Here is a 72,089-nt window from a genome sequence, read left to right on the forward strand (position 1 = left end):
TAGTCTAAAGGAATACGCTTGCACTAGAATTCTTTATTGCCGCTGCTGTTTGACGAGTGTTACGGTGTATAGACGAGGCCCGTAGCCAGGATTTTTTTCGGAAGGAGGGGCACTTGCTGAATTAAGGCCTTGGCTATTCGAGGAAAGCACCTATTTTTCAGTAATTATTTTCGGTAAAAATCGAAGTATGTAAATTATGTGACTTTTTAAATACTACTTTATTAATAGTTTTATATTTTTAGTATTGAGAAGAATCTTTCTAATATTTTTATACGGACAATTCGTCTCAATTAATTTCATTAATAAAAATAAAACAGCGCTACTCAGAGCCAAAAATAAAAAGACGTTCGGCCGATGTACTCAGCGCTGTAGGACATGGGTACGGAAAGATCTGCTCAGTATTGCTCATGGTGAGCAGCTGTTGATAAGTTTCTTAGCGCAGCGGCGGGAGCTCTGCTGGAGAACCCCCCTCCCCCATCAAAATTTCGGGAGGGGGGGGGGGGGGCGTTCTTTATTTGGCAAACATTTCGAAGCAGTAGCAATTGCCATGTTTCTGACTCGGTAAAGTACCTCCGTTTGGTCGTTATAGGTCGATAACCCGATCCGATTGTTTATTAGGTGCGAAGCACCTTATGCGCCTGAGCTGTCGGCGTCTCCTGTCGTAATCGTCGTTGTCACGGTAAGCAAGCGGCTCGTGCTCGCGCTCGGCACGCGCTCGTGCCACTGCTCCCGCGTTCGTCGTCGTCTTCCACAGCTGGCTGCGTTGCCGCTGATCATTCAAGCGTAGAATTTCACTTCTGTCGTCGTAATGGGGTGGCCGCGTTTACGGGGCTATGAGCCATTGCTTGATCGAGGCAGTATGAGCCCTATTAGCGGTGCATCACTGCATGCTTCGCACCTCCCCAGGTTTCACGTTAGTGGAGCTGCATTTCGCTCAATGGGTCATTTGACACTTACGCATAATTTTTTTTTCTACCTAATCGCTCGAGAATGCGCTCAGTTGTGATAGATGACAGTTTGCCAATACCATCTAAACAGCACTAATTTCGATTTCTTCACTGGAAATTGTAAAAAAAAAAAAAATGCGCTTTTGCGAGTGTGCAGACGATTGCGCATCTTACATCTTAGTTGCAGTACTCAAATGTGTAAGGAAAGAAAAGGGGTTAAACAAAAGGGGAGGTTAAATCGGCTTCACGGGGGGGGGGGGGGGGGGTACAACCCCGAATCCCCCCCCCCCCCCCTACCGTCGGTGCGCCACTGGTATACAGACACGTCTAATGTCGAGAAAACCTGGAATAGCTGCCGCCGTAAAAAGTTAGTACTATATGCTGAAGCAACAGCTAAAAATTCGCTCGAACAAGGCAATGTTTCACTTACAGTTTCTCACTGTTTACAATAACTGGAAAAATGAATAGCTCGTGTTATAATCACTGGAAAATGCGATTTATGTATTTTACAATGACGGTGTTTTGAGGACCTCTCAACAGGCTCCGTTGGAAGTTTTCTGATACATTAGAGAAATGTAAAACGTTGCCTAGGGAGCGTTCTACTGCAAGAATTGAGAGATAAATCAGATATGATGCGATGGTGTGAGAATGCGAGCTACTCTCCCGCAGAAAAGGGTCTCTTTACCTGGACCAGCGCGAGCAAGATACATTTCTAGGGCCCAGTTGACATTATGTGACGATCTACGCTTCCTTCTTGGCATCGCGGCATTTTACGGCGCAAGTTTCGCACGCTCTGTCTCACGTTGCAGCACTGCAAGCGGTGCACGTGACGCGGAGGCAATTTGCCGTGACGTCCTCGCTGCTGGTGGCGAAACTGGCTCTTTCGAGAAGAGTTCACTGGCTTTCGTTTTAATTTGCAGCTGTTTTCGTGGCGTATATCGGTATATACTATACTTCGCAGACATCGGTGGCCGCGGCGAGATCTACGCACGGCGCTTGTCTTTTTACACTGCCCAAAGCAAAGTTGAGCTGCTAGTAAATTACACTTCTGAACATATATATATATATATATATATATATATATATATATATATATTGTGAGAGTGCGGGAAAGAGGCAAAAACGAAGACAGCTGGCGACCGTAACGTCATTTTGACGCCGTCTGATGGAGCCTAGATGATTTTGATAGGTAAAGATGGACTACACAATATATTCTAAAAGAGCCAAAATGTGAGCTTAGTTTCGAGATATTTTGCTGAGCAACAACGGCCCAAATACGCGAAGGTAGTTCGAAATCCGTGACGACAGATCGACGTGCATTTGGCGCGAAATTAAAAAAAAAGGACATGACACTGACCAGTTTGTCTTGAAATAATAACTTGCGAGTATAAGAAGAGTTAGTGTTTCTTTTTAGCGTTCCTTGAAGTGCTGAAGCGGCATTATGGGATATTGGAAGCGCCACCGTATAGTGGAGGTATTCTTTTATCGTGCAGCGATACCTAAACAGACGTGCGATCTTGCATTTCGCACTCATCTGAATGCGGTCGCCGGTCGCAGTCCTTGTGCACAACGGGAGACCGCAATATACGGTGAGGGTAAAATGAAATTGTGCGTCTACGAGTGAGTAACGAGGCGGGCATCACCCCTCGTGAGTGCGAGGTCAGAATACGGTTTAGCCGATCGTTCGGCAAGAAAACAACAGCTAAATAAAGGTCTATTACTCACCTTTTCGACCGTCATACCCACCGCAAAACCGCGCACATATATTTAATGCTCAGCGGCTGCGGCTCGTTAGATATATCAAACAAGGCGTTTCATAATTAATGGTTGACTAACAATGCCAACAACCTAATTGGCGCATAAATCTCGCGTTAGGGCTGCTTTCATGACGCACGCGCAGTTGCCAAGTTCAAGAACGGAGCACTGGCCAGTGCTCGATCTTGATCACGGCAGTGGCCTGTAGCCGAGGAGCGCATTTCGAGGAGCGAGGGCGATTTTTCTGGCTCGGTTGTAGCGACCGGCCGAGGAGCCGTCGTCGTCGGTCGAGTAGACGTCGAGGTCCTCCAGCTCGGTGATACCGATGTCGGATGGACTGCGTCGCATGGCGCCCCTGATGACGTGCGCGACGAACCAGTACACAAGCACGACCAGGGACACGGTGACAACGACGGCGATGATGCCGACCAGGACATAGCGCTGGGCGACGTATAAGCCGTCCGAGACTGAGCCGAAACCGAGTTGACGCATCATGGCACGCCTCTCGACGTCCACGCCGGGCACCACGAGGTTTTCGACGTTCTCGAGCATGACATCTTCCGAGGAATCGCGAAGGGCGGCCCTCACCTTGGCGTCCTGCTATAGGAGAATCGGTCCAGTGTAAGGCGTGTCAGCGTCAGACATTAACAAAATATTGAAAACAATGCAGCGAGATATATACATAGGTAAGTGGTCGCAATGATAGCGGTATGTGAGCGCAAGGAAATGCAGAAAAAAATATATCCAATAAGTGCCTTATTAACTAAAATTCGGTAATTTAAATTAATTAATAAATGTAGAGCAGCTGTGGTAATTGCGGTATAGACGCCGGTGTTGACGCGTGCTCGAGGTGTGTGAACGCCAAGAAGCATGCAATCCTAACACCAGCGCCAGTTTCCAGAGATCTTTCCCCAAATGCGGCGCGAATACCCTCTGGGGCTCCACGTATTTCCCTCAAAGCCCTCCATAAACAATGTTGCACAATATTAAATGGAATCCCATTCTATGAAATGCCAAAGTATATGAAATGCCAATGGTTTTGGGGGACGACTATCTCCAAAATGGCGAGTCTCAGGTTACCACTAAACGGACACACCCTGAGCATTATGCGTGCTGAGTACTTAACAGTAATTTACTCAAATTTGGTCAATTAAGAGATACCATTTGAGATTATCGGCCAATTTGTGACGACCACTTAGGCAAAAAACTTGCTGCCGGGAAAATACCGTTTAATTCAGGAGCCGAGCTTTCGAAAGTAGAACAAGGGTCTTTCGTACTACTAATTAAATTCTTCATTCGGTCGATAACAGTTTTATCGTCGAAACATATGGCTCATATGTTGGCTCAAAAAAAAGAAAACCGGGGCGAAAGTGGAGGTTGTATTGAATAGAATTCTGGGGTATTAAGTGCCAAAATCACGAATTGATTATGAGGCAAGCCATATATAGTGGGGGGTCTACGGATCAATTTAACTGGATTCTTTTATCGTCTGGCAGAAAAACTTGGAAGAAATCAGTTTTTTTATTACGATAGCAATTGTATGAACACTGCAGGCGCATTTTTGCCGTTGGAGTCGCCGTGATGTTCCGTATAATGTCCAAGGGCGATAACACCGTCGCAGAGGGCCGTATGCTGTATGCGCGAGTGAAAGCGTGCGAGGGGAGCCGACGATCGCAGCTTATTATCGCGCGCGCAAGGGAGGAAAGCGAGAAGGAAGCGCGACGCCTTCCGTCGCGTGCAACGCTCCGGGGCGATGGTATGGAAGTGGGGCGACGGTGTAGTCCCGCAGCAACTGCGTATTCCGAGGCCGCGCGCGCCGTACTTATCTTGAAAGCGATGCATGGGCAATGGTTTAGCTTGTCCGGTAATCGGGTAAACGCGAGCGGACCGGGCGTTGTGCCGGAACCGTAAACGTGAGCAGCCTGTATGGTGCTACCACCTGGTGGCGCAGAAATCAGACAAAAAACAGCTGATTTTGCAGTAACCAAGTGTATTCTACTTCGCTATTGGTGTAAATGTTCGACAGTGGCGTAATCGTGTTGCCGCCGAAAATTTACACCAGCAGAGAAGTAGAATACATATTTTACAGCAATATTATCTATTTTTTGCCTGTTTGATTTCTGCACCACCAGGTGGCAGCAGCATACAGGCCACTAACGTTTACGGTTCCGGCAAAACGCCCCAACGCCCGGTCCGCCCACGTTTACCCGATTACCGGACAAGCTAAACCTCTCTATTAGACCGGGCGCTAAACACAAAGAATGCAATCAGATAAGTGGAACAAATTATACTCCCGCAATAAATATGGTGGCTGATCTTAGCGTTAACTGTCATCACAATAACAAATCACAATTTACGATGAACAGAAATGCACCATACACGCCCATTTCCACGCGCCATGTCGTTCGTTACAAATGGGTTTCGCGTTGCAACTACGATTCCGCCCATTCATTCCGCCACAGCTGTTCTAGGTAGTAGCTTTCATGACTAAGTCGAAACACTCGAAGGAATCCGCGCGAGACCTAGAATTCGATGTAAGTCGGTTTGACAGAGAAGTTCGCGGCCTCACCACGAGTAGAATCGCGCAAGCAGTTCATGTTCTCTTTACCGCACCAGTGCAAAAATCACTGCAAAAATGTAGCAGGATGTAAGATTCAGGGAATTATGCAAGTTTCGAAACCACTCCCAACTGGTTCCTTATTCTATGGTCACTCTGCGAGTCACAGGATCTGTCACATGACTCGACAGGGCTCTTGTAGCGCGCCTTGCACTGTATGTATACAATCGTAGCTTATAAGAGTGAGGAGCGCAGCTCCTCTATATCTCTATGGAGGTTTGGCGCTCCGAAGCCTTCGCGAAAAATTCAATACACATTCGAAGACAGCTAAATAAGCTTGTCACACAGGCACTGGCTTCGAAACTATTGACAAGGTATGTATAGATATGTGCACTTTCCGAGAGTCGCAGCGCGTGCTTGCGGTTGTATTGTAGCGCCTTGCCGTGGTTGTGGACCGTACGCTTATACTTGAGTCAGCCGTGCGCGGCACCTATTCGACAGCGTCGCCTCAGTAGAAGGGAGCATCGTAGACTTGCCTGCTCTTCGACTATGAGCCGGGACACATTATCGTACAGGCTGAGTAGCGTCGCCGGCAGGCGGCTTTCGTTCGCGCCGACCACGCTGCCATTGACGTTGATCAGGTCGCCGCTCTGGTTGTGGGCGGCGGCGCCGCTGATTGGCAGAACAAACTGGCGCTGCTGCGCCACCAGCAGCGAGGGCTGCTCGGTCCCGGCGGGACCAGCAGCCGCGACGATGCGCAGCAGCAGCTGCCCGGCCACAAGCCGGGCGCACAGGGCCGCCGCCGCAGCCATGGCTGCACAAACCGTGCGGCCGCAGCGGTGCTTGCTTGCTTGTTCCTCACTTGTGGCGCTTACCCACTACGAGGAATTGGCCAAGAAGCCGGTTAGAAAAAAAACTAAACGAAAAAGTAAATCACGTAATCACGAAAAAGTAAATCACGGTGGACAACCTCGGTATTGCGGCAACGGCGGTCTGCGGGGTAGTCAAGAGGAGTAACGCGATAGTTGACAGGCGAAGTCTGTTCAAGGACTATGTACGGCCCGATGAACCGTGGCTGGAATTTTTCACACAAACCAGGGTTGCGAACAGGAGTCAGGAGCAGGACCTCGTCACCAGGTCGAAAAGATACAACGCGATGGCATTCGTCGTAAATAGTTTTCCGGTCTTGTCTGGCCTCTGTGTTCAGGCGAGCACGCTGGCGACAGTGGTCGAGTCGGGAAACGTACTCTTCGCACGATGATAGAGATGAATTAGCCTTGGAGGTGACGAATGAAACGTCCAGAAAGAAAGTAGGGGAGCGTCCATAAAAGAGGTAAAATGGCGAGTAGCCAGTTGTGCGCTGCACCAATGGCGCACCGACGGGTGGGGTTCGAGTGTTGTACCCCCCCCCCCCCCCCCCCTCACGCGTCCCGCCCCACCAGTCCAACGTATACCTTCAGTGCTCTGTTCACATTGTCATTACAATTCAGGAGGTGGCTGGACGTTGAATTTTCCCGATTAACAAAAACACTCACTGTCTTGTATTTATTCATTCACTCTGAAGTTGCTCATCCGTGGTGTGACTTATTATTATAATTATGAGGTATTTTATTTGCTGTTGGATTCCTCTGGCTAAAGCAAGGAAATTGCATAGTATGCAACGTGCTTGCGTCCCCCCCCCCAAAAAAAAAAAAAAAATTCACCCCCCCCCCCCCCCCCCCCCTGGCAGAGATCCCGGGTGCGCTACTGCGCTGCACGGCCGTTTTATAGGCGAAAGTGACGAATGCTAAAAGGGCAACCCAGTTTTTGTGGTCTGGTTCAATATAAACGGGGATCATGTCGGCAAGTGTGCGATGAAACCGCTCGGTCAGGCCATTAGTCTGAGGGTGCTGGCTAGAAGCTGTCTTGCGGGCGGTGCCGGAGGCTCGAAGAACTTCGTTTAGCAGTTGTGAAAGGAACGCCTTTCCCCGGTCACTGAGCAGTACACGAGGAGCACCATGGCGTAGAGTTATATGGCTTCAAAAACGAAGTGAGCAACCATTTGTGCTGTGGATCATCATCATCATCATCATCATCATCATCATCATCATCATCATCATCGAAGCAGAGCCAGTAAGCACAGAAGATGTTTTGAGCGTATCGCGTCAGATGGTCGACGGTAGTCACTATCCATCGATTGCCAGCAGTAGTGATCAGAAGGGCCCCGTAAAGGTCGATCCAAACAACCTCGAATGGGGCTGTGGGGCACGGAATTGGCTGTAATTGGCCGGCAGGAGCAGATGTTGGGAGTTTGCGATGCTGGCAGGGAGAGCAGGAACCGACGTATCTCGCGATCGACGCTAGCAGAAAGGCCAGGCCAATAGAAACGACTTCGAATGCGGTTATAGGTTTTATGGAACCCAAGATATGGCCAGCTGTCAAATCATCGTGAAAGGCGTTGAGGACACAAAGTCGAAGAGAGTGTGGTAGACCTGGCACCGAGTGTTCCCCGTCAGGATGGTAAATGCGGTGATACAGCACGCCATCGTCCAGTTTAAAGTGCCCGAGTTGGCGACTGGAGGCGCGCGTTAGGTGGACAAGCCCCAGAGAGGTGATCTATGAAGCGTTGACAGTACGGGTGAGCCAGCTGACGAGAGGCGAGTGGCTGATCCATCGTCTAAAGGCAGTTGGTACAATGAGGCCAGGGAGGAAACCGTAGCAGTGTCGGTCGAACTGCTGACGTGCGAAGCGATTGCAGAGACGTCGAGCGCGGGTAGCGAGAAAGAGCGTCGGCGTCTTGGTGTTTCTTTCCAGACTTGTATATGATTTCGAAATCATACTCTTGGAGGCGTAAAATCCAGCGACCCAGGCCTCCAGACAAGTTTTTGAGTGTGGAAAGTCAGCATAAGGCGTGGTGGTCCGTAACGATGGTGAAATGACGGCCGTGGAGATAAGGGTGAAACTTCTGTATCGACCAAACAACAGCCAGGCACTCTTGCTCAGTGATCGTATAGTTCTTATCGGAAGCAGTGAGTACACGGCTGGCGTATGCAATGACTCTCTCTCGCGAAGAGTTGTCGCGTTCCAGAACAGCACCTATACCGCGGCCGCTAGAGTCAGTGCGGCCTCATCAAATTGGCAAAGCACAGGTGCAGACGTGAGGACGTCCTTCAAGCCTGCAAACGCCAATTAGCATTCGTGGGCCCACAGAAAGGGTACACTGGATGCTAGCAGCTTGTGTAATGAGGCTGCGAAGGAGGCAAAGTTCTGTGCAAAACGATGGAAATAAGAGGCGAGGCCAAGGAAACTGCGCAAGTCTTTGGGTCTGTCAGGACGAGGAAAGCGAAGGACTACAGCAATCTTGTCAGGATCCGGCTGAATGCCATCCCTGCTCACGACATGACCCAGGATCTTAATGGCCTTGCTGGCGAAATGGCATTTCTTGGTGTTCAGCTGAAGACCAGCGCGGGCGAGGCACGTCAAAACTTCATCCAAGCGTTGCAGGTGCTGAGGAAATGTGGATGAAAAAATGACAACGTCGTCCAGGTAACAAAGGCAGGTCTTCCATTTCAGGCCACGCAGCACGGTGTCAATCATGCGCTCAAAAGTCGAGGGAGCGTTGCAGAGCTCGAAATGCATTACGTTGAACTCGTACAGTGAGTCCGGTCGGTCAAGTCGATCTCGTGGTTAAAGAACCACGTCTTCGCCACACCAGACAGATAGGAGACATGGCGGAGTTTAAGAACATCATCCCACTGATTGGCGAACTGACTCCACACCCTCTCCGCGAAGACCAGCGAAGAGATGGGGGTCACGCTGGGGGCTGTTGAAGATAAAGGAAGGAGTGAATTGCGATGACAGAATGGTGGCAATAGGGGCGCCAGGCTGCACGTCCTGCGGCATGTTGGCTGATGGTGGGCGCAAGCGGCGACCTGAACAAATCTCCAGGGGCAGACCGGACGGACAGAGGACATAGGACCGAACAGTCACCTCCATCACTTATGACGTCTTGGTTGGGACGACGTTTATTAGGTCCAGGAGCTCGTCAGCGAACCAGCGCAGCACATACGCTATGATGATGATAATAATATACAGACGAGGAAGATGTGCGTAATAAACGCCCGCACTAAATATTGTTGCGACGCCGGTTACTCGAACCTCGACCTTGTGAGGGGATTGTAGGGATTGTAGGGCCCCGCAGCCCTACAATCCCCTCACTACCCTAACCCCCCACCTCCCCACTGGCGGGTGTGGTTGGCGTCGGCGGCCTTCGCCGACCAGCTATAGCCATGGTCCTCCTGGCGGAGGAATGTCTATAGCTCTTACTCTTACCTGAAATAAAGTCTTTTCTCTCTCTCTCAAAACTACCGCCTCTTCCCGACTCAGTGTTCCCTGTTCTTTAGCCGACGCGCCTTCAACGACCTCGCTTTCACTGGTAACCTCATTAGCGTTCTCTGAACGTTCCTTGTGTAAGGCTGTGTCCTCCTGTGCTGGGCTTGCGCATGCTACCTTTGCCGCGAGTTGTCGTGCCTTTGATCTGGTTAGAGCTTGCACAATTCGACTACTATTGTGACACTCCCGAGTTCCTTTGTGTGTGTGCGTGTGTGTCTTTTTTTTTCTGATGTCCCTCTCTTTCTGTGTGTGTGCATTTTTCTTGATCTTTCTGTCTCCCCTTACCCCTTCCCCAGTGCGGGGTAGCAAACTGGATATCTACTTTCCGGTTAACCTCCCTGCCTTTTCCATCTCATTTATCTCTCTCTCTCTCCTTCGCCGAAAACGACTCCCCTGCTCCGCAACAACTCGTTGGATTTGTATAGAAACAAATATGGATATTGCGGTGGAAGGTGCGCTGACACGGCGGCTTCTGTGTCAAGTGTTCCGAAATGACCCTGAACGCGGACTCTGGCTACTGGTAGACAACGACAGTTAGCCTCTGCTGCTTGCTTTATCCAAGCGCATTCTCCTGTAAACTGACTTTGTTCTACGTATGAGGGATGAACGACGTCCATCGTGGCGGCCGAGTCCCGGAGTATGCGACAAGGCTTGTCATTCACTACGAGGTCCCGAATGTATGGTTCTAACAATCTCATATTGTCATCGGTATTGCTCACTGACAAAAAGACAACTTTTGGATTTCTGCAACCGAGGGCAATATGTCCTGTCTTCTGGCAGTTAAAGCACACAACTGGCTTTCTAGCTTCGAAAGCCTTCTTTTGTTCCCAAGCCTTGAGTTCTGGTGGCTCCTCCTTTCACGCTCTGTTCTTCTCGTCATTACTGGTCACTGCCTCCGCTTTATCATTTCCTTTATACGGTCTCGACCTTGACCAACGCTCCTGCTTGTCGGATTTGGATCTATTCTCCTTCATGAGCGTCTGTTTGCTTTCGGGGCCCCGGCGCGATACGTATTCCTCAGCAAGCTCTGCCGCCCTTGCGACTGTCTCTACGCCAGGCCTATCCTGCACCCTTATGTTTTCAGGCAGTTGGCGGAAGAATTGTTCCAGCTCAAAACACTCTACCACTTTGTCGTGGTCACCAAAAGCTCCGGATCTTTTTAGCCACTCCTTCATGTTGGCCATCAACGCGTACGCGAAATCGACATAAGAATCGTTTCTGGCCTTTTCGGCCTCCCTGAACTTTGTTCGGAATGCTTCCGCCGATAACCTGTACTTTTTCAGAAGACTAGACTTTACTTTGTCATAGTCGTCTGATCCTTCTTTTTTCATGCGAGCTATCCCGTCTGCAACCTCACACGGCAGCAACGTCAGCACGGCCACGTGTCTTTCAGAAATCCAGCGTTCTCACATGTACGCTCGAAGTTCACCAAGAAAAGCCCCACATCCTCCCCGACTCGGTATGACTTCATCAAGTCCTTCATCTTTTTCTCGCGTTCTCTCGGGATGGGAGTCACTTCTCCGGTATTCTGAGCCCTCAAAATCTCAAGCTCAAGGCGCTTCATCTCGAGCGCATCACGTCTTTCGCGTTCCTCTTTAGCCTCACGTTCTATTCGCTCTTCTTTTTTCTTAATGATAATTAAGCATTCTTATTGTTCCTAGTTGTCTGCCCCGACTTCCTCAATCATCTCTGGCTTTCTCTGTCACTCTGAAATTTTGTATGTTCAGCTCTCCTAGGCGACGTGGCGGCAACCCGTGGGTCCCGTTTGCTTCGGGGAAAGGAGTGTGCCCTTGAGTCGCACAGTTCGCGGAAGGCAGCCCTCCCTCCTGCCACGCACACACACAAAGGGGCCCGTAATCACTGAGGGGCGCCCGCCAGACCGGCAACCACTCAAGACACCCATAGCAAATTAGGGATCCATTCTCCGTTTTGATTAAGCATGGTGTTTCGATCGTCCTTTTTGCACGGGGTGTTACACGCCAATCGTAATACACACACACACACACACACACACACACACACACACACACACACACACACACACACACACACACACACACACACACACACACACACACACACACACACACACACACACACATATATATATATATATATATATATATATATATATATATATATATATATATATATATATATATATATATTTCTGGCTACACCACTGGTCAAGCGGTGACGCGGGAGTCGCATGTGGCACACGCGTTGTAAGTCCTTTAGTGGAGCCTACAGGCAAGCATGCAAGCGCGCGTGCATTATTAGATCTTGCCGTTGAGTGCGGGAGTTGGTCGACGTTGAGGAGGCTTTTGCGAACTGAAGGTTTATTTACATTATTTACAGTGCTAATATACAAAGTAATGAACAGCCATACAGTGATCGACGGCCGGCAGCAAATCGGACGCCGCGGCCCGTGGCAAGAAGAGGAATCTCCCTCTCCTCGATTTGTCGCTCTTTTAACCCCTTCGGTCTCTCGGAATTCCTCGAAGTCCGTTGAGATCCCTCGGGGTCCCGTCATTTTTGGCCAACGGTCGAGCCAGCTCAGGTGTCGTCATTTTCCTGCCCTGGTATTGGCCCGTGCAAGTGCCGTCATATTCGGTCAATGGGGACGCTCCGAGGGCTCCATTGTCCGATGGTCGATTTGCCTCCGGCGTTGCCTCCTCGCCTGGAAGCACTCAGCTGAAGGAGACGGGATGTTCTCGGAACGGCCCTCCGGTGCTGCAAAACCACTTTGCTCCCGACCAAGGCCTCCTACCTGGAACCATGCCCTTCTCCCGTTGCACTTTCGGGAAGAGTCAAGCAGGATGAGAGGGAATAGCTTGACGTGAGGCGCATGAGGTGCATGAGGCGCATCGCCAACCTGTCTGACGGGTCCGGTAGCGTGGTTGATGCGCCTCGGTGCACCATAATTGGAATGCGACGGCCTTTTGAGGTGGTGGGGAAACTTGAGTGATTCCGGGAAAGGGTCCGTATGCAACAGCATGTAGGCTCCCTTGTTGAACCATTTCAGGATTGGTGGTATCGCTTTGTTTTCATTCCTTACAAGATTGTGGTACCTGCACGAAGCTGCTAAGGACGCCGTTGTGAAAGGAATGAAATGAACGTGGGGTGCACGGAAACATCTTGGCACGCGAGCACAACGGCGGCGTTCTCGCATTTTGCCTCCATGGGAATGCAGCCACCGCAGCCGATAAAAGAAGATTATTCAGAAATCAGCTATCTTTCTACGGTTTAACCTCGATCTTAAATATATATTAAAAGGTACACTCATTCTAACGGCCCGTTGATAAAAATGACTGCGTCATCTCATTCTGACGTTGTGACGAATCGTTACATTTGGGCATCGACGAAACATGCAGTGTCACATCATCATCATCATGAGGAGTGGACACGGCTCCAGAGGCGGCACCTGCTGTTTTGTGAAGCGGCCGCCGGCGACCGCGGTAGACGGGATGACGTCTATCCTGTAGAGGCGGGCGATCGACGCGGGGGCGGCATGGGGACCACCATTCTTCTGGTCGCCGTGTTGACGGCTGTCGTGGCGACGACATCGACGGCGGCGATCATCAAGGACGGCTCGGTAGCCTCGGCCGCCTTCCGCGGAGAATGGGCGAGCGCTGCAGCGCCGCAGCCGTGGCACGACGACGATGCCAGCGGCGCGGCGAAGAGGCGGCGCCACGATTCGCCAGACTTCGACCAGATCATCGTCGAGACCCTGGAGCAGCCGCCGGCCAGGCACCGGCCGTCGGTGGCCCTCATCCTCTTCCTATTCATCACGGGCCTATTTGCGGGAGCCATGATACTGGCATTGTGCGTCCTTTGCCTCCTTAAATCCTTCAACGGACAGATCGCGTACCATTCGGTGGCGCAAAAGGACGACAAATTCTGCGTGGTCGAGAACCGCGGGAAACCTCTGGCCGACGTCATGTTCAAGCAGCGGCCCGCACAGGTGGTCGCTGAGTCGCACATCACGCGCAAGGAGCGCGACTTGCCGCGTAGTGCTCGCGACGTGTCTTACACTCCTCGCGAGCTGCCGCAGTACAGCGCTCGCGACGCGCCTTTGTACAGCGCTCGCGACATGCCTGCGTACAACGCCCCCGGGGACTACCGGGAGTTGAGATATTCCAGAGAGCAGCAGCACCACACGCGGGAAAGCAGCAACAAGAGGAGGGGCGCGTACAAGGCGTCGGCCAATGCCCAGCAGAGGCAGGAACCGTGCAGTGACGACGAGAACGTCGACGATCACAACTATGGGAAGACGCTGTCCAACCTGCGGCTGGACCTGCGCATCAACCAGGAGCCCCACCGCAAGAATAGGTACGCGTCCGGAGGCGGCAGCATCAGGCAGTACCCGCCGGATAGCTACTCGGCCTCTTCGTACTCGAGCGGCGAAAATATGAATATAAGCCATGCGTCAAAATCGCGGCCTCTGCTGTTCAGTCTCAGTCCGGACAAGAAACCTGCCAAGGACCGCGGGAGCAAGACTTCCGTCCGGGACGCCAGGACGCACAGAGCAAAGGAAAGTATGGCCGTCCGGCGTTCTGATTCCAGAGACAGCCAGGTCAGCGAAGTGGACGAAAACTTCTTCGGAGAGCAAAACGCCGCAGAGGTGTACCAGTCTATTAAGACCAATACGAAGGCAGGTCGGCCACGCAGCAGAAATACTGAGCCTATTCCACGGAGGGCCTCGACGACACCCCACCTTGGCAGCAGCCCCATGGCCCCGCAGCACGAAGACAGTGTGCGGCAGCATGTGACTAACGCAACAGATCAGTTAACCTTAGATCAGGTCAAGGCACTGATAGACGAAATTCTTAACAAGAAGGCCAACAAGAAGCACAAGGACAGTAGCTAGCCGATAGTGTGGTTTGTGTGCCCAGATATACGTGCCTGAAGACGAGGAACAAATTGCACTTCCGTGCTGCAGGAGGAACTTCCATTATAATTCACTCCGATGAGAGTGTGTTATTGCAAATCTATGGTATCCATCCTGGTTCGCTTCGTGCAGGCACATCAGCTCTTTGTGTCGTAATACATATCTGAAACATGATGCATGCATTTAAGAAGTTATGTTTTGTTTGCTTTACAAGAAATGTGAACAGTTCCCCTTGTGTAGCTAAACGGAGAGAAATGAATGTAAGGCAGCAACACAAAAATTTAGCAGCATGCAGATTTCAAGCAAGAATGAAACACCTCGTTACTTTAGCATACATAGTTACTTTAGCACAGTTATCAATAATGATATATAAAGGCCGCTATTTTTGTGTATCACAGCACATAGTTCACCAGTTTGCCTTTCAACACTGCATTGTGCAGCAGGTCACACACACTACACAAAGCATAAATGCTTTACAAAACAAATGTTGCACTAGGAGTTGTAGTGGCAGGGACATTAATAGTGCTGTCCAGAAAGAAAAAAATGTAGTTACATTTGCTTTGTCAGAAGCTACCAGTAGCATAAAAGGGCTGATGTGCATGAACATTTGCAGTATAAAGCAAGGAGAACTGCGAGCTGCTCTGAAGTAATCTGAACAATCTACACCCTCGCATATCAAATATAATCGCTGAAAATTTTTAATGAGAATATGTTTAGATAGTTGTTATAACGCAACCTGTTTATACAGGTTCTTGACATCGGGTATTATGATGACGAGATTGGTGGTATGATGGAAACAACACAAACAGTTTGCTTTAAAATCTCATAGAATTATTTAAATTTGTTTCTTATTTGTCAGAAATGTTGCTGAAGGTTGGTGAAAGCCTATTACTACACAATGAGAAGCCTCTTTATTGACTGTTCTGAGTGCAACCATTTTCTTTGATGGCAAACACACAGAAAGTGTAGCATAATTATTTTATTAATAAAATAAATTTGGCAATATTTTTAATTATAAAGGAATAATAAAAATTATCCTAAGAGCAAGTCCAGTGCTTTGTCCCGGTCATTTTGGGCTTCAGCAAGGGCCTTAACAATACAGTCTTTCTTGAATCCAAGAGCCAAGAACTGTTGTTCGAGTTGTAAGAACTCCAGGGCCTGTAGATAAACACAAATTTGTAGCGTGCGTTACCATTCATTCGAGAGACTACAGCTAAGACACTCAGAACACAAAAAGCACTTCATGCAATGCACACTGTGATAATGTGTGTGCACCTAGATTACGACAACAGACTACTACCTCCCACATGGGTAGCTAAGACACTGACACTCAAGTGCCAAGCTGTGTTGTCGAATCTTGGTATGTATGCAGAAAACAACTCCAAGATGCCAAGAAATACACTAAGGCTAGACAGTCAACCTCTGAAACCCATCTATATGTGACGCTCCATATGTCACCTGGGTTCGAAAAAGAGGAATATGATTAAAGGCTAGTGTTCATGTTACCGTCTGTCTCACAAACTTGACCCTTTAACTGCCACTACCGAGATAACTCGTGAAACCACCCACGCGCACCCCCTGCTACTCCCGAGTATACTCGTGTTGCTTTTTAAACTCATTCCCCGCCACTCCCGAGACAACTCGTGCAAAAAAAAAAAAAAAAAAAAATGCGCTCATGTCCCGCCATCTATGGAGAGGTCACCTAAACACATACAACTTGTAAATTAAATTTTAGACAACATATGGAGCGCACGTGTTTACACCCGCATCGCTTCGTCTCAGCAGAGCGCAGCAGCCATGGTGAGTCAGCGCGCCACGTGCGTTCGCGTTTTGACGAACGAAGAAATTAAAGAACTGCTGATGAATATCTTTACATGTCCTGTGGAGTATCATGGTGCACTACTAGCATGAAATTTCCACTGAACCAACATGAAAAAAATACCCGGCAGGGGGTGAGGAGCAGTCAGAAAAAAACCCGGCAGTGAAAGGCTTAATTGAAATTGATCCACAAGCCTAGTTATTAGTTCCTTGTATTTCTAGTCGGGAAACAATCCACCCAGTGATGTAATTCCAAGTTGATGGAATCCTCAACATCATTCTAGACTAACAAATAAATGTTCTTTTCTGCACCGCCATAAGCTTTAAAGGAACACTTAAGAGAAAAGACATTTCAGCTGTATTAGTAAGCTATACTTCTACAATATCAAAAATGACATTCTTACCATGAGAAGAGGCTTGGTAAGCCAGTAAAGACACAAGAACAAAAAATGTGTGGTGCCGTGGATTATGATAGCGTGCACTCTATCAAAGGTAACATTTCATTGGTAAAGATGACCTGCATTGTATTCTAAACGAGCCAAAGGCTAAACAAGCAAGGTTTACGATATTTATTTGGCCATAATGCCCTAAGGGTGAAAAAATACTTTGATATCTGTGAAGTCATACTGACATATTGACACTGGGCTTTCAGCGCAAAATTAAAAGAATGGAACTTAAACCATCTTTCGTTTTAAGAATGAACCTATTAGCGGGAGATTAACTTAATTAGTGTTTTGAAACAATACTTTGTCAGTTATAACTGATTCAGTGTATCTTAATGACTTTTAATAACGTTATACGGAGACAATAGATAAAACGTGATTTTTCTATGCCGTGCTACTGAGGCCATTTCAAGTTTAGCTCAATTTGCAACAGCAGACACTTTCTTTTTCTAATGAGAATGGACTGTAGAAATGACTACGGCTGACGTGGCATGCGGTCGTCCCTACATTTATTTGGCAAGCTGAAGGCAAAGCGGTCAGCAGAGTGGTGGCTGCGACATTAAGCCAGTCCAAGACTGAAAGTGCGTTCCGATGCTTGTGGATCGCGAGCCAAGCTAGTACCTGAAATTCACGGCTGCAGTGGCGGTGATTACGGCACGTGATGATGATGCTACAGCACTAACTACGGACAATCCCATCAACTAGTGATCTCTGCATATCACCAACCTGTTCGTAATTTCCTGTGCTGACCTTCAAGGCTTCCTCAGCATCCACGTCACTGAATCCAGCATCAACAAGTGACTGCACTTGACACAAGTGCTCGACAACCTAAAAAGGAACATTTTAACTTACTTTACAGTCATTTATTATTATTGCACATTGAGCATGTCATGCATTTACAACTTAATCCAGATAATTAATCACGAAAGTTGTAATCTAGGGTGACCGTGAACACATTTATTAATGTAGAGCAAGTTGGGGTGGAGTGGCACCGGTGTGCCACTTGCTTAAATTTGCTGAATTGCCTGTCCTACTCTTGTGCTGCGTAAACAGTTGTCATTTTTGTTTGCAGCCAAAGATGGTGCTGCTAGTAGAAACTCATTTAATGACCTCGGCTACCTGTCAAATAAAGTTAGTCTTTGTTTCTGAACTTCTCTACATCATGTTCTGCACTGAATAAACACATATATTATGTTTAATTTGTCGTGTGGCGTTCCTGTCAGGCCACGCTGGCAGGCCACGACAGAACAGCATGCGAGACGACAACCACACTCCTTCAGAACCAAACGCCAAATGTTTTATTTAGCACACGCCACTTTCCTCATGCCCAGAGGGCACCACTGGTTAGCTGATATGTGGCGACCACTACATCTCCCCCCCTGAAGTCACAAGTTCAAGCGGTCAAGTGGACCTACACGATGGCCGCTACGAGTGCGCACAAAACTATCACCAGCATCACGTGAAGGAGCAGGTGCCACCGTCGGGGGGGGGGTCGCTCAGGTGTTGCTGCAACTTGTATTGGGCGGTAAGGTTGAGTCAATGGGGTCCTCGATGACATTAGCACGAAGGGAACTAGATGTATGCGATTTCGCTGCAGAACTGTTCCGTGCTCTTTTTCGACTACAAATGACCTTGGATGCTGAGCACAGCTCAAAGCTGCAGAGCGAACCTGATCTGGCCGAATCCAGACCTCTTCGCCCGCTTGCAGTGCTGGCAGATCTCTGGCCCGATGACGTCGGTTGAAGTCTTGAGCAATCTTTTTCTTGTAAGGTTCATCTCTGACTGCTACCTCCTCCCTTACTGGCCAGTGTGGACGAAGCTGCTCATCCGTCTTTGGGATTCCAGGTCTCAATATTTTTCCCATGAGAAGTTGAGCAAGGCTAAAGCCACTCACCCCGGGTGTGTCCCTATAGCTGAGGAGGGCCATGTGAGGATCTTTCACCTAACGGAGGAGGTCTTTCACAGTGCTGATCGTCCTTTTCACCTCCACATTAGACTGAGGATAATAGGGGCTACTGGTGATGTAGCCCCTATTATCGTAAAAACGCGTAAGGACGAATTTTCACAACTGGCGACGAGTGAGGTGATCTCAGCGGCAATGCCCGGCCACCATACAGATTCATGAGCGAGGGCCTTTGTGCGACTTTTGCCTTGATGTCCTTCGTGCAGAAGCATGAAGACTGCTGGCCCCAGTGACGAAGGGATAATGAGGCAAGTGCCCTTGAGAAGAAGGCCATCACAAACGAAATATTTATCCTTCACTGCTACATACTTTGATACGTGAGCAGGCACCTTTGACTTGTTTGGCCAGCCATGCTGGCAGAATGAAATCCATGCGCTGCGCTTTCCGTCGCAGCTTTGGGCTTTCCTGATATCCTGTATGTTCACAGGCAGCACATCTGGAGCGGAAGCCACGACTTCTGTAGCGAAAATTCCACAGTGTGCCCTGGATGTACCTTTGAAGGGGTGCGAGGCAATGCATCAAATGTAGCCAACAATGTTCCGGGGACGTACATCACCTGGAACTGATAGGGCATGTCTTTAGCCTGAGCCTTTGCACCCTCGGAGGAAGCACATCAAGTTCCATCTTGCCAAACAATAACACGAGAGGAAGGCGATCGGTTTCTACAGTAAAGGTGATGCCTCTGATGAATTCGTCAAACCTTTGGATGGTCCACGCTGTAGCCAAGGCCTCTTTTTCCATTTAGCTGTATCTTTGTTCTGCGGGGGTCATTGACCTTGAGGCAAAGGCTACTGGCCTGTGTTCACCACCTGGCTGGGTGGTAGCCTCCCCCTGAGGGGGGAGGCTACCCTCAGATACCAACTTTTTTGTTTATTGAGATATCTTAATGAAATTTTCAGGATAGACTCGTAGCTAAAGCATTAGTAGAACTACAAAATTTCATGCAGTTATGTTCACTAGTGCTAAAGTTATAGCATTATGTCAGAATGGTGCATATGGTTTTCTTGTTCCAGGCCTGGAGAATTTTCAAAAGGTGCTGCAACTGTGAAATTCACTATGATGATTCCCAGATGGCTACCTCAGGGCAAGACAGAGCCCTTTTTTTAAATTTCCTCGCTGAAAACTTTTAGCAGACCACCGAATTTAGTGTTGGTGATTAAAATTTTATCAATCAAATTTTGATTAAATATCACAAATCACAGACACAATATATTAAAAAAACGGGCTTGTCTTGCCCTCAGAAATTTATTCAGATACACAATAAAAAAAACCTTCTGGAAATCTGATGAGCAGTTACAGAGATATGGCGGGAACAAGCAGCCTCACCAGCCAAAAAAGTCATTTTGAGAAAATGAGCTTTGAAAGTTTAGAGCACATATATTGGTCTAAAATGACCATGCAGCGTAACTGGAGATGTCCTTAGGCACTCTCTTCCTTTGTCGCCTTTCCACCTTCTCTTGAGATTGCTTCTTGGCCTTCTTCAAAATTTTTCGCCTTCACTTGTAGCGGTGGCAGCTTCAGGATCGCGCTCCATTGCTCTAAATTATCTAAATTTCTGCTCCGTCGCCGGCATAGCGCCAAGTCCTCGTTGCACAGCAGCGCGCTTTTTATCCGCCACCTCTTTCTCCTCACACGTCAGAAACGTGTTTGCAATTGCACAGTGGACGACGCAATCGCACTGTCCAAGGCAGATGAAAGAGGGTATGTGGAAGCTGTTGTTATCTAGGGCCAGTATTTTGTAGCGATGTGTTACGCTTTATTCAGTGCTAGTCTTATCATCTACCGCTCACGGTCGGCTGATCCCGTTGATAACGTTAGCGGACCGTCGCTCTGATTACTGACCAAGCGCAAAAAGGCATTAGCATCGGAAAGGCATCGCCACAAAATACCGGCCTAGGGCACTGTACTGCTGTCGATTAGCACGAGACACCAGGCGCGCTCCTCACGACAAATTCTCGCGCCGGTGGAACAGGAATCACGTTGCTAGAAGCGTCGACGCAACCACTCTCGCGTATATGAAGCAGAAGCTGCCCCATAGGAACCGTCGGTGCGGTCATCGTCGGCGCGCGGGCGGGCGGCGAGCTTCGCCATGCGGACGAGCTCCATAGAACGCTTCCTTGCACCGAACGCATGTAGCGTCTCGAGTTTAATCGGGCGCATCGTGACCGACCGCACAACAATCGGCAGGCCAAACGCAACAACGGTCTCATAAAGACGGTAGAAACTTCGAAAATATGCGAACGGCTGCAAAGATAGACGATAGCGAGCGCAACACACAAAGGTCACCGGCGATGGAGGAGCCGAAGCAGACGACGGCCGGAGTATTATGCAGGAGACCACTACGTCATCGCGCCCAGCAGCCAATGGGAGTGGCGGGCTCCCCCGCGTCCTTGAGGAGCGCGCGCTTCGCCCAATCTCAGCTTCGCCTCTCAGCCGCGGGAAACTTGAAAGCTCTCGCGAGCCCTCCAATCATGAGCGATTTACGCCTCTCCCGTGCTGCCCCCGCCGCCGCGGGTGGCGGGGAAAAAAAGCGCAAGAATGCACGAACAAAACAACACCAAAATGGCGGCGCTCGGTGCAGCGGTAGAGAAATGGCGTTCGCACCAAGTAGGGGTATTTTGAGCGCTCGCTCGCCGCTCGAGGGCTGCCGCGGCTCGTTATAAACTTTATTTGAAATAGTTTCGCGATGAATTAGACGTTGATATTTACAGAAATGGTAGTTTATAAGACATACTGCCCGAATATGGGATTTTCCAAAAATCGCCTTTTTCGCGATTTTTCGGTTTTCAAAGGCCGCGTCCCCCCTTATTAAAACAGGACTACTCCAAGTGCAAAAGAGCTGGCATCAGCCAAGACTGTTGTGGTATAAGATGGGTGGTACTTGGCCAAGCAGCGATCGGACGTCAGAAGTTCCTTGATTTTCGTGAATGCTGCTTCCTGTTCATGCTGCCAAGTCCAACTGGTATTTTTGTTTAGAAGGGTGCGTATCGGTGCAGTGGTTTCCGAGACATGCGGTATAAACGTAGCAAGATGATTTACCATCCTGAGTAGACGTCTAAAACCTGCAAGGTCTGTAGGAGGTGCCATTGCATGGACTGCTTCAATCTTGCCTGGATCTGGCTTGATGCCTTGTGCTGAGACAATAACGCCTAGGAATGAGACTTCGGAGACTCCAAAGCAACACTTCTCTTGGTTTGAAGTGATGCCTGCAGTTGAAACACGAGTCAACACTTGCTCAAGCCTTCTATCATGTTCCTGCTTGGTGCGACCAAACACAAGAACATCATCAACCATATCAACAACACTATCCTGATCTTCGAGAATCCGCGCCATTTGTTTTTGAAAATACTCAGGGGCAGACGTGATACCAAAGGGCAGTCGGTAGAAACAATAACGACTGAAAGGCGTGATGAAAGTTGTCAGTTCTTGAGAGTCCGCCGACAACTTGACGGTGAAAACCTGCAGTCACATCCAGCTTCGAAAAAATGACTGTATCAGCGAGGAGACCAAAGATTTGTTCGACGGTAGGCAGAATGTGATGCTCTCTGAGAACCACCTTGTTCAGTCGAGTGAGGTCAACACACAAACGGTACTTTCCATTTTCTTTGGTACCACTACTAGCCCAGCACACCACAAAGTTGGCTTATCAATACGACGAATGACGCCGTCACCTTCAAGTTTCTCCTGTTCTTGCCGAACGACTTCACGCAGCGGGATAGGTATCCGTCGAGGAGCACTGAGTGAAAATGGTACAGCGTCTTGCTTTAAGCGAATTGTGTACTCATCTCGGAGAGTGCCGAGGCCACGGAACAGTTCGGCATGAAGTGTTGGTTCAGGAGTGTTCACGACACAGAGGAATTTGACGACCTCAAGGGCCTGGATAGCCGGTAGACCCAGTAGTGGTACAGAAAGGGACTCAATGACTATGAGACGCGGAGAGCTTGTCTTCCCTTGCCAAAATAGATTTGCTATATACGAGCCCCGTACGGGGAGAGGTTGTCCTCCGGGCCCTGTCAAGACTGCATCAACGTTGTCGAGCTCGGCCGGAACTCCAGGCAAGTCACTTGGGACTGCGTAAATCTCAGCTCCTGAGTCTACTTTGAATTTAGTAGTGTAATTGTCGACGGTGACATCCACAAACTTGGCTTTGGCAGATGACTCCAGAGCGTGCAACTCGATGGCACTGAGCTTGGCGTGCTTCGACTTTCTGGATCGACAAACTTTAGCAAAATGGGCTTTCTTGCCGCAAAAATTGCAGACTGAGTTCTGTGCTGGGCACTCTGAGCGTTCGTGAAACGCGCGACCACAGTAGGGACAAACTGCAGCTTTGCGGCAGCAGCGTTCCGCCTTTGCGTCCATTGAGTGAGCTGTTCTGGCGTCCACACGCTGTTGCGAAGGGAACTTTCGAGCTTTTGCAGCATCAATATTCACCAGGGCTTGCGAAGTAGCCTGCGCAAGTGAGCGTTCCTTATCAGTGTCCTCGGACTGACGAGCTTGCGTCCAAGCTTCTTTGAGAGTGAGCTTCGGGGAACGGCACAGCTGGTCTGAGAGACGCAGATCTCGCAAGTCGACAACGAAGCTGTCGCGAACCAAGCGTTCTTCCACTGCCGATGACAGGTAGTTGCATCGTTTTACTAACTTGCAGAGTTCGGCGTAAAACGTATCGACGCTCTCGCCAGGTTGTTGGACACGCTGGATGACTCGTAGAGTTCATTAGCAGGATGCACGAAGTGCTCGGTGAAGCGTTTGACAACAGCGTCGTAGGATGCTAACGAGTCTGCGTCGAGTGAAAAAAATTGAAAGACACTTTGTAAATTCCAAAGTGTGTTCGGTGAAAGCCTGTGGCCATGCGACTGACTATGCCATGTCGTTTTTTGTTTGTTTTTTTGTGCATGACACTCCCAGTGGAATGGACACAAGCTTCCTTCAATTATTTTTGACAAAGATCGACAAAGTGTGGTTTGAAGTAAACAATAGACTGTTTATTGATTAATTTGTTGTGTCACTGCTTTAATGCCCCATGAATTCCTTATGCTTGGCTGGGTCGACGTCTACGATAGCTGCCATGTGATCACTGAAATGTACTGATATGTACTCGAGATCTTTGGTGGTTGGATTTGTCTGGATATGCTATGCGCCGCCGTGCCATCACGTGATTGCTGAGATAGGGTGAGGGGGAGAGGCCACAGCTGGCACCGTTCCAGGGCATGGACGGACAGATGGCCGGACGCCGTGTGTATGAGCCATTAAAGGCTTTCGCCTTAAAAGTGTCCAGGAGCGGATGAGCATCCGGGCCCATGCAGTAAAGCAGCGCACGTACTTGGACGTCTTGCGAAGCTTGCTATAGTCCGGAGGCAGCGGCATAATCTTCGAAGGGACACTTCCACTTCTGACACCATGTCGCACGCATGGCGTTCCTGTCAGGCCGTAATGGCAGGCCACGACGGAGCGGAGCATGCGAGACGACCACCACGAGGACCAACTTGCAGGGTTCGAGAAGTCGAGTGCGTTCGGTGGCTGAAGAGCGAGGCCTAGCCACTGCGTCGATTGGGCGCTTTCTTCAAGGGGCATGCTGTTGTTGACATCTGTTCAGAGACCGAAGTTTTTCAAAAGTACCCCACTTCTGACACCATGTCGCGGGGCGTTCGTGTCAGGCCGTGCTGGCAGGTCACGATGGAGCGGAGCATGCGAGACGACAGCCACACTCCTTGAGAACCAAATGCCAAGCGTTCTATTTAGCACGTGCCACCTTGCTCATGCCCAGAGGGCACCACTGGTCAGCTGATATGTGGCGACCACTACAAATTATTGAACTTAATACCAAAATATATGTTCAGACTTATGGCTGACTGTGAAGCACTTGGCTAGAAGAACTGACTGAGCACAAATTAAGCAGCAAGGACAGATTCATAAATTTAGAGAAAAATATTACATAGGGAAAGGAAGGTGATAGCTGTTTGTAAACTATTGAAAGTAGGCAATGAAGTACATTAGATTCCAGTGTGCACTAGAAAGCATGAGAACTGCAGTGTGACAATGCAGTATCTATGAAGAAGCATATTGTGCAGCATGTCAGAAGAAAGAAGTATAAAATTTATTTTACAGTGTAGAAGGTTCACTGTACTAGTTTGTATAGTGGTGCGCTCTTGTTTGTTGGCATTAAAGCAGAATGCTGGCATTCTCGGAATCGAGTAATGCTTTAACCTGTTCAAGATGAGTGTCACAATTTCACAACCCACTGCTTCTGAGCTCCATATAGGCACAGCACATTTAAGAGAGAGAAAGCTGCATTCTGATGTTATGTGTTGTTGTACAACAATAATCATATGTTCTTTCAGCCCATCTAACTTTGAAATAAATGCTTTGCAGGTAGATTATTGAATGAGGCTGAGCACTTCAAGCTGTATCCATCAAGGGTCATACAGTTAAACCTCGATATAATGAAGTCGGTAAAATTGGCAATTTGCTTCATTATAACGAAATTTCGTTGTATTGAAATTTGACCTTTTATGCAAATAAGTGCAGTTGTCGATAATTTTTCCTACACAGAAAGGGCCCGCAGAAGTTTCCGCATTGTCGGGCCATCGAAAAAGCAAATTTGAATGACAAAACAATTAATTTTGATGAATTTAGGAGTCGGCAACGAATGATACGGTTTCATGCCACGCTTTCGCGTGCACTCCGCCCCCATGGCTGATAGCATCGCCTGCACTGGGACGATGCTAATGTGAGCACTTGTTTGATGATGCGTGCATGAATTAATGGTAAGTGGACATAGGCGCCGACTATGGGGGGGGCTCCGGGGCTTAAGCCCCCTCCGGACTTTTCCCGGGAGGGCTGAGCCCCCCCCCCCCCCCCCCCCGCCCCTAAAATGTCATTACCGGAGTTCTGTTACCCACACAATTTGAGGATTCTCTTGCGTTGCCTCCACATTTTCACTTTTGTTGTGGCTAAAAGCTTACGGCACTATTGTTGGAGCGGACGTGCACGGCTTTTCATTTATACTTTCGCTTTTTTTCGTCAAATCCTGACAATAGGAGGACAAGCGCATTAGAAGCACTAGCGGCGGCTACCTCATCCGTGTTTCCTCACTTTAACATTTTTTTTAATTTGCGCTGAGAACACCACGCACAGACACAATATATTTAAACTCAAGATTAAGCAACCTCCAATAATAAACGCGCGGGAAGACAACCTGCATGGTGCCACACCATCTCGGCATGCCTACTCTTTGCACACTGCGGTAGATTACCTCTAAAGCAGAGAGCGCAGCTGCGTATACCCTCAGCCACGCTTACAGCCTTGCGCAGCCACGGCCGGCTGCGCAAGGCCGTAAGCATGAGACGTGTGCCAGAAATCGAGAAGCCCCTCCCCCCGCTGCACCCCCTCGGGCGCGCTTAATCACGTTACTGTGAGATCGCTCCTCTCTCCCTCTTTCCCTTTGCTTGAGCGGGAAAGCGGCACTCGTGAAGCGAAGCCACCATCTTTCTTGTCTCACCCTCGCACGCTTTCACTCGCACCTAAAGCACACAGTCAACACACACAGTGCGTTGGGCACAACAGGATCTTATCGCACTTGGACTATATACGGAACATGATGCAGCTCCACTGCCGCGGTCGCTCTGAGAGGTCCGTTTGGAAGCAGCGGCTTGTAATTCAACCATATGACCATCTGCATCTGTGGAAGTTTCCATTTATTGTCTCGGCGTTTCTTTGCGGCGGCAGTGAAATTTTGTTATATTGAAATTACATACAAACACACTTCGTTATATTGAGGTTCTAAATTCATAGAGTTCTACCGTAAAATTCTGAGCAAGCGCCCCAGCCCGTACAAGAGCCCCCCCCCCCCGAACTGCACTGATAATTTCAAATGTCCGTGCCGTTCCGGGAAAGCCTCCCCCCCCCCCCCCCTTCCGCACCAACACTGGCCTGCCACATCCAGTCCAGGAAAATAATGGCACGGTGAAGGCACGGTTCGGTTCGGTAATGGCACGGTTCAACGGTGAAGCTGCCGACGATGCCAGAGCGTCGTCGGCAGCTTCACCGTTGCTAATCACTTGCCACCGATATCGTCGCTAGGCCTTTTCCAGTTCACTTCGAATCTGTAGCAGACGGCGCTTCATAACAAACCGCCGACACTCCCAAGCAGCAATGTTTTGTTACCCTCGTCGCCGCTTTACCCTCTCCTCGCAATATTTTCACACGATGAAGAAAACATGCTGTCATTTGCGGCGCCACCAACTGCGATGCGAGCATAGCTGAGCCGCGGTTCGCTGTCCGCAGTCGGTAGCCATGAACTGCAGCTGAGCTTGACTTGTATCGGAACTCTCATCAGTGCTAAACGTTTCACCGTGGACATGGTTTTTAATAAAGTGAACATTATGCGTCATTTTACTCTAGTGGACATAATTTTGCCTGGAATAGAAGCTGCATAACCTATGTTTGTTTCGCCGGTCGCGGCGCCGCGTCGGTGCAGTGTCGATGCGCTCTTTCTGTAGTTCTTTCGGTGGTTTTGAGAGTGATAAACAGCACTAACAAATCTTTGGCTTAATAAAGCTCATGGTCAACGAAATTTTCATTCCATTCCCACTGCGCTTCTTTTTTTTTGGCGGGAAAATTTTGTTGTTGCCATCTTGAATTTTGGTGCCGTTCCGGGATAGCGCTCCCCCTAACTTTGCCGGTAATTTCGACTTGCTTGAGGGGGGCACTTGCTCGGAATTTTACGGTTTAGACAAAAGGTTATGAAAAGTGAAGTATTTCATTATATCGAGAATTTCGTTATATTGAGGTGTAACTGTAATTGCAGTCATAATATCTGCAATGCCAACTGCCATAGGATGAAAGATGGTTTGCCATCTAAGCCGAAGGATGTACAATGAAAAATATGTGTTGATATAGGGGCCTTTCACAGTTTTTTGTAAGAAGGGAGTGCAAAGAGTTTTTTTGTAAGAAGCCCACAAATTTTGCACTGGTACAGTAAGTGGTGTGAAACTAATTTTGAATGTTTTGTGGGTTCATCTACAAGTACCCTTAACTTTTTCCTTACCGCTAGAAATGTGCTTATTTTAGGTGCTTTTATATATTAATGTGTTATTTCAAGATGTACTATAGTTTCAATGTATACCATGATATATAAAATTGTATCCGGATTATTGGGCTTTCGATAGGAAGTAAAGCAGAAATGTAAAGTAAATGTAAAGAAGTAAATGTAAAGGAAATCTAAAGAAGTAAAGTAAGCAGTAAAAAAGTAAAGCACCTAAATAAACATGAATGAAAGTAATAATTTGCTATTTTTAGTGACAGTACTGATAGTAACAAAAGTATGAAATATACAAAATATGTGCCTTGCTTCTAGTTTACAACACAAAAAAAGTATTATGCAGAATTGGTGGCATGAATATTAGCCATAAGGAAAGCCATGACTTCGCAAATGCGAAAACGAGTAAGCGCCTATGGTGCAGGAATCATTTGTTTTTACTCATTGCAGCAAGCACCTGCTTCTGTTTTGACTGCATTCTTTAGGCTCTCGAAACAATGATTGTCTTATTGGGGAGCATGCACAAGCCCCCTCATACTTGATTATTGCTTTTGATCAGCTTTTCTGTGCAAGCAAGGCGGTCTAGTCGTGCACTTTGAACTGGTGCTGAAGCCATTACATGCTTTCTATACTACTTGTACAGTGCTGCACGGTATTGTAGTCATGAGTAAGGGTATTTGCACAGGCAGTGTTCAAAAAGTAAGAGATTAGACTGTTAGTCCAGTTAGTGCCAAAGTTCAGTCTGAAATCTACTGAAGCTCTTGTGTGAGTGAAAAACCCACATGACGGGAAGCAATGCTTGTAATAAGGTATACACACAATGTTGAATTGACAATGAATAAAAACAACCTACGGGAGAAATATAAAGTTGCACTTGATATTAGTCGAACATAATTATCTAAACGACACGCACTCTTCAGTATGTACCAATGTTTGAAACATTGTTAAAACAGCGAAGATGTTGGATCTGAAAATTAGACTACCCGACAAAAGCTTCGACAAACGAGCGCAGTGCAGCCAAACCGGATGTGCGCGCCACTCAATGGTGATGATTGGACGGCGCGCACTATATCTTCACTTATGCTTGGGCCACATGCTCTGCTGTTCAAGCTTCATTTGATACTGATAGTACCTGTATCAGAGCTTCAGAAATGGAGATCACTAAAGGAATACCTTTTTGTCGTCCGTGCTTCCTTGGGACTGCAGGGCCCGCTGTGCCCTGTGTTTGTCGAAGCCCATATCCATTAGGGAGTGCAAAAGAGGAGAGAGAGCCTCCGATGAAGTCTCTTTGGCTGCTGCTTGATCATGCTGTGGTTGGGGCTACGTGAAAGACAGGCATTTCAAAAGGTGGCAACTACAATGATCACAATAATTAAAAAAATGTAGTGGACACTTGTTGGGGCCCCCTTCATTGTACATGATAAACCACACAGAGACTGTAGTTCGTTTTACTCAGGAGCAGTACAATCTAATATTGCATCAAACACATAACACTGCATAAAACTGCAACTGTCTTTTATTTCCGCCATTTTTATTCAACTGTCACGTGCTATCCATTCATCTTTCTTGTCTGTCTATGTACGCACCTGTTGCAACCATTTATGCACATAGCTAGAACTTATGTGCACAGCCAGAAGTGGGACGGAAGGAGGGGCTGTACACAGGCACAAAGGCAGTGTACTGCACAACCACAAGGATCGAAGCACACAGTCTGAACGGTACAGGGAATGCTGTTTGTGAGCACATGCAAAATACAAAGCGGGGCTATGTGGCACAATCCTGATATGAGAGATGCCGCAGACACTTGAAAGTGAGTGCTCTGCACATAAAATAAACCAAATTATGAGTGCCACATATTGTGGTGTGCACCTACACTCAGAGTGGTGTGGGTTCTCACGTGGTAGCTTACTGCACAAATGCTCACATGCACTGCGAAAAGTGCAATAAGCTAATGCATTGCCTGGGAGAACTGTAGAAGGGCACACAAAGTTTGAACAGGCTGTTGGCTTTTGCCTGCCCATCCTGTCACACAGTTGAAAAGAAAAAAAAAAAAAATGCTGCAGCTTCTTGTTTACTTTGTGGGGATTGAACTTGGGACAGAGATAAAAATCACATGCGCACTTTCTTTAGCAATGTTTCTCATGGCTTAGTTTTTTTTCAAAAGGTAAGCGGGCACAGTTTTGCAGCAGAGAAAGAGAGAGAAAATGTATAATGTGTGGAAAGCTAAGAGGTCAACAGGAAGAGATCTGTCTTTAGCCTGCTACTCTACATAGAGGAAAAGGAGAAGAAAAAGGAAAGAGAGAGAGTGAGTGCAGATGACAATGATAGTGTACAATGAAATATCTATGCACACATGTAATGTGCACACAGGTCCTGTGCACAGCACATCACTACACACAGGCACCTGTCATGAAGTGCTAGAGCCTGGAGGTGAGGGCGCAGTCTGCTAAATATGTTGAGAGTGATTGTTCTTGTTGGTTGCAGTGCACTGTCAGCGCTGTTCCACACACCTAGAATCATCCCCCCCCCCCCCCCCCCCGCTCCGCACCAACATTGGCCTGCCACATCCAGTCTACGAAAACAATTGCAAATTCAGCAAATCGCACCGGTGTGCATCGGGGTGCCCCGATGAGCCATTTGATCGAGCATGGTCGCACTCGGGCGCCCGCGCATCGGGGCGAACTGCGGCTGGCGGTCTGTAGTTCATGGACCGCCGGCCGAGAGCGAAATCTGCCTCTCACACGGAAAAGGTGTTTCAAGCCGCAAAAGCTTGAAAGTTCCCTTTGTGACAGCATGTGGACGCCAGAACAGCTCACACGGCACAGAGGATTTCCCTGCGGCACAGCGACGTGACCACTCGGCGACAGAGGAGCGGTCGCGGCTACGCTCTGGCGGCTACGCTGTGGCTGCTAATCGCTCGCCACAGGTATCGTCGCTAGGCTTTTTCCAGTTCACTTCGAATCTGTAGCAGACGGCACTTCAACGCTCCCAAGCAGCAATGTTTCGTTACCGTCGTTGCCGCTTTACCATCTCCTCGCAATAATTTCACACGATGAAGAAAATATGCTGATATTTGTGGCGCCACCAGCTGTGATGCGAGCATGGCTGAGCCGCGGTTCGCTGTCCGCCATCGGTAGCCATGCACTGCAGCTGAGCTTGACTTGTATCGGAACTCTAATTAGTGCTAAACGTTGCACCATGGACATGGTTTTTAATAAAGTGAACATTATGCGTCATTTTACTCTAGTGGACATAATTTTGCCTGAAATAGAAGCTGCATAACCAATGTTCGTTTCGCCGGTCGCAGCAATGCGTTGGTGCAGCGTCGATGCGCTCTTTCTGTAGTTCTTTCGGTGGTTTTGAGAGTGATAAACACCACTAACAAATCTTTGGCTTAATAAAGTTCATGTTCAATAAAATTTTAATGCCATTCCCACTGCGCTTCTTTTTTTTTTTTGGCGAGAAAATTTTGTCGTTGCCATCTTGAATTTTGGTGCCGTTCCGGGATAGCGCCCCTCCTAACTTTGCTGGTAATTTCTACTTGCTTGAGGGGGGGGGCGCTTGCTGGGAATTTTATGGTAAGGCGAACCAACGGCTACCATTGTAAAGCGAGCGATTGCACTGCCATTGAAAAAACACAGGGGGCGCTGACACAAAACACAAGAAGTTTTGTAGTGGAGCATGCTATGTCGCTCAGGGAGGCAGACTTCTTTACGCTAAATAACTTCATTATTGTTGACACATGAGTCCTGACTATGCAAAAAACCAGCTCATTTGCTCCTAATGCTACGTTTGTGCTTTTAATAAACAACACTTCATAATGTGTAATGCGATGACAGAAACTTGCTAACATTGTGAATATACTAAGATGAGAAGATAGTTTTCTACGAATGGTGAAAATAGCTGTTTCATTAGAAAATTACTGATATTTGATTCAATTTGCTTCGCGCGCTATTTGATTCATATTCGATTCAGTCTTGAAAATACTATACAATATAATGGAACAGCCCTAGTGGACCCCTAAACAATATAGTGGAACAGCAGTTACGTGCACCTTCAGCTTTCTTGCAGTTGTGTACGTGGTAATATGGAGATCTATGGCTTGAGCAAGTGCATACGGGAATGAAATGGGTGATGACAAGCAACAAATGAGCAAAACAAACAAGCGGTGAATTACCTATCCCAAAAGCACACTATGCCACTTGATTCACGTCTTAATGCTCGCCCCTGAGGACAAACACTCAGCAATTAACCTACATGCAGTGATGCTACTGGCCCATGCCCTTTCGGAGCAGCTTTTGGAGCAGCCAAAAATGCGTTTCGAAGTAGTAAAATGGACTTTCGGAGCAGGTTTATGAAAGCGATTGCAAACTATTACATGGAGCTTTTACAGTAGGTAATGCATGTGAAAGCAGTAAGTGGTCACTGGTTCATAAGTTCAATCCAAACATTAAAAATGACCCGCCCCCCTTTATCGCAGTCCTTAGTGTGGACTGCGACAAAGCCGTGGTGTCTTAAGATGTGCTTGAGAAGCGCAGAAGTACCTGGACGGGCTACGTGCAGAATTCGGAAACGTTTGGCAACCTTCAGCGTGATTTCGCTCCCATAAATGTATCCTCTAAGATGGAGCACTCCTTTATAAAAAGTTACCACTAGCGGTATGAAAAGCTTTCGTAGATTTTCCCGCGCTGCAACTGATAACCATCTACAGTCAAAGTCCAATTTTTCGGAGTCCCTAGGGGCCGCAAAAACATCCGAAAAATCGGGCAGTCCGAAAAAAATGAATGTATGCCTTTTACTGCCCTCAGGGGCTCAAATCGGCACAGGTGCACCAGAAATAGCTCTGAAGGCGTACTTGTACTGTGATAGGAGATGGCAGATGCATGCGTGTGTAATTAAGGAATACATACTGTGTCCCGTGACAATAGCCCTTACCTACTTTTGGTATGCTTCATCGCGTAACACTGCTGTATTGAGGCGAAGTTGACTTTCAGGACAAGGCACTATACAATACATTGTGCTTTCCGAGCTTGGAAGCCACTGGCGAGGATTACAAAGGTGGAATCAGTGACATTGCTGACAGCGGCGAATTCTTTCAATAAAAAACACAGCACCGAAAAGGAAGAGCCTTGGTAGCGAACGTCGAAGCAGGTAGGCCTAGCATTGCCATGGTGGTGGCTGCGGCTGCCAGCAGATCTGCATGCAAGAGCGCCTGTTCGAGGCAGCGAGATAATGAAAATGGCGGCAGTGGTGGCTTCGATAGTCGTTTTGGACCCGCGGTCTTGGCAATAAGTCCAGAAAATCGGACGGCGAAGAGTTTTCGCATCTGAAATGTGCGCATTATGTTCAAAAAATCGACCGACACCATACAGCGTCCGAAACTTCGGTCAGAGTTTTACATTGGTCATACAGGAGTGCGGGGTCTGGTTCGGTGCCAGCACGATCGCTTACTGCCGCCTGAAAAGCGAGGTTGTCCCAATGCCTAAGGAACCCGCACGCGTCGGGGTGGAAGGTGCTGAACATAGACAGCAACCCACGGAAGAAACAGCAGTACGATCCCTTGACTCGGTTCACCACGGAGCTAATGCAGCCGCTGGTCCACACAATGACACTTTAGATGGTGCGATAAAGCAGCGCTTGAGGGCATAGTTCCGTTTTTGAAAGCCCGAGCAACCCTTTTGGCACATATATCTCACATTTTGCTGAAATGTATCAGGATGTAGCAGAGTTAGCCTCTCGGCACAGTTTGGCGGAATTGGCGCAGTGGTAGCATCACTGTACGTGTGATTGTGCAATGTTCAGAATGATAAGAAGTGGAACTGCAGGGCAAAATTTTTTGCCAGAAACAACCACAGGAAGCCAGCAAACAATGAAGCCAAGGAAAGCAATGGGAGATTAATTATAATTTTTTTTATTGCGATGTAGAAAGGATAAGGTAAATAAAAATGCAAGTGGACAAAAAAAGATGCTGTTGGTGGGAGCTGAACCTGCATTTTTCCGCTTTACGCATGCAATGCTGTACCCTGTGAGCTATGGAAAAAAGTATTCTCCAATCCACTTTCTTGGGTATTTGTACAAGATCTGACCTGGGGAATGTTAGCCAGTGCTACTCGCTGACAAAGCGACGGCTTCAACCACAGACATCACATAGTATGTGAAGTTGGGAGCAGGAAAACTGGCCAATAAAACCTCGTATGCCACTTGGAAGCATAGAGGATGCCAGTGTTGAGAACCTTGGGGGGCTTAACATTTTTGTTAGACCCAAACACATGATGCCAAAAAATAATGAAACATAGGGTAAATTATGCATGCTTTTATAAATTACAATGTAGAGACAATTACATGATTTGCTTATGACTATGACCATCTGCTATTGTGCCAGGCAGAATGCTGGATGCCACTCACTTTTTCCTCTTGCGTTGGTTCAGTCTGAGGTGTAGGCTCTGGAGGTGGGGTGATTGTACGTCGGCCGACACTCTTGTCACCAGAGCCAGGGGTGCAGACATCTGACGCACTCCTCGAGAAACGCAAGGGAGCTTTGGTGCTGCCTTCTTTCGCAACCGGTGCCTCGGTGGCCTGCGGATCTGGCCACGTTGTTCCGCTAGCAGGATACTCTGCAGAGGTAGCTTGTGGCGACTGCGCTGTCATGCCCTGCACAGAATTACTCAGTGAGCGACCACTCTGCGTACTTGTTACCAGGTAAAGCTGCTTTTAGCATATGTGGCAGATGTACTGCAGCTGAGTGCACTTATTATTGAAGGCAACTACCACGTTCAAGCTACACTGTAAAGTGTTCCTGTGATTAACAACAATGATGATTTAAAGTGTGGCCAAGTAAACAGTTTCTCGTTTGTGTTTGTTCCAAGCACACTGGCTGCATGAAAGTCATACCACTGTCATCATCACTACCTTAATTTTTTTTCTGTAGTCAGATCTTCATCACAAAACGTACTTTCTTTCTGCCATAACTTACCTAATAAACAGCTTGAACCTCCCCCCCCCCTCCCCCCCAACTGCTGCAGCTTGACATGTTTAATACACTAAAACAAGGAGGCCATTTTTAGTTAAAGTAATGAAAACTCATTGCTTTCTTTCAAAACCTTATTGCCCAGTGGGATTAGGAAATCTTAGCCATGCACCAGAGATGTAGCCAGGCGTTTTCTTTCTTGTGTGATGGTTTGGGCTGATGGTATGATAATATCAAGTGAAAATCATTTTAATGACATTCCTGCATCACACATAAAACTATAATAATAAAATGGTGGCAGATTAAAGGAGCACTAACTTTGGGAGTCCAGACAATCAGATCATTTTTAACATGACAACAAGCCAAGAGCTGAAATAAAGTATGACACAACAAAAGGTACTGCGCTTTCAAAATTACAACTTTGAATGGTCATAGCCACTTCCTGGGATGTTATGCTATTCATGAACTGCTGAGGATCAGCCCTTATAAGATATATATTAATATTATTTCTGATAAAAATGGTTTCTGGAGACGTGCAACAGCTAAAAGTTGTTATGACAGATATAAGTAATTAAAGTTAGATGGCATCCAAACGTAGTTTATCTCACCTGAAAAACTGAACTGAGCTCTTCCAAGTCATTTATTGTCTGAAGCTCAACATAATCAAAGGGACTTGAACTGTCATTCTCGAATTCTGCCAGGCTGAAGGACTTCTGTGTTGTGGACTGAGGTGCAGCAGTACCAGCCGTCTCTGGAGCGAGTGCAGGCTGCAGAATGCTAGCAGATGTAACTGCAGCAGCAGTGACAACCGTAGCAGGCACACAGTTTGTCGAACCAGGGCTCACGTCCCCTACACTTGGTCGGTCTTGCGTGGTCAACTGAGTAAAATGCTCAATGTCTGCTGCCACACGGTCTGTTCGAGCTTGCCGCTTGGACTCCTGTTCTTGGCGGTAGCGTTCAGCAAACTCAATCGTTTTTTGCTCAAGATCGAAGTCATACTGAAAATAGAAAAAAAAAATAAATAAAATAAACGAAATGCCATGTCTAGGCACCATAGTAGAGTAACACAAACATTGTGTATTGACAAATACAAGTCTTCAGCCACTACTTATGGGAGCATTTTCAGCTCTTCAATGCTATAGTGGGCTGATATACTGAACAGTGCCACCCATGAGTTTTACTAGCCTCAGCTGAATGCGTGTAGTCAGTGAGGTTAGCTCTTGAGTGTCTGCTGACTATACGTCTTGAAAGCTGCGGCAATGAAACCGGTGTACTATATTTAGGTTAAAGTCAGCACGAATGCAGTTCCACTAGATATAGGTGAATTGCCTGCGATTCTATACAGCAGCACTTTTCATACATTAAACATAGCTGCTTGGGTTAAGCGGATTAGATGAAGGTACCCATAATGATGGTGCAGTGGCCATGGCATTCAAATGCTCAGCATAGGGTGTTTGATCCTAGCTTGTCACAAATGCATTCTAAAAGGAGCAGGACAACAATATTTGTCAGAATAGTGGTGCATGTTAAGGCGGTGGTCCGACTCCGGCGGCACGAGCCCCCCGTTTTCAGTACTTTTGGAGTAACCGTGGCGGCTCTTTTACTTAGGATATAAAGTTGTGGTATATACCATAAAAAGCTCAATTCTTGCAGATTCCAACTATATATAATATAAGGAAATTGATTAATGTGATTTAGAAATAAATGCTCAAGAACAAGCATGAGATACATGGTTTTTGCGAACTGTGTCTCAGTTGTGACCATATTTTGAAGAAACTACCGCACTTACTGCATTCCGGCTTGCTCTGTAGCTTTAGGACATATTTATCTAGTTCCTAGACGTAGCAAATTAATTTTTAATTTTTACTTTTTGGATAATTTGCTTTTGAAAATTGCCAAATATTGCAATCTTCTGTTGTAAACAGCCCGGCAACTACATGCTCAAGGAAGCTAAATTTTGGATAAAGTAGAGTTCAAGGAATTTCCATTTAGGACACAAAATTTCATTCATGTAACTTTATTAGTTTTAAAGCGCAGCTTCGCAGCTTTATTACCTTCCCGCAAAACTGGGCAAAAATAAAACCAGAATTCTAAATATTGCTTATTTTCGGTTGCATTATTAGGAAAACTAATAAAGTTACACGAATAAAATTTTGCCTCCTAAATGGAAATACCTTGATCTCTACTTTATCCAAAATTTAACTTCCTTGAGCATGTAGTTGCCGGGCTGTTTACAACAGAAGATTGCAATATTTGGCAATTTTCAAAAGCAAATTATCCAAAAAGTAAAAATTAAAAATTAATTTGCTACGTCTAGGAACTAGATAAATATGTCCTAAAGCTACAGAGCAAGCCGGAATGCAGTAAGTGCGGTAGTTTCTTCAAAATATGGTCACAACTGAGACACAGTTCGCAAAAACCATGTATCTCATGCTTGTTCTTGAACATTTATTTCTAAATCACACCAATAAATTTCTTTATATTATATATAGTTGGAATCTACAAGAATTAAGCTTTTTATGGTTTATACGACAACTTCATATCTTAAGTAGAAGAGCCGCCACGGTTGCTCCAAAAGTACTGAAAACGGGGGGCTTGTGCCGCCGGAGTGGGACCGCCGCCTTAAGGAACATCATATAGTCAAAGTTAATTCCAATCATTCTACCATGGCTTAGGCACAGCTTGGGGATGTGAAACATATCAATTAATAACAGTCGAACCTCAATATAATGAACATAGATATAAAAATTATTGGACATGAAAAATCTAAACATTTTCTAGCCCATATTAGTATGTAAAGAATATATACTTATAATGAATACTGAATATTATGAATATTATGGTTGTATGACACTTTGTTAAACAACCTTCAACTCTATTACTACTGCCGCCCACCCCATATGCAGAGAGTGGTTAAGTGCATCTCTCCATCATACCTTGCAGTTTACGTTTGACCTCCTCTCTGGTATTGTTTCTTTATTCTAAAGGTCCATTAATTAGCTGCTTTATGAATTACGTGCCATGCCTAAACCAACCTTTACTGTTGAGCTCAAAGCAGGACTTGCTCTGGCTGTTTGATGTACTGTGGCATTGTGCCATGATTCATGCCAGTGGCGCACCGACGGGGGGGTTCGGGGGTTGTAACCCCCCCCCCCCCCTTTTGTTTAACCCCTTTTCTTTCCTTGCGCATTTGAGTACTGCAACTAAGATGTAAGACGCGCAATCGTCTGCACACTCACAAAAGGCACATTTTTTGACAATTTCCCATGAAGAAATTGAAATTAGTGCTGTTTATAAACGATGGTATTGGCAAAATGTTAACCCCCCCTGGCAGAGATCCTGGGTGCGCTACTGATTCATGCCGCATTAAATTAGTACAGAATACATATACGATATGCAACATTTTTCTGTGGCAATATTTACATGCTGAAATGAGGTTTGTTCTTTTTATATTCTGTTACACCGTGGCATACATTGTCGTCATGCTGCCATTGTCATTTCTTACAGTCATGGAACTTGCACAGTTTTATACAAAGTTGCGGGCATTGGGGAACCAACTACTGTTGCAATAAACGAGTTCAGAGCCACAGACATCACTTGAGTGCCTTTTTATGTTAGCTTCAGCTAGAGTATAAACCAACTTGTTTGTTTGTTCACATCTTGGTGTCCTTTTTTTTCCCTTCCTATTCCTGTTTCACCACGTTCAGTTTCCTTCAGTGTTCGTTAAACAGGTTGTTTCTTTTTGAGGTGTTTTAACAGCTTTTGGGGAAAATTAGGGAGGCAATACTTGGTCTCATTTCGAAACACTGATTTAAGAAAGAACATGGCATTCATGGGTTCCATTTTGAATGAATGTGACTTTTTCGCTAATCAAACACACTTCAGAATACATACTTCTCATGATTCAAGGAAATATCATTCCTTTTTTTCTTTCTTTCAATAAATAATGCGAATCAGGTGTGTGCAACGTAAGTGACTGCACATGTTGGTTGCATAACATGTTGCTATGAGAGCCATAACGCCACAGGAGTGGTGTTATGAAGGGTGACGTTGCTCATACACCACATTTGTGAGCATTCTAATACACGAAGTATTAATTACAATCGCTGCACAAAGCTCTAACCTTTACGGACTAGCCATACACAGATTCAAGAAGACACTTACGTTTTCATGCAGTGTCTGAGGGTAGAAGTTCCTAGTGAGCCCCATTGGAAGCACTATCCTACGAGGTGGCCTGAACTTTTCTGAAACCTTCACTTGTACTCCATCCAGGTAGCAGACCACTACAACAGCAAAACCGACAACGACAACGGAAAAAAGTAAGCAAGCACGTCTTCTGAAAGGCTAACTGAACATTCGTCCATCCCTGAGTGGAACAACGGCACAAATATCAACACAACTATGAGTGGAGAATTTTATCCCAGCTGACGCAGCTAAAACGGCTGCGTTCAGGTCGTAATCAAACCGAAACTTTCGTGACACCACTCACCATCCTTCCGTGATGAGGCCATTAGGTCAGTGGGAAATGTGAGAAACTGCCAAGTTCTGTCCCTCTGCCAAAGAAACGAAACAACGATATCACACGAGACAGCATATCAACACACATTGAATCTACAAGCGCTCTGTACCCCTTGAATCAACACGAAACTGATGTCGAAGTTCAGTACTGTACCTATTTATCAATGCGTCAGGTTCCTCGGAAAGACAGGGATAGCGGTTCTTGCTGATAAAAGCACCGACTATTTTTCATCAGCGCTCAAGCATTGTAAATTTGTCTGCTCCTTGTCGGCGAACAAGGAAGGCACCAGTTTGTTGTGACAGAATCAATCGCATTTACGTAAATGGATCGGTCCGGATCGTGTTGGATTCGAACGCAATCCAAACGCTTATTCTGATTCTGTTCTGATTACATAAAACGAATCCAAGTCAAGCCAATCAAGCCTAGCCAATCCCAGCCTTCTGACGCCGGTTGAGTTGTTTTTTTGCCACCGTGTCATGCTGATTCGAGAAACTTCAAGTGGGAAAACTTGACAAAGGTTAATTTCAGACCTCAACCAGCCGCCTGAAGGGCTTCTGTTCAAACACAAGGAGGACGTTCAGGTCAAATAATGGGTCAGTCTTGTATACTTGCGCTCCAAAGTGATCTACGTGCCCCTTCAAATCTGATAACCAGAGTAGGGTGTGATAGCGCTTTTGCAATTCTTTTGTTATATGTGCAGATGGTTCGCCGTTCGTGGTCCTCTTGCCATTTGAATGCGCCTAATTTGTTACTTAACCTTTTCAGCGGTGTCTACGGGAACGTCAGCTGTGCTGTCATCGTGCCTCTTCATGTTGCTGTTCGCGGCGATGCAAATTTATAAAGCTCACCTGGCGTCGAGCCAACCGATGACCATCCTCGGCGGTTTCCTTGGATCTGTGCTGTTCATGCTCATTCTCACTGTATCCTTTTAGCACGCTTAAGCGTGGCTGCAGTGGTTTCGAGGTTTGCATTGAATAGTACTCAGAGTGACAGTATCATTTATTTATTTTGTATACCCTCGGGGTCAGATATATTACAGAGGGGTGTGGTTAAATCAGTACAAAGAAAACAAGAACAAAGGAGTAATAATGCAACAAATAAAAACCAACAGTAAAGTGGTACACAGGAAAGTGGCTGCGTTGTACAATATTAGGTAAATAATTCTTGAAATGATCATACTTTACTATGGTAGCAATGTGCGCATGAAGGCGATTCCGCTCCTGAGATGTGCGTAGTTGGAATGACTGAAGAAAAGCATTGGGTTTGCTTGACAGAATACCAATCATGTGACGATGATCTGACCGATATAAGTTCGTCACGAAGGAAAGGGTGGGTAAATATGTGGGGGAAAGGCAGAGACGAGAGATTTTGCGACGGTGGGCTAGTGATGGCAGGTCGAGATAAGATTTCATGTTACACTGGCAGTTCTGATATAGTTAGATAGGATGAAGCAGGTAGAGGTGTTCTGAAAATTTCTAAAGAGTGTACTAACAGTTCGTGACCAGGGTACCAGACTGCGGTGTATTCGACTTTTGAGCGAATTGATGTTAAATAAAGCAGACGCTTAAGTGTTGAAGACGCTTGTGAAAAGTTTCAGTGGATGTATCCCAGTATTCGTTTTGTGCAGTGGCGCACTGACGGAGGAGGGGGGGGGGGTCCAACCCCCCCACGGGACCAGCCCCACCAATCTAACGTGTACCCTCAGTGCTCTGTTCACATTGTCATTACAATTTAGGAGGTTGCCCGAGGTCAAAGTTTCCGGATTAACAAAAACACACTATCATTGTCTTGTATTTATTCATTCACTCTTAAATTCAAGGCAGGCCAACCGCGTGCTCGATGGCTTTGCGTTGAATTCGACTTATAATTATTAGGCATTTTATTTGCTGTTGAATTCCTCTGGCTAAAGCAAGGAAATTGCATGTTATGCAAAGTGCTTGCCCCCCCCCCCCCCCCACACACACACACGCACACACAAAATCCCCCCCCCCCCCCCCCCCCCTGCAGAGATCCTGGGTGCGCTACTGGTTTCGTGTTGTTATTTATGTAGATAATGTGAGTAGTCCAGGTGATGTCACTTTTTATGTGAACGCCAAGGTTCCGTAAGAATCCAGTGCTTCTAAAGGAATGTTATTAAGGTAGTAAGTTTCAAACTTGCGGCTGGATCTTCTTATGCGCATGAATTTACATTTGTTTATGTTCAGTTTCATGCACCATTTCTTTCACCAGTTAGCAGTTGCGTTAAGGTCGGTTTCAAGATTAGTTCTGTCATTACGTTGAGATAGTTCATGAAAAATTACGCACAGTCATCGGCGAATAGGTGTATGTGATATGACCTGCAGTTGGGAAAGCCGTTAATATAGATGAAGAGTACCAGGCCAAGCATGGAACCTTGTGGTATGCCAGAGTTCAGAGGCGTTAGTGGGGAGTTGATGTTGTTAGAAAAAATTGATTGGGAATGGTTTAGCAGAACCTAGTGAGAAGTTTCAAATTGAGGTTAAGTAAAAGTAATTTGAAAAATAATAATTTATGGCAAATCTTGTAAAGCACATTCGAAAAGTAAAAAAAAAAATGCTGTCTGCAAAGGAACCATGATCAGCGATGATGTTCAGTTTATACTTGAGCATTATGAGCTGAGTTTCACATGAATAGGTTTTCCAGAAGCCATGTTGTGAGTCTGAGAAAAATGAGCTGATCAGGTCTGTAAGGCCTTGAGAACCGATGATTAGTTATAAAAGAATCAGCAAGGACTCGCTAAACTTAGCTCAGGGTATTAGTATGCCTACATATTGAAGAAAAAAAGAACAAATTTTTTGCATACAATGCTGCCTTGACAGTTAAATATTTAGGCTGTTTCCAACATGGAAAACCACTTCTTCGGGAAGAACTTCCAGACAAAACTGATTCCTGAAGGTACGCAAGACGCTGCTTCAGCTATCTCTCTGTCGACAGTGCTGTAATCTTTGTAGCTCACACATGTATTCCTCTCCTGCCAGTGCTCATCTGCTTGGTGGTTGCCATGGTGGCATCTGGCTTGGTGCACAGGGTTTGTGTCACGACATGGTGAGTGTAAGCTATAATCCTCATCCCAATGCCACTCTAAGATAAAAACAATATCTAATGTCTTGTGTAAAGTTTGTAGCGCTTAGGAAAACGCCCCGCGGGTTTGTGTCAATAAATGTGAGAGTAGGAATAAGTTTAGTTATCAAACTGCCAAGAAAATATTTGATCTCTGTGTGGAGGACCATGTTGGTGTCGTGAGGGTGCATGTGACTGCTTACTTACGCAGTGTACAGCATTGTCCAACACCTGTGATACTTGGTGAAAAACATTGGGGTACTTTAAATGTCTGCCTGTCTGCTCTGGGTTTCTATGTCTCTTTATGCTTCTCATCGTCCCTCTTTTCAACTATGCCCTTTATTAGTTGTATGCTATGCTTAACACTGTAGACAGTACCTTTGGCCTGGAAATGAACTTAGTGCATAGATTGATATGGGACAGCAAAGTACTAGCAAAATGTATATGGTGACAAGACTGAATAGAAGCAGTGACAGAGCTTTTTCATAGGTCTTTGGAGAAATGTTTCTAATTTATTGCTATTATGAAACATATATTCCAGCCTCATCTTTTCACTTGTGGCCCTCTACTATATCTCAAGAATATCCATCAAGGTCCATGGAACTGGTGCAGCCCCGGTGACTGCGAATTCCCTCCCCAAAGGCAAGAAGGCCAAATAGCTCACCATGCTACCCGTGTGCAATAAACTCATGCTCACCCATTTCAAACTGTGTTGAGACCATTCTACCAATATTGCCCTTTGACAAAGTACTGGACTTGTTCCACATGCTGTCCTGGGCATACTACCCACAATTTAGACGCTTTCATCTTTGCCTTGCACGTAAGCTGTAATGAGTGACTGCTGCCTTGGCAAGAAAGGGATTTCCAGAGGGGTACGTATTGCGCTTCCCGTCGTTATAAAAAGGCAGGCGATTATTAGTACACGGTATGATAGAATGCACTAACTTTCGTTCTCACATCTGTGGTTGTATACCCTTGGAAAAACTAGGACGTGCGAGCATCGACCGCACGGCGTGCCGGCGCATAACGGCGACAGTATGCGCAAGCGCTCAAAGCAATCTCCAGTTCGAATGCCGTCTGCGACGCTGTTCGCTTCAGGAGTGCATCGCGCACCGCCTCAATAAGCAAGGTCTCGCAGCTACAGGTATTTGCAATGATCGCTTCTGCAAATTTTTTCTGACACGTGCTCATCAGCCTTCTTTCCTTTTTTTTTTTTTTTAAATCTTTAATCCGTGGTGCATAAAAAAAAAAAAAAAAAAAAAAAGAGGGGGGTGGGGAGCAGTAGCGCACCCAGGATCTCTGCCGGGGGGGTTGACAGTTTGCCTCGGTTTGCCAATACCATCTAAACAGCACTAATTTCAATTTCTTCACGGGAGATTGTCAAAAAATGCGCTTTTTGCGCAAGTTTGCGAGTGTGCAGACGATTGTGCGTCTTACATCTTAGTTGCACTACTCAAAAGCGCAAGGAAAGAAAAGGGGTTAAACAAAAGGAGCGGGGGGGGGGCTTAACTCGGCCCCAAGGGGGGGTGTTACAACCCCCGAACCCCCCCGGTCGGTGCGCCACTGGTGGAGTCCCCTCCACCAGTGCGCATTGCAGATGGCACATCTTAGAGGAATCTTTGGCTGGGGGGTTGCTACCTAAATACACGGGACAAAAGAACTCACTTTTTTTCTTCGGCAACCACTGCACGAAATTTGATGAGGTTTCTTGCATTAAAAAAAAAAAAAAAAGGAAAAGATCTAGTGACTGTTGGAAACGGATTTTTCATTTACGCCGTTAATTTTTAATAAATATTGTTAAAAATCGCAAATGTTCTCACATGAAACTATCAAGTTTACAACTGTAACTCGGCAATGAAAAACGATATCGCAATTCGTTAAATTGAATTGAATAGTACATCCAAAACGGCCAAATTGGATGTATTTACATGGCTCTCAAAATACACCACTAATATGTGAGTAGGACTTTGGCAAAATCTTTCTAAACATCATAACAAATTCACGTAAGACCTAATTGAATATATAAAGCTTGTCCGCTTTGGATGTTCTGACGGATGCAATTTACAAAACTGCGATGTCTATCCATGGTGCGTAGTTACAGATTTGTAAACTTCGTGCTTCTATTTTTTTCAAGCTTACCAAATTTCGGCAATTTTTCTAAAGACAGTAAAACCATAAATTAACATTTCGATTACAACAGTCTTTAAAATTTAACCTTTCCTCTCAAATGCACCAAATTTTGTTAAAATCGGCCCAGGGCTTATCTCAGAAAAGCGTTTCTATGTTTTACATGTATTTCAATAGGCGGCGTCGGAATTGGGCCGAGCTAAAGCTTCCGCTTAATGTACACCAATCTCCCACCGGCCTGTCGCAAACAGGACTGATCAGATAACTTTGGCAAAGGCGTGTGTCCTGGTGCGAACAGCATAGCAGACGATGCTCGCGTGTTCTGGTAAAAAAAAAAAAAAAAAAAAAAAAAAATGGAAGAGTGTATGCCTTCCAAACCGCGGCAACGGCAAACTGAATTACAAGTTACGGCGCACTTTGTTATGCAAGGATGGACGAGGCTGAACCCGTTAAATCGGGAGGCGACTCACGCCACCTAGCCGAGACTAGTAATATATTGTACTTAGTCGAGGGTAAAATTTTACTCTTGCCTGGATTTTAGCCACCAATCAGATAACTTCCGTTTGGTTATTCCTACCCGCGTAAAGTCTATTTGGCCTCCACTGTCAAAAAATCAGCCCCGTTGCTTTGAACTGCGGGGCGAAGCCCTTTACAGAAAAGTATCGGGTGTTCAGCCGTTTTCTCCTCCTCTCTACACGCACCGCATAACGTGTCTATATATCCCTTGGTACTTGACTCGGTACGTCTCAGTCTGCAATACTCCCGTCCTGGCTTCAAACAACAAAGAGTTTCCCCTAAAATTATCGTCGATATTTTCTTTGGAAATTTCCTGCTTGAAAGTTCTGTATGTTCCCAGTGCTGATTTCTTCTGCATCCCTATTTTCCACCAGACCCCTATCTGTTTCTTTAACCTTTTACTTAAGGTGGCGGTCCCACTCCGGCGGCACGAGCACCCCCATATAGCTCGCATATATGTTTTTCTTTGAATGGCAAGACTCGATGGAAAGGGGGCATGGGGCAAAGATGCACCCTCTTCATCAGATATGAATAAGGACGAAAATGAAAGCAGATGCCAAGGGTCAGTAGCGCACCCAGGATCTCTGCCAGGGGGGGGGTTGACAGTTTGCCAATACCATTTAAAGAGCGCTAATTTCACTTTCTTCGGGGGAAATTGTCAAAAATGCGCTTTTTGCGAGTGTGCAGACGATTGCGCGTCTTACATCTTAGTTGCAGTACTGAAATGCGTTAGGAAAGAAAAGGGGTTAAACAAAAGAGGGGGTTAAGTCGGCCTCAGGGGGGGGTTACAACCCCCGAATCACCCCCCGTCGGTGCGCCACTGCCAAGGGTTGATAATGTTTTGTGGCTTCGTTGGCACGCTTCCCGTTGCGACGCCACCAGAGAAGACCTACGTACACTCCACTGATTGTGCAACACTGCGCACCGCTCTTGGAGGCGCCGAGATTAGATTCGATTGCACTTTACTTGCATGAAGCACGTGCGGCGGGAATATGATTTCCAGCTTGACCAAAGCCGTAGCGCAAACGCAGGTCACGTTACAAGCGAGACAGCCTTTTTCGCAGTTTTATCGCGTTGTTCTTGCCGCTTCTTTATCTTCAAGCACGACAAGCTTATTGCTAATTTGCGCATGCTCAACCTATTAAACTGGCACCCAGCTCTGGTCGCAACAGGGAAATGATCAAATAGTGAGCGTAATTATACGAAGGCACAGGGGAGGATCCAGGGCAGCCTTCATGGGGGGTCCTCATCAAATGTCAAGAAAAAAGAAAAAGGGGGGGGGGGGGGGGGAGCTCGCTGCACGCTTAGCACTGTAAGCGCTAAAGTGCCGGCATTCTCAGCGGGGGCCCGGGCCCCCAGGGCACCCCTTCTGGATCTGCCAGTGCAACAATGGCTCCTGCTTTTCGTCGGAAATTCCGCGTGCGCTCCGACGTACGACTATATACACTGCCAAAAAGCGCACACCTGTCCAGCAGTCGAAGCGGCCATGCATCTTTCCGACTTGCTGTACGTCGTATATAGGCCGCCGAACGACAAGAAGCCCGCTTCACTCCTTTTTACGCGTGTGCGAAGAGCACTTAACACGCCGATCTTTTTGCGGATAGCGCACGCTGACTTAACGTCATTAAAATGCCCAGCGGAAAGTTCATCTTGCGCTTTGACCGATAATTCAGGCTGTCCGTACACAGCGCGTGCAGAGGCGGGAAACTATAGTTACAGCCGGAAGTGCAAACAAGTTCGAATATGTCGGCCGCATAAACATCGGAACATCTGCCGAGTAAACGATAAATTTGCATTTTTTTTTTGTTACTGAAATTTTCCGTATTGAAAGCACCTGGTGTTGTTAAGGAAATGGCACGGGTGAAACGTTCAACAGGAAACGGGATAAACCAATCCAGCAGGGGTGTGAGGATATCCGAAACTTTTGAATAACGATTCGAATAGTGTCCTGTTCGATTCGGTTTTCGAATCGATAAATCACTATTCCTAAACGCGAATACTTTTAGAATATTGAAAATCTTCAGCTGCATATAATTAAAGATAAAGGTGAAGCAAAAGCACGGTAAATTTTCGCCCCCGCGGGTATAGTATAGACATAAAACATGTAAACTTGCGTAGTGAAGCAGGCTACGTCACTTAGGTATAGTCATACTTTACAGGCTATACCGCGATCATTCGCACTCTCTGATGAGTGCATGCGAAGAAACTACTGTTTTCTCCTAATGCTCCATTTGGGCTTTAATACCTACTATGTAATGACAGAAACTTGCTAACTTTAAGAATACGAGGATGTGAACATCGTTTTATATTAATTGTGATAACAGCTTTGCATAATTCGAAAACTATTCGATTCGTTTCCCTTCTGGCACTATTTGATTCGTATTTGATTCGGTCTCAAAAATCACTATTCGCACACCCCTACAAACCAGTGGATAATCAACATCTTGTTAACATCCAGGTGTGATTCATTCGTCTATATCTCGTCATAACATCTAATTCGCGTCCTATGGGCTTCGTGCTCTGGTATGGGGGCGTTACCAATGATGATGATGATGATGATGATTTATTGGCATCCCCTTTGAAACGGGGCGGGGACGAATAGTCACCTACAGCCTGCTTGAGGTAATCAGGTGATCTACGCATGCTTTACATTCTAGCATTTTTGTATACATCTCCTTAATCTTTTTTTTTTCTCTTTCTCAAAACTTCTCCATCTATACCTTGTACCACTACCTATGCCTGTAACGGATCCGGTCGTATAAATCTCTTCCCTGCTTTTTTTTTTTCCCACCACTACTCTAAACGTCTCTTGCTTATCTTGACTGCTGACCTATTGATGCTTCCGTCCACTTTAAATCTAAGTGCTTCTGGAAGGTGCACGTTATATACCTACGGGTCAGGTCTCACTGGGGGAATACCTTCGCATTCCATTAGGATCTGCAAAGGGGTCTCCGGATTTTTATTTTGCTGCAGCAAATATACATGCCTCATCCTGTTGCGAATATTTGCTCTGGTATGCTCCTTGTCGCCGTGCGCTACCTGCCAGGTGAGTTGTGCACATTGCGTATGTTCTGCGCGCCGCGCGTACTTACGAGAACGGCAGCTGCTGCCGGCACTTTGCGGCTTCAGGGGAATGGAAAACACCAATCGCATTTCTTAGCATGGCGTAATTGTATCGCGTAATTATATTCGACGTGCCAACTCTATGCGCGCTAGCCGATTTGACAGCGTGTGCTAAAACGCGCTGCGTGGATTAGCTGGCAGATGAAGCAAGCTGACAGTGGCTGGTTCGGCGTCCCTAATATTGTCCTGCTGCGCTTAAATAGCCTATATTAAATGCTTCACACAGAACACGCTTGTGCGGGCTGGGGATCGTGACTCCTGAAAGCCGACGTACATTGCATTTTATATCTACAACGTGTGTTTCGAAACTGCACGAGGCGCATCAGTAGTATAGGATTAGTCGATAAACATTTGGTGTAATCGGTTTGCGCTCTATTGAGAATTACTATAGTTGAGAATGTCAGTTGAAGTCACTTTATAAAAATGAGGCAAATATATCTGGGAATGTTTTCTGCATTAAATTATATTGTTGGCGTTTTATTGCAAAAGTGTATCGTGTACGACAAACATGTTCGTTTGTCGGCAGCAGATGCGATAATGGTGAGAACAGCGTGTTATAAGTGCTAGCACAACACAAGCACGAAAAGGTAGCATATTTAAATTTTTTGTTATTACCACCTTCTTCACAGTGCCAATATAACCTGCAATATGACATGCTAAATGTGACAGGCGCCGTGTACAATGTATTAAATGCGTAGGTGTTGTCCATGAATACGGGGGGAGGGGGTGGGGGGGTTAGAAAAGTACCCAAGAAGTTTCGATGGGTAAACGGCGTCGCTATCGTAAACGAGGCAATACATTCTAGAGACGCTTACATGAGCGGCGCCCGTCAATGGCAATGCGTGAGCCGGACAGCTCTTATCCAGCGCTATAACCCGTAGAACATTGCCATGATAATGGGACAACTTCTGCATGTGGTAGCTTCACCTTAATTTGGTAGAACGTGGAACTGTGCCAAACGTTATCGCGAGGGCTCTAGCACTGGGTTAACTTTAGTGATACACCTTGATAACGACTCTCTCCCGAAGCACGTGCCCAAAGGTAATGCCACCGATATGGGCGCGAGCAGCTAAGAGTGCACCGGTTAGCCTGCCGGAAAGAGTCTGTGGCCCAAAGGCCTCCATTTTGCGGAACATATGCACGTTATCTTACTATATATGTCGTGGTGAGGTTAAGTTAGTATACGCTGATGAAACGATGAACATGTCTGTGCAAAGATTCCGGTGCTCGAAAATCCGACGTAACACCGCGCGTTGGTAATTCAAGAAATGTCGCAGTTTCGCCCGAAAGGCGAAGCATCGATCGCGATATCAAATTAACGGACAGCTACACGAAATAAAGATAGTAGTTTTATCGGCCGTATAAGCTTGTAAACTTAGGCTTACTACCTAAATTAACAAGCATGGTGTCAAACACGCACAAGCAAACATGAACATATCTAACTCGATGACCGCGGAAGTTCGCTGTCGAAACGCTGGAGTGAGGAAGCGCGACAGCAGCAGCGAGCGAATTAATCTTCGTGCTGCCTCTCGGATGAACGCGAACTAAGCCCCGAAAAAACAGCGCACGGTGGACTGTGTCCCCGTCGCAGATGGCTTTCCAGTTACAGCGGCCCGTGCGGGTGCGCGCGGCCGCCGGGGCCGCCCGGACTAGAACGCGCCCTCCCTCCCTACCCTTCCCCAGAGCCTTACGACCCAGGCTGCCCGAAGTAGAACCCCCCCCCCCCCCCCCCCCCTCCGGAGCCTTGCGCGCGACCGAGGACGGCGCGCTCTCTTCTCACTTTCCTTGTGTGCGCCGCGATCGCCGGCTCACCCTCGCAAGCTTTCACTCGCAGCTGCAGCATAGGGCGCGCGGCGACGATTTTATCGCCCTTGGACTTTATACAAACCTCACGGCGGCGGCAGAAATACGCCTTGAGTGTCCATATAATTGCTATGGCAGAAAACTCATTATACGTTTGGAAAGCGCCCCGCCCTTATGTAAAGATAATCGAGGACAGTCGACCTGTTTCTCTTTTGGATGTCGTCTGCAACCCGTGGAAAGAGAGCCGCGTGCATACGCTGCTGTGGAAAGACAAATCTATATGTTATTTCCTGTTGACAAGGTAGCCATTTTTCTCCCAGCTTTTGCGATCGTCGGCTACCGGAAGCAGAGGGAACGTTTGTCGCTTCCGTTTAGGCGAACCGCTAAGGAAGGGAAGGTGTGCCCCGAAAAACCGCGTGCTGTGTGGTCACGTGGTGCATGTCCCCGACACCGATAAAGGTTATTGTGCTCTAAAGCTGTACTAGGCGCCATGGTGGCACCAAACTGCGGCTGCTGCGACCGAGTGCCAGGTTGGAAAGCATAGCTGACAATTTAGACCGACCCTTGTGGCGTCCCTCTGTCACCGAGATCCATCTTCTTTGACGTAATGTCCCCGAATCTAAGGTGTGCTGAGCGATGGCCAAGAAAGGACTTTAACCACTTATATAGTTTTCTGCGTCATCCCAGTTCAGAAATGACTTCAAGTATTGCTCTATGCTTAATTTTGTCAAAAGCTTTTTCGACATCCAACCCCAAGAGAGCTCTATAGTGTGCTTTGGACTGGCTAAGAGCAATTTATGTTTGATTAACAACATGGCATCTTGTGTGGACAAGCCTGGTCTGAAACCAATCAGATTATACGGTAGGATGTCATTGTCCTCCACATATTTCGTTAACCTGTTCAATATGACATGCTCCCTTGTCTTCCCTAGACATGATGTTAACGAAATTGGCCTGAGGTTATCCAAGTTGAATTGTTTGCCCGGCTTTGGTATTAAGATAGTACAGGCCGTCCTCCATTCTTATGGATAAACCCCATTCTTCCATAATTCATTAATGTATGTGGTCAGATATTTTATGGAGTCGTCGTCCAAATTCTTAAGCAATCTGTTAGAGATGCCATCCGGGCCCGATGCTGACCTACTATTTAAATCATACAATGCCGTGCGTACCTCACTTTCCTTGAATTCCTGATCCATAAGGTAGCATTCTGCCCCTAAGTAATCGGGGTAACTTACTTCCTGATCCGCTGTCCTGAGAGGCGAGTATTTAGCTGCCAGTCGCTGCATTATGCTCTCTGCGCTTGCAGTCTGACTTTCCTGGTGTACCAGCTTCGCCACTGCCGTACGTCTATTCGATTTAGTACCTTTTTCATTGAGCAGATGCCTGAGCAGATTCCAATTGCCTCCACGTTTTATCCTTCCATCTATAGAGTTACACACCTCATTCCACTGTTGTTTCTGCAAATATCGGGCGTGCTCCTCGATATCCCTATTGAACTGAGCAATTCGCTTCCCAAGTCTTCTGTTCAAGTGGTGTGATTTCCATCTTTGTAAAATCGATTGCTTAGCTTCGATCAAATGCGCCAATCTACTGTCCATTTGTGTGACGTCTTCCTCAGTTTCTATAGCCTTAGTTGCCACATTCAAGTCGTCCCTAAGCTGAGCTACCCACTCTGGTGGTGTGATTTGCCCCTGTCCTTCTTTTTCCGCTCTGTCCTTTCCGATTTTTCTAAATTGATCGCAGTCTATATAAGTGAAATGCTTTACCTCCACCCCCGTCGTTTCCACCATTATGTGTAGTATGTAATGGTCGTTCCCCAGATCCGCCCCAGAGTTGATCCAGTCTGCCCTGGGTAAGTTAGAAGTGAAGGTTAAGTCCGGTGTAGTATCCCTACACGTGGAAGTGCCACACCTAGTAGGAAAGGCTGGGTCTGTGATAAGAGAGAGGCCTAAATCCGTGGCAAGATTCCAGATTCCTTCCCCTTTCTTTGTACTCCAGTGGTAACCCCAAGATTGGTGTGGGGCGTTTAAGTCCCCGCCTATTATGAGGGGTGCATTTTTGGCTACCCCCATGGCCTTATTAAATATTGTATTGAAGCTCTGTCTCATCTCGCTGGGACTGCTATATATGTTGAGGCAGAACAAGCTTTGCGCTTTACCTCTGTGCCTTTTTAGGACCATTTCTATCAATATATATATATATATATATATATATATATTCAATTTTGTACAGATAACTGGTAATAAAATTAACAAAAGAATTGGTTACAATAGCACATAGACCTGCAAGTTTGCTTTCCAGTCGTGCTTTAAGTGGGTCCTTACGCTGTGCCTCGGCCTGTACAGCTCGCCCTTGACCGACTGTGTTCGCAAACCTTCTGCGCTGCTCATTATGCGAGAACAGAATTGTTGTTTCCGGCTGCAGTGCCCTCAGCTTGTTGCTGCTGCTGCTCAGTGAGGTCGCAATATTTTTTCGACAATGAAAGCGAAGGGACCTTGCGGCAGGTGCTGACTTCCCGTGCACCGTATGCAGATGCTTATCGTTCGCTAGCCTCCCGTGTGAGGATGATGATGATGATGATGATGACCTCAATCCGACGTTTTTCAGTGTTTGCGGTTTAAACTTTTCTTTCTAGCACCGACCAGAGCTATATTCGCGAACCTCCGGCCCTCGGACAGCTTGTCAGTTAAGAGGACAGTTGAAATGTCGTCCAAATTGCGAAGCATTTCACGACGTAAGCCTATATCTGTCTCGCGCAGTTTAAATTGCAGGAGGAATCCGCAGCGATGTGATCGAGGACCATATCAGCTTTGAAGAACCACGACCTTTTGCGTCGTTTTTCTTATCCGGTCTTGTACTTCCTGCCACTGGCGTGGTTTAACTTTTTTTTTTTTATCCTATCCGGTCTTGTATTTCTGCCACTGGCTTGGTTTAATTTTTTAAAACTTGGTACCGGTCCTTTACTGTCCCATGGTATACTCTGTTGGCGTGTTATTTGACAAAAACATGAACCACCTACAAGAACATTCAACACTCAGCTTAATTACAGCTTGACCTTGAAGGCGCCGCTGACAATTCTTGCGCCATGTATGTAAAGGGACATGGAAGGGGAATAAATCCGTGACGTGGCACTGACGCATTGGCGCTGCTGTTTAAGCGCGAAATTCAAGAAGGGAAATTGTCTACTTCATTTTGTCAGCTAATTATCAACTTCATTCCGCGAAATAAATTCAATTATAGGACTGAAAGTATACTTTACCTGTCTAACCATACTTAATTTTGCCCTTTAATGTCTATTAATTCATGATGTCCTCATGCAACTCAGACATAACTCACCCACCAGCTCGAGATCTATCTATCCATCTATCTATCTACCTACCTATCTATCTCTCTCAATATATATATATATATATTATGAAGTGTGTAAGTTCACGGTTCGACGCTGAATAAAGTGCCATCTCTTACTAATCGTGTAGTTGTACAGCGAAGCTGTTAGCCTCAAGTTGGTCGGGATTTTTCGCGGCGTGGTCACCCCCCCCCTCGAAAGAACAAACACGGCAACTGGAAAAAGGGTTTAGTGTTTGAGTTCCCGCGTAACGGAATTCTGTTTTCTCGTATATTCCAATTACAAGCCAATGCTATCATGTCTGCAGGTTTTGTGTAAGCCGTACTTTATAAATTTTGTGACACATTTTACTTTGAGAAATTCAGTTAGTTCAATAATGCACTTGCGCTATAGGCAGAGGGCCTACAAGAATAAGGATGTGTGCTGTGCTAACGGTACCGCCACCTAGCGGCCGCAGATACTCAGACAGACTTCAAACGGCAGCTGGCAGCTTTGTCTTTCAATTTCCGCGTAACAGATTCGTTTTCTCGTTTATTCGAATAACAACCCGAAGCTATCATGTCTGCAACTTGTGTGTAAGTCGTACTTTACGCATTTTCTGGAGCAATTTACTTTTAAATATTAATTTGGTTGAATAAGACACCTGCGCTTGACGGACGGCGTATAAGAATAAGAACGTATGCTGCGCACGTACTTACGTGCGCGCGCGCGTGATGTAGCACGTTGCTTGTGGCGGTGGTGCTCGTGTAACGTCGTCTGGCGTCCGCACCAGTTTCGCTGTATACACGTCCACTTTCACAGGGTGGAATAGAGGCGGAGTCTTTACTTTATCTTTGGCGCGACGAAATCATCAATGCAGAGCTATATAGACATTTTACATAACGCCAACAACCCTGTGCGAACGCAAAGCAACATTGGGTTCCCGCCACCATTCATCTTGGAGGATAGACGTGCGTGCAAGGTGCGAGCGCTGGACGCTGCGTTGCACGCATGCATTGGGTTTGCTGCTGCTGCGTTCTGACATACCGTGGCCGTGTTGGAAAGCTACAGTGCTCGCGTTCCAGCGCGGCCTTGAACATACATAGCGTGTGGCGGGCTCGCCGCGTATTGGCTAACGCGAACTTGGTCCTCCGCAGCGGGATGGCATGGTTGCACCTGGGCGACGAACGCGTTTTTATTGCGATAGCAATTATATGGACACTCAAAAGCAGATTTCTGCCGTCGGCGTCGCCGTCGCCGTTGCCGTCGCCGTCGCCGTCGCCGTGAGGTTCCGTATGACGTCATTTGGAGAAGAAATCGTCGCCGCGCGCCGAACGCTGTATGTGCGAGTGAAAGGGCGCGAGGTGCGCGTCTTTCACGGGGAGTGAACGCACGGCGGAGAACAAACGCGCGTTCTGCGCCGTGCTCGCTTAAGGGCTGCAGAAGTAGGCGTCTCTGTTCTCCTTCACAATCACCATGTATGTAGAGCAAACGCGCCTTCTTCCAACGAGCGAGAGGCCGTGGGGGAGGGAAGGGAGGCGACGTTTAGCTGCGGCACGCAGTGCCTATTTATACCAGAGGCTCCGGCAACAGTCACCAACGCCGCACGCATTTTGAGCGAACGCGGACAAAACGCCGATGGCGTCGACAACAGTTCTGCGTGTTGCCGATGCTGCTGCATGTCCAAGTTTATACAGCTGATAAAGCTAATATCATTTCCTGCAAAGCGAAAGCGGCGAAGCAAAGAGGCCTTGACACAGGTGCTAGAACTTCTTTGTTAAGCTTTGCTTCGTTTCAGAGAACATCAGAACATGTTACGCGAAAAAGATGTGAGCGAATCAAGAAGCGTGGTATGATAGTTTTCGTGTGACGTCACGGACGCAGCTCTCACCGCGCTAGTACCATAGAGAAGTTGAATTCCTTTCTCTATGCTAGTACCGAAACTATATATGGCGGTCACGGTGACGTCAGTGCACCGTATATTATCACGGGCACATTGTGTTGCTTTTTGACGGCGACCGTTTTTCACCGGTGTAACACTGTTATCGTTTCGTCGTTCAACGCAAGACGCGCCTGTCATGCTGTCACGTGTCTTGCTTATATACGCCGCTTCTCGACGTGCTGGCACCCATAGATGGCGGCCGCGATGACGTCTGTGCAAACTACCTTATCGTGAATTGTTTTGTAGTGTTGTATCGATCCCGCGTTGTGACCTAACGCGGCCGTGGTGTGGCTGATGTGGCCTTGCAAGCGCTTCAGTTTGCCGCAGCAACCGTTGCCTGGCGTTCCATCGTCGGCTCAAGAAATGCGACTGCTGTCGCCTACACGGCGAGTGACGCAGCTCATTACAGTGCACGGTGCGGATGCTCATGCTCTCGCAGGATGGATGCGCTTTCTCCATGTAGCCACTGCTTGTATATGTAGCGGCACGCTGCATCAGGACGACATGTCGAAATTCAGTGAAGGAATTGCGGATCAACAGCTGGTGGAAAATACACACAGCGTTATGGAGCAGGCGACCGCCTATTATACCTACTAGAGCAGAGTACAAAGGTGAGCTAGTTGATGAGCAATCATAGTGAAAAAAAAATATATACGCAAAAAACAGGACAAGTGCGAGCACATGTGCCCATGTCCTGTTTTTCGCGCTGTTTTCTTTTTTTCATGACTGCCTCCTAGAGCCTGCTTGCAGTGACGCCGGAAAAGAAGCGTTGCCTCATTGTCGCACAGGGTTGTCGGTTTTATATCAGTCATGTATGGCGTCAACCTACCTATCCGACGAGGCGACGCCGCGACTTGCATCTGGTAATTCATTATAACAACCTCTGGAAAAATGTTTTTTGTCACATCATTGCTTAAAGAGCGAGTTAATTGTGCGGTTTTACGTGCCAAAACCACCACATGATTATGAGGCACGCCATAGCGGGGGACTCCGGATCAATTTCGACCACCCGGGGTTATTTAAAGTGCACTTAAATCTAAGTACACGGGTGTTTTCTGCATATCGCCTCCCATCGAAATGCGGCCGCCGTGGCCGGGATTCTATCCCGCGACCTCGTGCTCAGCAGCCGAGCACCATGACCACTGAGTAACCACGGCGGGTCTTAAAATGCGAGTTAAACGTGACACATTGAATCCGTGTTGAAATATACCCAAGAAGAATAAAAAGAAATCTTGCAGTCTGGGGCATACGTAGATAAAATTGTGCAGGACTGTGCAATGCAGTGTTACAACAAAGCAAATATCACTTCAATACGAATGAAACTTAAAGAAGGTTGCACACACATTCGTATACAAGTTTATTTTGCTCGATTATTACAAGATCAAGTGCGACTGCATGGCTATCACTGAACATTATAATATTATGTGTAGCTGATGTCCAACGCCAAGGGAAGACAACGGGGGTCGTTGTTGTTGTTGTAGCCTATCACGCCTGTGGCTCCTACCCACGGAGGGGGATTGGCCAAGAAATGGGGGTCAAGATGGCGACGCTATATCAAGCGGGAACCCGTCGACTTCCTCCTCTTCTGTGCAGCCACACTGAGGCGGCTGTTTGAAAGGTGTGTGATATGGCTTTAGTCTAGCTACGTGAACGATGTCACTTGGAGCTGACGACGACGATGAGGGGTCGGCGGGGATGATTTCATATGTGATATCGGTCACTTGTCGCATCACATGCATGGTATGCATGGACCGTGCAGTGTAACGCGACAGCAGCTTTTCGGAAAGGCCCACACGGCGGATGGGTGACCAAAGAAGCACCAGAGTACCCGGAGAAATGTGCACGTCGCGATGGTGGCAATCATAGAGGCGTCTCTGATGCTCCCGTGAGGCCTCGAGACGGGTGCGGGCGAGCTGCCGCGCGTGCATGGTGGGCGCGTGCGATCGCGTCGCGGGCGTATTCAATGGCTGAACGTGCGGGCGAGGGCAGCAACGTGTCCAAGGGCAACGCGGGTTCTCGGCCGTATAGGAGATATGGTGAATAGCCGGAAGAAGTGTCGTGACGCGATGAATTATACGCGTACGTCACGTATGGCAAATGAAGATCCCAGTCCTGGTGGTCGGCCGCAACGTCCTTCGAAAGTATGTCGGTGATGGTCCGGTTAGGGTGGCTAGAATAGTCCGGTTGAGGCGCTACGCGAGGCCGTTGGTCTGTGGGTGGTAGGAAGTGCTGAATTTGTGCTTTATCGAGCAGAATCGGATGATGTCCTCTGCGACTGCCGAGAGAAAGCTACGGCCACGGTCAGTGAGTAATTGGCGCGGAGCACCGTGCACTAAAATGATGTCGTAAAGTAGAAAGTCAGCGACGTCAGTAGCGCAGCTTGTCGGGAGGGCTCTCGTGATTGCGTACCGCGTAGCGTAATCGGTAGCGACGGCGACCCATTTATTTCCGGAGCCCGAGAGAGGAAACAGCCCAAGAAAGTCTAGACCAACGCGGAAAAAGGGTTCAGGCGGGACGTCGATTGGCTGGAGACCTTCGGCTGGAAGCGCGGAGGGCATCTCCGGCGCTGACAGGGCTCACGTTAGAGCACTGCACGGGCTCGGGCTTACCCGAAAGCCCGGGCCCGGCCGGGCCGGGTGGAGCAGTTTTTTCACGGGCTCGGGCCGGGCTCGGGCACGGCGTGTGCTTTTTGACCCGGGCCCGGGCCGGGCTCGGGTTTTTTGACGCGGGCCCGGGCCGGGCTCGGGCTTTCTGCGAGTTATTCTCGGGCTTCTCAACTCTGAAAAACATGTATTTTTCGGTCTCGGGCCGGGTTCGGGCCGGTTTCGAGCCGGGCTCGGGCCGGGCTCGGGCTTAAGGTAAAGGGGTGGCGGGCCGGGCCGGGCGGGTAACGTAGATTATTTCCGGGCCCGGGCCGGGCCCGGGTCTCGCCATAAAAGTTTTGATCGGGCTCGGGCGGGCCGCCCAATGTAAAAACGGGCCCGGGCCGGGCCCGGGCCGCAAAAATCGGCCCGTGCAGTGCTCTAGCTCACGTGTCCCCATCGCAGATCGCTTTCGAGATAGAGCCCGCGCGTCTCGCTTCAACGCGAACTATAAGCACCGAGAACACCGCGCACACGAAGCTATCAGCACTCGCCGCACTCTGTCCACATCGCTGATCGCTTTCAAGATAGGGCCCGCGCGGCCGCGCCATACGCAGCCGCCACCAAAGTACGGTTGTTCACGGCTCATAATGGTTCGACGCGGATGGATAATGCGCTAAAGAGCGATATCGGCTTAGTTCTAATGATCGGAACGTCATCAGTGCACCTGGCGCCGCCACCTGTAGTAGTTTGTTTGCGCCATCGATTCCCTTTGCGCCGCCGTCCGCATGAGTTTGTGTCGCCGCAGCGCGCTGCCCTTTATACTGGTCGGATCAAGTTTAATAGCATTGATAATGACACCGAGCTGCGTGAAGATGAGCAAGTGGCACAATGCTTACGCATACTTAGACAACTCCTAGAGAAATTGCTGCGTGCATTTTTTTTTTTTTTTTTGTAGAAGCATATAGCCGTGTAGCGCAATAGCTGTTCACGGCTTATACACACCGTCAGCAGCATCAAGGACGCCCAGACTGGCAGAACAGAACAAAAAGCCCACTTCCTTCGTTCGCACCGATGTGCTTACGACCAATGTGCAGAGTAAAATAGTGCATTCACGATGTACTTCACAGACGCGCAGCCGGCAGTGTGAATACTCGTGCAAATGACTCTTCAAGCATTTGAGGCTGCAGCGGTATACCGTGTCGATGGTGGGTTGGTTTCTATACTGATGATACATACTTACTGTGGGAGATTGGCCAAGTGTTAAACGGCATTTGACATTACGTTTGGTATTTACTAAAAATAACACACATTTTGGGGAGTGTGGGGAAGAATCGAAGGAACGAAAAATAACATAATATACTGATAATTTATCAAGAACTTGCCTTGAAACAAATATAAATTAATTCACGACTGAGCAAGAATCCCTAAGGCACGGTCCAACAGAGGCAGCTCCCAGAGAAAGAATGCCCGGAATTCTTCAAGTTGTCTGAAAGAGCGACAGAATAGTAATATATATATATATATATATATATCGATCGTCTCATCACCACCACAAAATGGGCAAAGGGAGAGGCAGCAGACCAGCCATATGTGACGATAACAGTTTAAGGCAGGTATCCGACCAAGTAATCGAGTGGATGTTTTTGATGTTGTTCTTTCCTCCCATGGCTAACATCACCTATGGGGGATTGTCCAAGAATCCAGTGGATAAATAAGGATTAGACCAAAATTAAATCATAAACGTATACTCATGTTCAGCCAGCAATATTGCTTACACTAAAGGAGATCAGCAGGGCGTGAAACATAGTAAGAAACATGCTTGTCGAGGCGTTGTGTTACTTTATAATAAATTAATGAATAAAAAGTTTTGGCGTTACATGTGCATCGCTACATACACTGACGTAGCATTGTAAGCATCGCTGGTATTAAAATTAGGGATGTGCGAATATTCGAAACTTTCAAATAAGTGTGCTATTCGATTCGGGCTTCGAATCGAACAGTCACTATTCGTAAATGCAAGTAAGTTTCGAATACTGTTCGAATATTTCAAAACGTCAACTGCGCCCAAATGTACATAAAATTGGAGCAGTAGTACGGTAAGCTTTCACCCCCGCGGGCTTCGTATACAGACATAAAAAATGAGAACTTCCGCAGCGGAGCAGGCTACGACAGTTAGGTAGCCATAATTTACAGGCAGTACAGAAATCATTCGTACTCTCTGAAGAGCCCTGCAGAAGGTTTTTTTTAGCTGGACTTGTTGGTGCATATTCACTTTTGGGTGAACTGCGCGAAGACGGGACAAGTAAGGTAACAGACGCGAGTGCAGAATAACATCCCCGTGCATGCGAAGAAACTACTTGTTTGACTCTAATTCTCCATTTGTGCTTTCAATAAAGAACGCTTTATAACATACTATGTAATGACAGGAACTTCCTAACATTAAGAATACTGGGACGTGATCACCGTTTTATATTAATTGTAATAACGGCTATTCATTATTTGAAAACTATTCGAAAGGTATTTGATATTCGATTCGCTTCTCGCACTATTCGATTCGTATACTCGATTCGGGTCTCAAAAATTATCATTCGCACACCCCTAATTCATTAAAATTCATGTCTCGGTGAGGCTTATAATGTGTGATTTGGATTCCGGTAATTGGTGTTTAGTATAACACTTAATATTGATACGGGAACAGTCGCCACAGTGTGGCTGCATTGAAGAGGAGGAAGACAACGTGTTCCCGCTACTGCCGCCCGCGATTCTTGGCCTATCCCCCTCAGTGGGTACGATCGAGCCATGATAAAGGTTCATCATCATCATCATCGTCGTCGCCATCTTGACCTCTGTGCCACTACCACCAAGGCTCTACATCTGCACCTACATCTTGAGCTCTGTTGGCCCCCTTCCGTGTAAATAAATTGTAAATAGCCTTGGGCATCAAGCTACACGTAACTTATTAGGTGGAGGTGGAGCTACGGTGGCTAGAGTGGAGCCATGGAGTTTCGCAGCGGTCGCAACGGCTGGCGGCCCTTCATCTACGCAAGCATCTGTACGCCTGCAGCCCCGACCTACGTCACCGTGTCCCCCCCTCGGTATCCTGGTGTTTTCACCAGAGTCAGCAGTCCTGATGTTGACGACTGGCTCCGCTTGTACGAACGTGTCAGCACCAGTCACAGGTGGGATCCGACTATTATGCTTGCAAAAGTCATATTCTACTTCGGCGGCGCTCCACGGGCATGGTTCCAGACACACGAAGAGGAGATCTCGAGCGGGGTCTCTTCAAAGAGAAGCTCCGCGACCTTTTTGGCAATCCGTTCGGTCGCCAACTCTATGCCAAGAAGGCCCTTGCCACACATGTACAGACATCGACCGAGTCCTACGTGTCGTACATTCTCGAAGTCTTGGTCAAGGCCTACCCGAGCATATCGGAGGATGATAATTATAATCACGTCCTCAAAGGCATTGCTGACGACGCCTTCAATTTACTGTTGTTTACCAACGCCACCAGCGTCGATAGGATCCTCAAGAAGTGCCGCCGTCTTGAGCATGCCAAAAGCCGCCGGGTATCCCAACACATCACGCGACTTCCCAGCACAGCTGCTATGTAATCTTGTGACGACCTCTTCCACCAGCCTTTGCGATGTGAGAACTTAACCCGCATCATTCGTCGTTAGCTCGAAGCAGCACAACCTGGTGGCCCCTTAATTCCCGTCATCTGATCATTCACCGGTGACGATCTCTTTGATACAGGTTGTCGTCCGTCAAGAGTTGTCAAACGTCGGCCTGCACTCCGTTCGTCCCGCCGTGTGCTCGGAACCTCTTTCTCCACGCTCGTTCCCACCTCGCTCCTCTTACTCCTCTTATGGACATCGCAACCCGTCCGAATGGCGCATGGTGGACAAGCCATATGTTTAACTGCCGACGCATTGGGCATATCGCTCACCACTGCCGCAGCCGCTGAACTTCTCCGACACGCTATTCTACTGACTACCACCCTCGTCGCTATAGTTCGTCCTTTTCATTCGCTACTTCTATGCCCGACCCATTATTTGACCCTGCGACACCTCTGACACGACCCCGCTACTCCCGCTCACCTTCTCCCTCCCGCCGTCAATCTCGTTCGCCCCCGTCACGCCGTGCTCATTATCCGACCTATTCGCGTCACCCCCGACCGGAAAACTATAGACAGTGCAGCTTCTGGAGGTGGAGCAGCATTGGCGACATTGGCCCGAAATTCTCGCTTGACCTTACCCATGCACGAACCAGAATATTTTGGACGTTCTTGCTGACAATGTTCCTGTGTGCGCGTTAATTGACACCGGGGCGCATGTGTCCAGTATGAGTGCTGCTCTTCGCCGTCGGCTCAAGAAAGTTATGATGCCTGCCCCGAACCGAGCTGTACGTGTCGCCGACGGCGGGACTGTCGCTATTGTTGGCATGTGCTCTGCACGACTCACCTTTGCTCAGCGACACACCGTCGTTCTCTTCACCGCCATCGAGCATTGCCCTCACGAACTCATTCTCGGTCTGTATTTTCTCGCCAGTCATTCTGCCCTCATTGACTGTTCGGCCGGCTCACTTCGCCTTGACTTCCCTCTTCTTGCCGACCCTGTGTACCCGCCTCCAAGCCGTTTAAGCTGCATGGATTCTATTCGCCTACCGCCTAAATCTGTGAGACATGTCGACTTGTTTTCCACCCCAACTGTATCTGACGGAAATTACATGGTCGCACCAATTCCGGCCGTTAGGCTTACCCATTGTGTTACTGTTCCGAACACTGTGCTGACAATTACTGGAAACCGCGCCTGCCTCCCCCTTGTCAATTTCGCGCTAACCACACAAGTCCTAATTGGCTGTAATTAGCGCTCTGCAGGATGATCAGGGCGAGCCCTTCACAGTCGAACATTGTTGCAGCTCAGCCCATACCGCGACGTTATCCCACGGCAGTGGCGTCAGCATTTGGAAGATGCTTTCCTCTGACCTTATACCTGCTCAAGCTGAAGCCCTCTGCCGCATTCTTGAAGGCTATCGCGACATTTTTTTTTACTTTGACAATTGACCCTTACGTCAAACGTCCGTCGCGACCCATCGCATAAATACTGGCGATGCGAACCCTATTCACCGATGTCCATATCATGTTTCTGCGTCGGAACGAGCAGTTATCCAACAGGAAGTAAAAAAAAAAAAAGATGCTTGAAAAGAACATTATTGAGCCTTCCTGTAGTGCCTGGGCTTCTCCCGTCGTACTTGTCAAAAACAAAAATGGAACGTGGCGTTTTTGTGTAGATTATCGGCAACTGGACAAAATCACAAAAAATGACGTTTACCCTTTGCCACGTATTGATGATGCTGTAGAATGCCTGTACAGTGTCAGCTATTTTTCTTCTATTGACTTACGGTCCGGCTACTGGCAGATATCCGTCGACTACATGGACCGAGAGAAGACTGCATTTGTTACCCCTGTCATGATGCCTTTCGGTCTCTGTAAAGCACCGGCCACCTTCGAACAAATGATGGACTCTTTGCTTCAGGTGTTCAAGTGGTCCATCTGTTTGTGCTATCTGGACGACGTCATCGTTTTCTCGCCCACATTTGACACGCATCTCGATCGTCTTTCAACCATTCTTGACGGGTTCCGCCGGGCCGGTCTCCAGTTGAACTCTTCAAAATGTCACTTCGTTCGCCGCCAAATCACCATCCTTGGACACCTCGTGGATGCCAAAGGAGTGCGACCTGACCCGGACAAAATTCGCGCCGTTACAAACTTAGCTGTCCCGAAGTCTACAAAGGACGTTCGTAGTTTCGTAGGGCTGTGCTCCTATTTCCGGCGCTTTGTAGAGGATATTGCGATCATTGCGCCTCCCCTTACCGACCTCTTGAAGAAAGACGTCCCGCCTTTTTAACTTTATTTTTCTTTCGTATCTATACAACGTACAGATGACAGGAGCACAAACAAAAATCCATAAAATCGGCTTGACTAGGTATGTGTCCCTTGACTAGGTCTGTGTCCCTCATCTCAGTACTCTCCTTACCACGCCTCCAATCCTGGCCCGCTTTGACCCGTATGCCTCAATGGAAGTCCGAACTGATGCCAATGGTCACGGCATTGGAGCAGTGTTAGTACAACGCCAGCGTGGACATACTCGCGTTATAGTCTATGCCAGCCGACTTCGATCACCCGCTGAGCGCAATTATTCAATCACAGAGCGCGAGTGCCTCGCTCTTGTGTGGGCAGTGGCGAAGTTTCGTCCATACTTGTACGGTCGCCCATCCTGTGTCATCACTGATCACCACGCTCTCTGCTGGCTATATATATATATATATATATATATATATATATATATATATATATATATATATATATATATATAACCCCAGCTCAACGATAAGAATTATGCTACCTGCCACAGACGATTAAAAAAAATCCGTTAAGCTTAATTGTGAACACCCGGTATATATTAAAGATTCAATAGTTGCGGTATGTGATAATCCAACAACTTTATGCCGTAAGGCACGCCATCGTTGGGCGCGGCTGATTTTAATGCTTTACTAAAATATTAAACACTTATTAAATATTAATCGCCTTTAGAATAGGCCGCATGCGCATTCGTTGACATAATCGGAGGCTTTGCGTAACTGTAGAGCTACAATGGGCGCCAGTAACAACGTGGTGGACGTTTGGACAATATCACAGTGAATTTATTCGTTGCTGAGCATAAAATACGACGGCCAGGTGCAGCGACGGGGGCAATCGCTTTCTGCGGGAGTACATAGCATGCGCGACCCTAGTGTCTCGCCGCATGCCGGGTTTGACGTCGCCGTGTGACATCGCGTCTATTGCGAGGAAATCCCCCGGTGCAGAGCTCGAAACACTTGTTTTCAGCGTACGATTAGTTTTCACTTCGTGCCGGAGGCGTTATCGGGAGCACGTGTGTCGTAAATTACGATGGTTTTGGCCGCACATTTAAACATCATCCGTGAGCCAGTGGCAGCAGGCGCACGAAGGTATTGCGTCTCTCGAGAACCGGGCTGCTGAATTCATCAAGCGTCGAGTCGTCAATGGAGGCAGACAGGCAGGTAATAAGACATCATTCACGACTGCTCCACAACTTTGTGGAACTTTTCGCGGTTCGGATGCTCTTTTGATAACTTTAGTAGAATAGAAGGCGGCGATGAAACGTTGGAAAGCAGATGGAAAACTTAGAAACATATCTTCGCCATCGTATAACATATATAACATATAACCGTTCGACATCGTATAACATCACCAATTATATTTTCCGCTCATATAGTACAGGTCGTTGCGGCGCCAATCAGATATAGCTATTATTTGGTCCATCTAGCGACCAAAAATGTTATTTAGCACAGGTACGTAAATGACACTTTCGGGAAACTTAGTTGCACACATAGGAATTTGAAACATTTGAACTACATTTTTGTTTGCCTTGTAATTCGCTTGTAATCACTTATGTTAAAGAAACAGACCCCTGCGACAACCTTTGAAATGGTTCTGGAGTCTTGACTGTATAAAAATAACATGCCATTAATGTATTAGAAACAATAAAAGTTGATTGATTGATTGATTGATTGATTGATTGATACACTACAGCTGTACTTTTACAGGACTTGGCCGCTTGGTGCACGCTTGGCTAAGCCATGCTTTCAGAATGCAGAATGCGCAGGTGCCTATATGGTTACAACAGTCATAATGGCTGTCAGCACACTACGCAATACAAGGGACAATTAAGAAAACCAAGAATGTAACGAGGACACAGCACCATCTTCCAGCTTAATTTTATTTGACAACTCGCCGGAATCATCACTCTGCTAGGTTACAATAGATACGACATCTGGATGAAGGGAGCGCCTTATTTCCTCAAAATTATTTCCTCACCAACAAACAATGTACTCGCGCACGCGCGTATGCTTTATTTATAGTTATACACGTCATCGATTTGTGTTCGTCACGACAATACATAGTTTAGCTTGTACTAAGCATGCAACCATGTGTGACACTTTGGCGGTGCATGTTGAAAAAAATTTTTTTTCCTGCATTTTTTTTTCCTTCGCTTGTTACAGACAAACACGTACCCCTCACTAACACGTTACCACAGGATCTACCCGGACACCTACCCTAGTAACATTTGCAAGGTCTGTAAGACTGAGGCAGCATCGCTTCCCCACATGCTATGGGAATGTAAAAACCAATATCCGACAAATAATACCGTGACCCTCTCGTCGAGATGGCACGCCGCCCTGCGCAGCTCCCAACTCGACGACCAACTCTGGGCTACCCAGCAAGCCTGCGAGGCGGCGAAGAGGCAAGACCTCGATGTCCCCACGTGGGAGGCCTAGGCCCAGCCAGCTAAACTGCTGGTTTAAATAAAAGTTTGTTCCTCCTCCTCCTTCCTGCATAACCCCAAAGTGTTAAAAATGCCGCGGGAATTCACGCCTTATGTCTTCGCTCGCATGCAGGGCTGTCGTCTGTCCGAGATGTCGCTTCTGCTGCTCATACTCGCTTGCGCTACTTGGACTGTTGGAGCGGACAAGAAATCGGAACCACCGCACATCGTGTTCATCTTAGCCGATGACCTGGTAAGCTGAAGAAATGCGCTAGCTCTCACCGCTAGGATCTGAGTGCAGGCGGGAATTTTCATTCTGAACGAAATTTTGATGGCTGTCGCGTTTGTAAATGTGGTGGTTTATCATTGTGCTGTTGTTGCAGCTGTATAGGGATAGATAACGCGTATCAGTGAATCGATAAATAGATAATACATTTTGAGAAATAATGACTCGTAGCATAAAAAAGAAGGGAATACTGGTCAAAAGGATGGGGTCAATTGCTTCGTCACCAGCAGTTTAAGCGTTGATTTACACAACCATGAAATTTTCGGAATGGCGTAACGAAATTTGAAAGGTCAACTCAGATGCCACGCTGCCTGCACGTCGGTCAAGTACGTGCTCAGACGTTCTCCTACTGAGTTATGGAAACAGAAAATGTGACAACAGCATAAACGCTATCTACTTAAACACTCCCGTGGATGAAGGTACGCACTTGTAATCCCTATCACTTCCACATTGGGAAAATGTTAGGGAAGTGTCGTGAACGTGCGTATGAACCACTGTCTGTCCGTGCTCGTCGCTTCCGGACGACGCTAGGTGTGAGATGTTTAGCTTGTCCGGTAATCGGGTAAACGCGAGCGGACGGGTAAACGTTGGGGCGTTTTGCCGGAACCGTCAACGCTCCTTTCAATGCCTCGCTCACGCCTCGTTTCTTCTTATTCGTTTCTGTTTTTTTCTCGTTGTCCGACGCCACTATACGAACGCAAGAACACACTGCTTTTATGCCTGCAATAATAACAATATAACAAGGGATTGCCGATGTGGTATACAGCAAAGCCTAACATGTTGTCTCGCCCATGTATGCTGCAGGGATGGGCCGACGTGAGCATGCACGGCTCCGCCCAGATACCGACGCCCAACATCGACGCCCTTGCCAGCACGGGCATGGCGCTCAACAACTACTACGTGCAACCACTCTGTTCGCCTTCCAGGGCATCGCTGTTGAGCGGCCTCTACGCCATACACACCGGTCCGCTCGACTCTCCGGTCATCGCACCGATTCGCACGCATTCGCGATATAAGATAAGCCTTGCGAATTACGAAGTACATTGGAATGTGTAGCCGTCGGTTTGCCGCGCTAGTCAGCGAGTCGTCTGTTCCACAGTTAACAATTTGGTACGGAACGGAGAAGGGCGGAGCGGGACAGTACGTATATGGAAATGTTAAAAAAAAATATCAATGATCGAATTCACGAAGCTTTTTGTTCACAAGTGCCGCTTGTAATTGGCTGTCCGCTTCCAGTTAAATTCTTTAAAAAATGTCGCTTTATGCATTGAAGCACAAAATTAACTGGAACGCCAATGCATGTCTCCGCAAAGTTCGGAAATTAATATCTCGATACTGGTGTCATCCTGAGAATTAATTCCAAGTGTATCCGCCTTGCGAACTCCACGGCTACAATTTGTAAATTGCAATATGGGCCATCAGATAATTAGTTAAATACTTAATTATGAATTTTTGTTAATTAGTCGATTATGCATGTCAATTTTTTGTGCAAGTAGTGTCCGCCTCTTCGAGTAGACCAGCTCATTAACTAGAATTGGGCTATCTGCCACAGGCAACCTTAAATAAATTCTGAAAGTGTTCGCTGAAACACCCTGTATATATATATATATATACACCACAATATTTTACGGACCATGGAATCTGAGAAAAAGCGGTATGTCTGCGCAGACTCACAACTCAGCCTGATATTCTCATTTCCAGCCTCTATATTAGTATATGCGAACAACATTGCGATGTAAATTTTCTTTCTTATCTTTTTTTTAATGGCTACTGTTGGAGGCTGCTCGGAAATCCAACGTTTTCTGAGATCGCGCGGTCCGTAAACTTTTTTGGTCAACTGTACATCACGAATGGCTGGCATATCTACTCTTACGACCAGTTTTAGCGTAAGCACGTTTTTATGAATACAGGCCCATAGATTTCCCCCCGCCTTGCAACATTTTGTTTCCGGTGTAGCCAGTTTTCCTGTTGCAGTCATTCTACAGGGTGATCACTTTTAAGTTCTACGGAATTTTTAAAAATAGCCTGTTGCAGATAACACAGTTCTTGTCCTTGAGCCGGGTTACTCAGAGAGGCGGACATTGCTTGCACGATAACTCGAAACAAATGTTCAAATAATTAGGAAAAATCACTAATCACCTTCATAATTATTTACTTCACGACACATATTGCAATTTACGAATTGTAGCCGGTGAGCTTACAAGACGAATCCACTTGAAATGAATTTCCGGGATGACATCAGTTTCGAGATATAATTTCCCAAAGCAGGGGACGAAATACATGGGCGTTCCAGTTACTTTTGTACTTCAGCGCATAAAAGAGCGTTTTCTTAAAAAAAAAAAAAAAAAAAAAAGAAGTGCAGCAGCAGTGCATTTTGATGCTGAGTTTTATTGCGCATATCTCCAAACTGGTTTCATTCTGGAAATTCGTTCCAAGTGGATACGCCTTGCAAAGTCACCGGCTACTATTTGTAAATTGCAAAATGTGCCGTAAAGTAATTAATTCCGAAGATAAATAGGAAATTTTTGTTAATTAGTTGAATATGTGTTTCGATTTCATACGCAAGTAATGTCCTCCTCTCTGAGTAATCCAGCTCAATGACTACAACTATGTTATCTGCAACAGGCTACCTTTAAAAATTCCGTAAAACTTGAAAATTATCACCCTGTATTTCTGCGAAATGCAGCCGTTAGAATCCCCACAGTAACCGACCGCGCCCATTTTGGACGACAAAATCTCACGTAGTTGCGAAATGTCTATATTTTATGTAACGTATTATTAATATTATCATTATTATTATTCAGAAGTAGAATCAGAATCAGTTTATTCATGTCAAGAATGAGTTACAAAACACGCATATAAAGATTATTATTATTATTATTATTATTATTATTATTATTATTATTATTATTATTATTATTATTATTATTCCTAATTATTACTACTATAATTCATGCTACATAGTGCTATCCATCTTGCAATGAAGCCCCCTTTTTAATGAGTGTGTATTATTTCGTGGGAAGACGAGTGGCCAGCGCCACTTGATTCGCCAAGGTGTCTTGACAGTCACGTAATGCAAACGAAGCGTGTGAAATCGGCAGGCTCTTTTAGCTGGCGATGTTACCTTTCACGTTTCGGATACTCGCCAGTCGAATATACTTCGGTACATGCGAGCTCTTGTCATTCGATAGCGGGGCGAACGCCGCGCAAGCACGTGCGTCTTTGGGATCACCTTTATTTCGCTGCCGGCAAATTCTTGTCGTTACTAGCTCGGATTACGCATCGGGCATATTTCAATGGCCGCTGGACCCGCCGTGGTGGCGACGCGGCATTGGCGTTGCGCTGCTCTGCCAGAAGGCGCAGGATCAAACGCTGGTCGCGGCGACCGCATTTCAATGGGCGCGAAATGCAAAAACGCGCCTGTGTACCGCGTATTGGGTGCACGTAAAAGAATCCCAGGTGACCAAAAAGGCTCTGCATCTATACATGTACATTCGATTCTGGCTCGAATACTGACGAGCGCTTTGCAGCAAAGCATCGCCAGTTGCGTCAAGCGCGTTGCGCAACACCGTGCAGCAGTTGTCGTCATAATGCCGTATATATAGAAGCAACGACCTAGGCGTCTCCCTGTCTCCACGTGCGCGGTACTCGTAAACCGAGAATGGGATGTCGACGTACTTCCATTATTGATACGTGGCTTACCGGAACGCTATCCGTGTGCGCTCGAGCAGCCATTTATAGCCAGACTGCAGTCAGATAAAAGACAAGTAAGCGCTATTAAGCCAAGGCGAGGTAACAAACATTTGGGTCATTAAGCCTATACCTCACTTCTGTGAACAATTATTTCCTCCCTGCCACAAGCTCACAGGGAGTCAGTCGCTCGTAGGGATGCGAAATTTCAGGAAATTTTGAGCGGGGGTAAAAAAAAAGAAAGAAACGTTTTTTCACCTACCTTTTACATTAAATTTTATAAATTTTGAGAAAAATTGCAATTACGTAAAAATAGCTTATATTTATTGTCCCAGCAAACAATTATCCTTAAACGCATGCGATAATTACGTAGTGAATTCTAAGACAATGAAATCAATGCCTCGTTCTATTCGACGAAAGATTGCTAATCTGATAACTGAGAAAAAGGTCGCCCTCTCTGGACACACTCACGTTAGATAACGGCTGCTTCCACATTCATATTAGATTGTACGCAGACGAGTTTTTGAACACGTTTACTTGTGAGCCTGTTGGGAAACTTGTGATGAACATTTCCCAGCAAAGACCATGTTTCGTTCACAACTGGCGGATGGCGAAGGTATCTGCAGCAGCCTAGAAGCAATAAGGTTCACTCGGTTAAAAATAAGTCCTCTTCGCGCTGGTGGAATGATAACTGCTCGCGAGTTTATAGACGAAGAAAAGCTGCCCGGAAGAAATTGTTACATAACAAATCTCCTAAAATTTGGTCAGGCTATAAATTACTTGCAGGTGCACATTTAGACGTACTGTGTCCAAAGAAAAAGATGTATATGACATAAAGCGTTTTGATTTTCTTTCCAAACCCAATAACAAACGCGCGCTATTCGGCTGTCTTAGATATAAGAAAATGATTCCGCTGCCGCGGTTAACGTAGAATCTACAATTTTATCTCCCCAAGACATGACGGATCCATTGGACATTATTGTTAAAGGGCTGGAGCATCGCGTTTCTTCTAATTTTCCTCCCCTAAGGCATATCCCTCTCCCCTACCGGGAGAGGGTAATGTCTAGTCAACATCAGGCCAATTGTCCTAACATAAAATTTTGTAATGTTGATAGAAAGAGCTTTACATGTTCGTGTTATGAGCGTATTAATAAGAGAATGCTTCTTAGACCACGTCGAATTGGTTTCAGGCTGGGGTGCTCAATATGTGCATTTAAACAGGCGAAATGAGTTCCACAGGGGGCAATGCTATCTGCAGTATTAATTAATGTTTTAGTGAGCGCCGTCCCATCCCAAGAGGACGTGCATACCTACGTGTATGCGGATGACATAGCATTCTTCTCATCGGCAAAGAACATTGGCACACTTTATGAAAACCTGCAAATGTATTTATTTGTTCTAGACAACTAGTTTAATAGCATTCATCTGTTTCTAAACGTGAACAAGTGCCCATTGTTCGTATTTCCTCTAAAGGACCCTAAAAGTTTCGTCTAAAGGTTTCGAGTACTTGACGTACAAACATGTTTAAGGGCCTACGAACCACCCATCAGACGTTACAAAAGAGTGTTCATTTCTCAGCCTGATATGTTTTTCGATGTACATTGGCCTCAATTCCATGCACTTCAAGTTAATGTTGTGCAAATTCTCCTCGATCCGTTGAAAGTTAGAATCAGGGAGGTGAATCTCACTTACTACGGGGAAAATTCTCATCACATAAAATTTGACGATATTTTTCCAAGTAATGCAAAACAACTATTTTAACGAATGGTAAGTGCTACTTTACATGTTTATTTAATGAAATCACAAAATAATGTGGTCACAGCGACTGATGCCTTGCAATACTAAGAAAAATGTGCTTTTTGTCATATTCAGCCCTATTCTCTAGTGGGTATTTTCCCTTCGGCTTCCAGACTTTGTACCCATATTTCCTGCAGAAGTTTTAGCGGTAGTTCTGGCCCTTCGTAAATTTAGCCCATCAAAATAGATTCTGTAGTCATC

At 46.8% G+C, this 72,089-nt stretch overlaps 3 protein-coding genes across 3 annotated transcripts in view; 2 read left to right on the forward strand and 1 right to left on the reverse strand.

Annotated features, from left to right (window-relative positions):
* Nucleotides 1-15,485: 15,485 nt before the first annotated feature.
* LOC119442418 (ubiquitin-associated protein 1) lies at nt 15,486-39,600 on the reverse strand. The gene is made up of 8 exons (XM_037707290.2): nt 39,422-39,600; nt 39,239-39,302; nt 38,914-39,032; nt 35,358-35,747; nt 34,188-34,433; nt 28,956-29,102; nt 17,509-17,610; nt 15,486-15,679 (listed from the first exon to the last, which is right to left on the reverse strand). The coding sequence occupies exons 2-8, from the start codon at nt 39,258-39,260 to the stop codon at nt 15,554-15,556; spliced, it is 1,152 nt and encodes a 383-aa protein (XP_037563218.1). The 5' UTR covers nt 39,261-39,302; nt 39,422-39,600; the 3' UTR covers nt 15,486-15,553.
* An 86-nt stretch (nt 39,601-39,686) lies between these two features.
* On the forward strand, nt 39,687-43,053 carry LOC119442419 (protein KRTCAP2 homolog). Its single transcript, XM_037707292.2, has 5 exons — nt 39,687-39,861; nt 40,034-40,188; nt 42,118-42,181; nt 42,265-42,331; nt 42,888-43,053. Exons 1-5 carry the CDS (start codon nt 39,858-39,860, stop codon nt 43,003-43,005), a joined length of 408 nt encoding a protein of 135 aa, XP_037563220.1. The 5' UTR covers nt 39,687-39,857; the 3' UTR covers nt 43,006-43,053.
* Nucleotides 43,054-64,674: 21,621 nt separating this feature from the next.
* Nucleotides 64,675-72,089, forward strand: part of LOC119440644 (arylsulfatase B-like) — a 20,652-nt gene continuing 13,237 nt past the window's right edge. The window contains exons 1-3 of the mRNA XM_049662129.1: nt 64,675-64,850; nt 66,249-66,368; nt 67,206-67,365. Of these exons, the coding sequence (XP_049518086.1) occupies nt 64,833-64,850; nt 66,249-66,368; nt 67,206-67,365 (298 nt within the window). The 5' untranslated portion in view covers nt 64,675-64,832. The remainder of the gene's footprint in view (nt 64,851-66,248; nt 66,369-67,205; nt 67,366-72,089) is intronic.

This window comes from Dermacentor silvarum, chromosome 2 (genome assembly GCF_013339745.2).
Source record: "Dermacentor silvarum isolate Dsil-2018 chromosome 2, BIME_Dsil_1.4, whole genome shotgun sequence".
NCBI classification, from domain to species: Eukaryota; Metazoa; Arthropoda; class Arachnida; order Ixodida; family Ixodidae; genus Dermacentor; species Dermacentor silvarum.

Bases quoted from the DNA above. Each gene is read 5' to 3' on its own strand.
- LOC119442418 (XM_037707290.2), bottom strand. From the start codon at position 39,260: ATGGCCTCATCACGGAAGGATG. The intron at 35,748-38,913 runs GTAAGTGTCTTC...TTCTATTTTCAG, and splicing joins CTCAGACACTGCATGAAAAC to TATGACTTCGATCTTGAGCA. The intron at 15,680-17,508 runs GTTGGTGATATG...GTTTATCTACAG, and splicing joins GCACAGGAAATTACGAACAG to GCCCTGGAGTTCTTACAACT.
- LOC119442419 (XM_037707292.2), top strand. The intron at 40,189-42,117 runs GTATCCTTTTAG...TTAAATATTTAG, and splicing joins TGTTCATGCTCATTCTCACT to GCTGTTTCCAACATGGAAAA. The intron at 42,332-42,887 runs GTGAGTGTAAGC...CATATATTCCAG, and splicing joins AGGGTTTGTGTCACGACATG to CCTCATCTTTTCACTTGTGG.